The sequence below is a fragment of the Camellia sinensis genome, chromosome 5, assembly GCF_055761805.1.
Source record: "Camellia sinensis isolate YWXY chromosome 5, ASM5576180v1, whole genome shotgun sequence".
NCBI classification, from domain to species: domain Eukaryota; kingdom Viridiplantae; phylum Streptophyta; class Magnoliopsida; order Ericales; family Theaceae; genus Camellia; species Camellia sinensis.
In genome coordinates, this window is record NC_138965.1 from 83,209,225 (window position 1) to 83,281,313 (window position 72,089).

Sequence of the window (72,089 nt, forward strand, 5' to 3'; positions counted from 1 at the left end):
CATTGAAAACGTATATTGTTTGAGAAAAAATGGTGAATACCTTGGTGAATTTGGTTAGGGGTGTGGTTGTGGTTGTGGTATTATTGTTGGTCTGTGTGTCCTTGGTGAAAGTCCAGAAACCAGCACGGTTAGGTGCTGAGCCTTCTGGTTAGTACTGGTAAAAATGGCAATTGGTAGTGCTTGTATAGTCTATTACAGACACGTACCTTGATATTCCCAGTGTTTTATCAACTGCCCTATTTTTTATTGTAAATGAAATGATTTCATGAATTGTGATATAAACTTGACATTACATGGTTTTGAGAAAGAGATATAAAATGTTCTGGCATGAGCATAACATATGCATTCACCTTGTGGCTTTGCCAAGATTCATATACTGTGTTAGAGTATCTCTACTGGGCTTTGGCTCACCCTATGTGGAAAATCATTTTCAGGTGCTAATGATATGCCTTCGCTAAGGTAGTAGCTTAGGAGGACTTGGAGCCAAGAGGTTCTCTTTTGTTATTGTTGTATTTATTTTGTACAAGCCTAGGGCTTTATTTGTATTGAGTTTAAACTCACTTTTGTTGTAATCAAGTATCACCTTGGAAAGTTGTAGCCATTAGGGCATTTATATACCTGTTTGACTTTTATTTCATATTTTTTGCTTATGACACATGCTATAGATTCAGAATTAGAACTTATGAATGTATTACTGCATGTGTTACCCTTTGTAAAATGGAATCATATGAATGAAAGGATATTATGTTCGGAAATGTAATGTTATTTAATAATTGTCATGGGATGAATAATGGTTATTATTTCGGGGTGTTACAACATGGTATTAGAGCTACCGGGTTTGAATACTTTGGGATTGTGGGATGTGGTTTTTACCACAATGGGTTATCTCGCTAGTTGTGTTAGAAGTAAACCTGGTATGCTATGTGATAACATGCTTATGTGACTAAGTGGGTATGAAATTTAATTTCTAAGATATTGATTGGATCTACGAATTTCTAGAAGTCTTATTAGAAGAGCACTTGATCACTGCTATTTATAATTGGAACTCTAGCAACATCGCAGGATGATCATTATCTAGGAATGGAAATTCGTATGTGTTTATGTGACTACGTGCTTATGTGGAGTGAATTAAATGTTGTCCAACGCATTAGGACTCGAGTGAGTTAGCTTCGACATATTTGTAAATGTGCTAATCTCTTGTGTTACCTTCATTAGGATGTCAGGACGTGGACGTGGTGGTGGTAGGCGTGGTAGGCCTAGACGGTAGGAGGTTCCTTTATCGAATGATATTCTGGCACATGAGGAAAGGGTTGGTCAGGCCAATATGGCCAAACTAGTTGGTCAGCGGGCCATGGGCGCTTCGGCCCGTGAAATAGCTAGAGCTTTGTGAGAATCCATGGACATTCTCAGAGCTGCGAATCAAGTCTAGGCCTATGTTGCTGAGCCATGGCTATCCTTTCTTAAGAGGGAGTTCTTTGGGTCTAATTTGGATGAATTTTTTGGGGATTCGAAGGAGTCACTAAAGGCAGATGAGTGGTTGGAGCAAATGGTGAAGATGTTTGAGATGCTAGGCATCGAGGACAACGGACTAAGAGTGACCTTGGCATCCTTCCAGCTGAAGGGAGATGCAGGTCAATGGTGGAAGTATGTGGGCACATTGGGACAACTTGGAAGGCCTTTGTCAATGCATTCCAAGACAAGTTTTTGCCTCACATGGCTCGAAAGAAGTTGAGAGAGTAGTTTCTGAAGCTTAGCGATGGAGGAACGTTGTTGCATTAAGTTTAAGAAGAGATTGAGGACCAGGCTTCTTTTCAAAGTGGCTGGGTCCATGATTAGGAACTACAAATGCCTTGTGGAGGTGGTGCCTTATCTCGAGACCATGGTTTAGTTGGAGGAGGAGCGGATGAGGGACTCCAGGTAGAGGATGCAGGAGGTTCAGTGGAGATTCAGGACAGTAAGAGACAGAGGGGTTCTACTCCACAGCAGTCCCAGGAAGCACAGTCTAGGTCCACTTTTTCTGTACCGAGTTTTAGGTCAGGGAGAGGTGGTCAAGGTGGGATCACTTGTTTCAAGTGTGGTCAGCTGGGCCACAAGTCCTTAGGTTGCCTGCAGAAAAGAGAAGAGCAATAGTCTGCACCGTATGTGGCTTGTTCTTAGAGCTAGAGTCAGGGGAGAGGGCAGTCGCCTACCTATTATCAATATGGGCAGTCGAGGCACGTGAGGAGGTTTTGCCCTCAATCGGGTGGCGCATCTGGGGCGTTTGGTTCGAGACAGACACAAAGTCATTAGCCTACACCATTAACACAGGCCTCAAGGGCCAATCAGGGAGCCTCTTTGGCTCAGTCAGCGTATCAGACTTATGCTCTGAGGGGTGAACAGGTAGAGTAGAGACCTACAGGGTGTATGTATGCTGTTACCACGCTAGATTTGTTGCCAGCACCTTCGGTAGTGAGAGGTAACTTCTTATTGTGTAACATCATTGCTAATTTATTGATTGATACTGGAGCATCCCATTATTTCATATCATCTGCATTTGCATCGGCATTGGGGTTAGAAGTAGCTCAGTTAGCGTCTCCACTCACGGTAGAGTTACCAGTTGGTGGTGAGGTTGTGTTGGACCAGAGGTGTCGGGTTGTGAGATAGAGGTTGCTGGTCGCCGACTTCCTTTTTCTTTGGTGTTGATTGATATGTTGAATTTTGACGTCATTTTGGGCATGGATTGGTTGTCATCCTATCGGGCCATTATAGACTGTTACCGTCAGAGAGTTACGGTGTGCACCTCGAGTGGTTATTATTTTTATTTCCTAGGGGACCGAGTTGATATAGCCTTATTTTCAATGTATGATATGCGTGGTCAAGGCTAGCTTAGTCTCTTTCTTGCTGCATTCTTGGGTGTCAAGAGTGATGTGGTTTGAGTAGAGTTGCTAAGGGTAGTTTGTGAATACCAAAATGTCTTTCCCGATGATCTCACTAGTTTGTCACCTCACCATGAGATTGAGTTCTCCATCGATTTAGTGTTTGGCACGACATTGATTTCCATGGCACCGTATAGATTTACACCCACCGAGTTAAGTGAGTTGAAGATTCAACTCCAAGAATTATTAGATTAGGGCTTTATCTGCCCTAGTACTTCGCCTTAGGGAACCAGCTCTCTTTGCTAAGAAGAATGATGGCACATTGTGACTTTGTATTGATTATCAGAAGTTGAACCGGGTAACTGTTAAGAACAAGTACCCACTACCTCGTATAGATGACTTGTTTGACCAATTGAAGGGGTCTTGATGCATTTCTAAGATAGACTTGAGATCGAGTTATCACCAGTTAAGAATGAAAGACGAAGATATCTAGAAAATGGCATTCTGTACGCGGTATGGCCATTATGAGTTCCTAGTGATGCCTTTTGGGCTGAACAACGCACCGGCTTTGTCTATAGATTTGATGAGCCGAATCTTCCATGAATTCTTAGACTGTTTTGTAGTTGTCTTTGTTGTTGACATCTTAATTTACTCACCCCCTGAGGAGGAACATGAGAAACACTTACAGATTGTACTTGAGTTGCTTAAAGCCCACAAATTGTATGCTAAGTTTAGGAAATGTGAGTTCTGGTTGAAGGAGGTGAAATTCTTAGGCCATGTGGTATCTGGGAAATGGGTGATTGTAGACTCTTCTGAGATAGAGGCAGTGCAAGATTGGGAACAACCTAAGAATGCCTTTGAAATCTAAAATTTCTTGGGGCCAGTTAGGTATTACCGATGTTTTGTGAAGGATTTCTCTAGATTAGCCTCACCGTTGACTAGACTGACGAGGAAGGGAATTAAGTTTGTGTGGAGTGAGACTTGTGAGAAATCATTTCAAGAGCTTAAGGTTAAACTTACCACTACTCTAGTGTTGACTATTCTAGAGAGGGGTTTGTGCTATTCATTTCAAGAGCTTTGGGTTATGTCTTGATGCTAGAGGGGAAGGTAGTAGCTTATGGCTCACGGCAATTGAAAACACATGAGAGAAACTATTCTACTCATGACCTAGAGCTAGCAGCTGTGATCTTTGCCTTGAAGATTTGGAGACATTATCTGCATGGTGAAAGATTTGAGATACTCTTTGATCATAAGAGTTTGAAGTATTTGTTTTCACAGAAAGATTTGAATCTAAGACAGAAGAGGTGGATGGAGTTTATGGAAGATTACGACTTCGAGTTGCATTATCACCTAGGAAAAGCCAATGTAGTGGTCGATGCCTTGAGTAGGAAATCCATTAGCAGTGTAGCTTGTATTGCCATCTGAGAATGGGAGATGTTGGGTGCTATTAGCAAGTTCGGCTTTCATCTTGGCGAGTCTATTGAGTCTGCAGCCTTGTTTACTATGATTGCACAACCTATGTTTGTGAGCTGAGTTATAGAAGCATAATGAGACGATCACGAGGTAGAGTTTTTCCGAGAGAATATATCTAGTGGGAAGGTAGAGAAGGGCTTGAACTTGTATTCTGACTCAGGTGTTAGATATCTTGACCGTCTTTTCGTGCCGGAGCCTTGTAGAGAGGAGGCATTCTAAGAGTTCCACCATTCGCGCCTTGTGGTACATCCGGAAGGCACAAAGATATATCATGACCTTAGTCTCCAATTTTGGTGGAGGGGAATGAAGAGAGACGTAGCCTTGTTTGTATTGAGGTTTCTTACTAGCCAACAAGTGAAGGCTGAGCATCAGAGACTAGTAGGTTTGTTACAACCCTTACCTATAGTCGAGTGGAAGTGGGAGCATATCACGATGGATTTGGTTGTGGGTCTTCTGAGGACTCAATGGGGTAATGATGCCATGTGGGTGATAGTTGGTCGGTTAACTAAGTCAGCACATTTTGTACCTATGCAACTCGAGTGACTCGCTAGATTATCTTGCTGACCTTTATGTTAGGGACATAGTTCGATTTCACAGGGTCCTTGTGACTATCGTTTCGAATAGAGATCCGCGTGTCACGGCTCGGTTATGGCAGAGCCTACAGAATACCTTGGGCACTAGATTGACATTTAGCACCGCCTATCATCCTCAAACTGAAGGCGGTCAGAGCGTACCATTCAGATCCTAGAGGATATACTTCAAGGTTGTGTGCTTGACTTTAAGGGTCTTGGGAGAGACACTTGCCTTTAGTAGAGTTTGTCTATAACAACAACTTTCAGGTGAGTATTGGTATGGCACTGTTTCAGGCTTTGTATGGCCGACCATGTAGATCTCTAGTGTGTTGGCTGAGGTGAGTGATGCACTTATGTTAGGTCCTGAGTTAGTCCGGAAAATGACAGAGAAGGTCACACTTATCGGTAAGAGGTTGGTTTCAGCTCAGAGTCATCTGAAGAATTATGCCGACTGCAGGAGAAGACCGTTATCATTTAAGATAACAAATCACGTCTTCTTGAAAATATCACTAAAACGGGGTGTAACGAGGTTCAGGATGAGTAGGAAGTTATCTCCTAGATTAATTGGGCCTTTTGAGATCCTAGAGCGCATTGAGGAGGTAGCTTATCGTTTAACCTTGCTACCACAGCTTTCCGGGGTTCATGACGTGTTTCATATTTGTATGCTTCGGAAGTATGATCCAGATCCGTCACATGTGTTGGATTGGACCAAGTTAAAGGTAGATAAGGATGCCTCGTATGAGGAGAGACCGGTTAGAGTCTTAGATACACAAGACCAAGTCTTATGAGGCAAGACAATTCCTTTGGTAAAAGTATTGTGGCAATACCATGGGGTTGAGTTGGCGACGTAGGAGCGCGAGGCAAAAGTCCGTGAGAAGTATCCAGACCTTTTTGTTAATATTTGAAACTTGTAATGAAAATCTTGTTATGTTGATTAGATGTAAAACATTGCATATGTTTTGAAAAAAGTGAATTGTATATTCAATATTGAACACCTTATTTATTGTTGTTATGAGAATGAATGACTGGTGGATGGGGCATGGTTATGAGGATGGATGGATCATTGTTATGTTGATTTAAATATAGTGGTTATTGTATTGATTTTATAATTTCAGGGATGAAATTCCTTAAGAGATGAGGTTATAAAGATTCTGATTTAGACCCGACCCGTTTATTATTTTGGATCCAGATTCCTTGCTTTACCTGGCTGCTTAAATCCTTGTTGATCTTATTCCTTGTTAGATTGGGTTATTTGAGTATTGTGTTGCATTTGAAACAGGTTGGGAGTTCATTTTTCAAATGAGTCTTTGCCTAGGTTTTGGTCAGTTCGCTCGAGCTCAAGCAATCTTTAAAAACTCTCAGTACCTTTGTAGGCCTGCAAAAGTACTGGGAGTGTGTTTTTTTAGCTCGAGCAGTACTTCTTGCACTCGAGCGGTCTTGGCTCGAGCGATCCTTCTTGAGCTTTAGCGGTTAGCTTATTTGCAAAACTTTTAAGAGTATGTCATTGTGTGCTCAAGTGGTTGTCTGCAAAACTTCTAAGAGTATGTCATTGTGTGCTCAAGAGGTACTTTGTTCGCTCGAGCAATCTCACTTATTGTGTCTAGTCGCTCGAGCGGTGTTTTGGTTGCTCGAACGGTCTGCGTGTATATCAATTTCGAAAAGTCACTTTTTGAGTCATTTTCTCATCTCTCCCTCTGCATTCCAAAAACACAAATTTTCTTCCTCTATCTCTCTCTCTCTCTCTCTCTCTCTAGAATCCATCTTTAAGCCTCAAATACACTATCATCCATTAATCTTTTGTTTTTGGCTTGTCGAGTTTCAACCCTTGTTCTTCTTTGTCCTTATCTTTGAGGTAGGGATTTCTCCACACTTTGTATGGTTTTTAACTTGTTTATTTGTCTTTCTAAAGAAATCATTGTATTTGGGGATTTTTGAACAAGTCAAGGGTTTGGTTTAAAAAATCAAAAGATGGGTTTCCAATTGGTTTTCTTGGAAATGATTGTGGAAGTGTATTTGTGGTTGAGTTGTGAAAAATAGTGAATGTCATCCTTGGATTTGATTTTTAAAAGAACGGGGATTTTTGCCCTAAATTGTGAATATTTGATTTTGTAAAAAGGAAAATGGAAATGATGTTTGTAACACCCCAAATTTCTAGCCCAAATGATAATACAACAATCATGGCTCTTTCAAGGAAAACTGAATATAAATCTCCAAACTTACATTACATGATACAATAGTTCTTCATGCAACAATACATTAATCCAACAACAAGTAAATAAACAAATAAATACCCCTAAGGGTTTACAAGTTTCCAAGGCTTGAGTCTGGTTACACAAAACGGTTATTCAAACCCACACACATACAGCCATTGGCTTACACACAGAGTCACAGCAAAATGAGAGTCTCGTACTCTCAACACACATTTCCTCGCCTTTAGTTAAGTGGCATCACCGCATCTTTTCTGCAAAAAAATCCCGTAGGGTGAGCATAAAGCCCAGTAGGAAATCCTTAACAAAGTATATGCATTTTATACAAGTCTCAAGAGATGAAATGCACATGCCATGCTATGCCCTTTTTGAAGATAAATCACATTTTCATCTTTTGAAAACCATCATGCTCAATGATGTCATGCAATTTCAATTGTTCAAAACTTAACAATTTATTTCAAGGGCAGTAAATATGATTCTGGTAATCCCTAGGTCGGTGTCTGCAAGTAGACTATACAAGTACTACCAAATTGTCATTTTTTACCGGTATTAATCGGAAGGCTCGACACCTATCCGCGCAGGATTTCGGTCTTTCACCCCGGACTCTCAAGCCAACTTATTCAATATCATCTACACCATCTATCAAGACTTACCAACATATTTATCCCAAAACTATTTCATGAAAACTTGTTTCTCAACATTCTTTTCTCAATGCAAATTTTCAAATCAACTTTCAAAGTTTAATGTAATCAAATGAATTGTTATGCCAATAATACAAGATGAATATAAATACTTTTATTCTAATTCATCATCCAAGGAATAACACAATTCCCTCTTCTCAAGTATCCTTAACAATTAGTCATTTCAAGACTATTTCAACGTTTTGAACAATAATTTCCAAAATGAACAATAATTATCATATTCCCTGAAATTCATCATTTATATAAATATAAATAAGAAAATTTCCAAACATCCATTTATTTTAACACACAAAATAAATATAATAATATCATTCATGGATTTTCAGTCTTTTTTAAAAAAATCCCCAAATTCTAGGTTTTCTCACCAAAACTATACAACTCAAATATTTTGAAAGAAACCTTTCCAAAATCATCTTTTCTTCAATTAACGAAGATCAAAACCCATAAGATCATTTTAAAAGAACAAGAGACAAACCCACTTTCAAAATCGCTCAACTTCTTGAATCAACAATCAATTTTCAAAGCTATCGAAAGATGATTTCGAAAATCGTATCGATCTTGCAAAAATATATATAAAACTCTAAGAAAATCCCTACCTCAAGTTTTGAAGAAGAAATGAGATGAAACCCCCAAAATCAGCGGTGTCGAAACTCGATCTTCACCGCACACAACGAAGCCCTCGAGATGATAACCCACTTTGATAAAGAAGCAATGGCAAAACTCAAATGGATCTTGAGAAATCAAAGTTTTTGATCTAGTTTGTGTAGAGAAATGTAGAGAGAAGGAAAAGGAAATGTTTTTAGAGAGAGAGAGATATACAAAAGTGATTTGAAATATCAGATTCACGAACTGATATAACATAGTCCGCTCAAGCGTGGAAAGCCCTGCTCGAGCGTCGAATACACTTTCCCAGTACTTTTTGCAGACAGGTCAAACTTCTGGAACCAAACATTCTCTACTCGAGCGCATAAACGACCGCTCGAGTGGACAAGCAACTTCAAATGCATTTTGCATTTTTGCTTCGGCGAGCTGACCGGGTAGCTCGACCCCCGTAAGCTATATAGGGTGACTCGACCCCCGACATACTCAACAAAGTGGCAAAACATGAAAGAATTAACTTCCGATACAACTCTGCAAGGCACAATTCGGGTTGGATTCGCATCTAAAGGTTTGGAGACATTACCTGTTCCAAACACACTACTATAACCCGATAACCAAAAATAAGATACGTAACACCGTTCAAAACCATACAAGGAAAACTAAGATACGTAACACCGTTCAAAACCATACCAACCCGAGCCCGGAACACCACAAGAGACGGGTCAAAATCGGGATCGCTACAATGTTGGATTTTATGAAATTAGAATAATGAGGATGATGATGGTGGAGTTGGATATGTATTATCGCTCCCATCTTGAAATTTTAGAAATTTTATCTTTATTGAAAATTATCTATTTGTTTAGAGATATCTGTTTTGGGCTATCGGTAGAGGATTATTATAATTGTTGTAGAAATTGTATGAGAATTATGAGAATTGAAACTAATTTCTTATCCATTTTCATTGAGCATTGATGCATATTTAACACATTAAAAACGTATATTATTTGAGAAAAATGGTGTGAATACCTTGATGAATCTAGATAAGAGGTGTGGTATTATTGTTGATCTCTGTGTTCTTGGTGAAAGTCTAGAAACCTGCACGATTAGGTGTCGAGCCTTCCGGTTCGTACCGATAAAAATGGCAATTTGTAGTGCTTGTATAGGTTACTTGCAGATGCGTACCTAGAGATTCCTAGTGTTGTATCCACTGCCCTGTTTTCCATTATAAATGAAATGATTTCATGAATTATGATATAAACCTGGCATTGCATGATTTTTGGAAAGAGATATAAAATGTTTTGGTACGAGTATTACATATGGATTCACCTTATGGCTTTGTTAAGATTCATACACTATGTTAGAGTATCTCTACTAGGTTTTGACTCACCTTATGTAGAAAACCATTTTCAGGTGCTGATGACATGCTCTGCCAAGATAGTAGCTTGGGAGGACTTGAAGCCAATAGCTTCTCTTTTATTATTGTTGTATTTATTTTGTACAAGTTTAGGGCTTTATTTATATTGAGTTTAAACTTTTATTGTAATCAAGTATCGCCTTGAAAAGTTGTAACCATTAGAGCATTTATATACCTGTTTGACTTTTATTTCATGTCTTTTGCTTATGACACATGCTATAGATTCAGGGTTAGAACTTATGAATGTATTACTAAATATGTTACCCTTTGTAAAATGGAATTATATGAATGAAAGGATATTATGTTCGGAAATGTAGTGTTGTTTAATAATTGTCATGGAATGAATAATGGTAATTATTTCGGGGCGTTACAGATGTGCACAAATTGCAAATAGAATTAGTACTATAAAATCTCAAGAAAAACACAAATATTATGTACAAAAAAGAAAGATACAACCAAAAATTTGAATTTTTAATATATATTAAAACTTACTATAGTGTAGACCACACCAAAATGAATATGATTCATACATTTAGTATTACTAAATAGAAAAACTAGCTTTCTTAGAAGCTTATATATTTTTGTCCAAAAAACATTGTTAACCAAATGATATGGAGTTTGTTGGTGTGTGTTAACAAATGTTAGACGCCAAAAACAGTTTTTTTTTTTTTTTTTTTTTTTTCCCTCACACTATACTAAGAGTTTAGGGTATTTGATAACTTGATACAACACTTAAAATTGAATGTATTAAGTGATAATCAATTAAGTTAATTTGATAATCATAATTGATATCACTTAAAAATTTAAGTGTCTCTTAAAATGTAAACTACAAGTTTAGAAAATTTTAAGTTATATGAAACTTATTTAATTCTGACTGAATTTATAAATAATAAACATAAGCGCGGATATCACTATTATAAACTCACCACCATTATCATGCCATAACTACCATCAATGCTACCACCACCATCAATGCTACCACCACCACCACCATGCCACTGCCACTGCCACTGCCATTACCACTGCCACTGCCACCGCCACCGCCACTGTTGGAACGTGGCTTTGAAAGCTTTGGGAAAACCTTATTTTTTGCTAACTTTGAGTATTAATTAAGTGGGACCCAAGCGTTATTTTTAACATTTTTCATTGGGTTCATATTTAATGTCGTGTAGTGAATAACATCGTGTATTTGGTTGCTCAAAATCATTTCCAGATGAATGAGAATTCCATGCGCTTTTTCGGGTTCGTGGAAATAGCTTTAGGTGGGTTTTCTTGTCCCACATTGGAAAGGCTTGAGGTTTTGAATGGGTTTATATACCTTAGCTTGGAATACTTGGGATGGGTCTTAAGGGGTACCCAAGTTTGTGGAAGGGTGAGGTTATAGGTGAAGTAAGCTAAATCCATTGGACCCAAAACAAAAAGCACGCGCGTGCGCCACTGCCACTGTCCGTCCGGTCAATCAGGCAGGCTAGGCTAGGCTTGGACACGAGTGCGTGTGTGAGGTTGAATTGGACTTGTCCGGCCTAATACTTATCTTTTTAGGCAAAAAATATTTGTAATTTCTTTATTTATTTTTTATTTTGTTTTCAAAATTCAAAATAAATTGGTCCAGAATTTTTCCTTCACCCAAACAGATCCCTAACAGGTTCAAACCCACCCGAACAAGTTCAAAGGGTTCAAAACAGGTTCATACCTGTTGAATTCCAATCGAATCTGTCCGAACAGGTTTCTATTTGTTTGGTACCTGTTCGAACAGCCACCATTTCTGTTATAAATAGTTGGCCATTCAGCATTCACTTCCACCAAAAATTTTCCAGACTTCTTCTGTTCGTCCTCCTTTGCCCTTGCATTTGTTTCTGCATTTATTTTTAGGAAAAGAAAGGGAAAGAGTTACAGTATTGTTTGGTTCGTCAGACTTGATTTTGTAGTGCTCCAAATTCAAGTGTTAGTCATTGCATCCTAGGAAGTAGATGCCGTTAAAACTCGAAGCACTGGAGCGAGGGCGAAATCTACTTTAAGGAGATTGTGTCCAACACAAGCCTTGACTTTAATTTCTATAAGCATTTAATTAGGAATTTAATTTATATAATTATTTTTCGAATTATTTTATTTTGTTGTTTATTTAATTTATACATTTAATTTACACACACACACCACTGTGGGTGTAACAACCACTACCACCACCACCACCACCACCACCACTACTACCACCTTCATTACCATTGTCATATACACCACCATTATTTTACTATTACCACAACAATCGCCATTGTCATTATTACCACCACTACAACATCTATCCTTGACCTCTATAACTGTTGGCACCATTGTCATAACCACCACCACAACCATTGGCACCATTGTCTGAACCACCAACACAACAATCACTATTATTACACAGCCATGAACACCTCTCTTTTTTTTTTCTTTTTTTTTTTGGTTTTTTGTTTTTTATTCAATCTGTGCAACAGTACTCTTCCACCATCACCACAATTACTATCCATCTATCTCTATTATCATTCCCATTAGCGCCATAGCTAACGTCACCACCTCCTCTTCCTCCACCACCACCACCACCACCACCACCACCAACTCACCATCACAATATGAGAGATACAATTTGATTCAAATTTATTCTTATACATATCAACCAATTTGTTTTTAGCTTGGCACTTAAATTTTTATCAAAGAATTTTTCAGTTTAAAAAATTTAACATTCAATTTTTAATACTTAATTTTCAGTTTCAATTTTCACCATTATTAAGCACCACCTTCGTCTATTTCAACACAAAATATATTTCTCAAAAATATTTTAGTTTTCATTGTTTAGTTAAACAAAAAATAAGTAAAATATTTTTCCTTTAATTTTTTTTTGGTACAAAAATTAATTTACATGAAAAATATTTTTGAATGCAAGATACTTTATATTGAAACAAATGGAGCACAAAAGTTAAACTTGGGACTTTCACTACAATCTATATGAAAATTCTAATTTCACGGAAAAAATTAGGAAAAATTAAAAGATAAAAAAATCATAAATTTTGAATCTTATAACCAAATAAATATTAAATTTATAATTTTATCAATGTAAATCCTAATTTTTTTGATTTGTTTTCAATTTAAATCATCATAAAATTGACCAAAAATGAGTATTTTAGTCATTATAATTTATACTCAATATAAGTGTACACAAAATATCTTAAGTATAATTTTTGATTGAGTTTAATAATTAAAATATTTTTTTAGTCATTTTTACTTAACGAAAATAGAGAAATAGTTTAGATTGAAAATAAATAAAAATATTAGATTTTAAATTGATAAAATTAAAATTTTAAGATTTATTTCATTAGAAGGTTCAAAACCTCGGGTTTATTTTGTACTTTTCTCAAAAAATTAACAAAAATTTCTCAAGAATAATACTATGATTGGCTATTTTGCAATTAAGGTCTCGTTTGGCAACATTATTTTTTAGTTTAAAAGCTAAAAAGTTACTAATAAAATCAAAAAGCTAACAACATATATCAAAAAGTTAAAGATTCTCATTTTTCTTGACTTTTTGCATATTTTTTCGTAAAAAACCAAAAGTCATTCCGACATACTAATTTTTTTATATCATATTTTAGCCAAAAAGTTAAAAAGTTACTAATAAAACATGTTCCCAAATGAGGCCTAAGAGTCACTTGGAAGACATTTTATTTTTGAAAAATGGACTTATGTTGTGCATGGTTAAGAGATTTGATGAGAGATTTGAAACGAGAAATGAAAAAGATATGTGAAATGTAAATAAAATATATCTACATTTCACTTACTTTCATACACTTTTTTCTTTTTAAATTTAGGCTTGGTCTGGGGTACACTAAATAATACAAAAAGTCACTATCCTATTTAAGTCACATCATTTTATTTAAATCGCATCACCTCTCTGACACGTCACATCAAACCAAACCCATATAAGCCAATAAGTCAAAAAGTGCACTTTTTTAGAATATCCCAAACCAACTATTCTCAAATCTCTCAACTAAACACAATATTAAATTATTTTTGAGGGAGAAGGAGTGTTTTCACTTCTTTTTTTTAAAAAATTATTTTTCTTCATATTTATTGCCAGGATAGCCGGTTTGCAAACTCTCACGAGCCAATGGGTCAGGTCTGACTTCAACATCTACGTTTTAGGCCGAGGTCTTATTTGAGCTGGGCTAGCCCACCCAAGATAAAGCAAAAGCAATATCAAATAGGTCCTAAGGACATGCTTGATTAGTAAGATTATAGTATAGAATTAAGATTATTAGTCTATAAACTCAAAATTTCATGTTTGATTGTAAACTTTATTAATCAGATTACATGTACGGTGGATATTCAATCAGACAAAATTGGTGAATTTTTAGTATTAAGAAGGATTGGGGATCATAATTTCATGTATGAAAAAAAAAACAAACAAAATGAATACATAATAAATGGTTATCCTATAAATTTAATTAGATGACTAATCCTACACTAATTTATGAGATTGTTAATCCTTTCACTATTAATCCTATTAATCAAACAAGGCGGAAGAGTATTTGAAATTTTGATTTGTACCCCTTGTTTCGCTACACATTTCCAAGAGAAACACCTTTGAAACACCCCCTTGAGAAAACACTTCTGTTTTTTGAATTTTCGACAGTGGTCATTATACTAAAAAAGGAAAATTAAGGGTTTTTTTCTTAATTTGTTTCTCTTGTTTCCAAAAAGATGAAAAATTAAAATTATACCATATAGTTTTTCTGGGTTATGACTTAATGAAGCCAAGTTGGCACAGCAGAGAGTCCAGATTTTGCACTTAAACGTTCCACTTGGCAGATGTAGTTAAAAAATTGATAATTTAAAAATAAAAAGTCAAAAACATCCCTCACCAATTTGTAAGTAATCATATTTTTTTAACTTATTTAACTAACAAAACTATAAACACGAATTGCACCAAACAGTTAATCACAGACTTTCAAAATAAATAAATAAATAAACTCTTAGCAATTCATATAAATGAATTGCACCAAACAGAACACCATTGAAGGTGAATGTTGGCCAATAGCAACACATCTCTAGCGATGCACGGGCAGCCAATAGTCACACCAAAGAAGCCCAAAGTCACATTCCATACAAGTCATTGGTATTATAACGTCGACAACACAAGCAAAGTCCGAACTAACTCCTAGGCATATCCCATCCTAGCCTGTTGCATAAGCGTAGAATTTGGAGACGTTGAAAGAGGAAATACCAACAGGTATTTGCTTCAGTAAAGGGGGGTGTGGGAAAGTGAGAGGACATTTGATAGCTGATTTACTTCACTGATGAGGTGTTTGGAATACATGTCTAGCGCATTTCACAAAAGTTTTACAAAATTTTCAACTAGTTTCTCAAACATGGAATCATCTGACAATATCATTACAGCATTTAGATTCACATGCTGGCAAAATCTGGAACATTAGCTGGTAGAGAGTGAGTTTCCAAGTGTATGTAACAACTGAAACTATCTCATGTGACAGCTCAATATTTTAAAGAAACAAACAAAACTCAAATTTTCTGGCATTGCAACAAACGGACCACAAAATAACAATACCAGCACACGTTATCATGAGACATCTAACATCTCATCGCAAAACAATTAACCACTGATAGGGCAACCAATAGTGGATTTGGGAGACCCACAAACTAGAGATCGCAGCCTCAACAATGAACATCGTCTGTTCACATGCGAATCCACTGGAAATGCCGAGGTATACTTCCAAGCCTCCATAAGATCAAATATACAGCAAAAGATTGTCACCTCCACAAGCATGCCACCACTTTAAGAACCTTCATAACCATAGCCACCATAAAAATAAATAAATAACATCCATAGGAACAAATAAAAAGTACAAAACTCAACCAACTAAAGCTAAATCATGGTAGATCTAAAATTATGCCGTCAAACTAAAAATATGTAGCACACTAAACTAGAACCTTTTAGGGAGATTCTTATACTGATTAAAATCTTCTAATCCATCATGAAACAAATTGAATTCAGAGAACTTTAGTAGAAACTCTTTGACAGACGCACAACGCACCATTTAGAAGTGTGATTCCACATCATTGTAGATGAAACCAATATAGCAATCATAATTCAAAATCCAGGTATCTCCCCTTCCTCTAACTCCTCCTCAGCTGGGATGAATCCAATGAATCCCTCAGGAAACACACCTTCCAAATCAAGAAAGTCATCAGGATTATTTTGCGCAATGAGATCCGAGTATGTGTCAATCAAATCTTGCTCAAAATCAAAACCCATGCCCTCAAGCACTCCAGGGTCCTTAGTCTTCAAGCTCGAGTGTATATTATCTTGGGCCACTTTTTCCAAAAATGACCCGTCTAATTTGTCATTTAATTCCTTCTCAGTTCCCTCATATTTACTGGTAATCTGGAACACGGGATCAGGTTTAACATGTTTCATGACATCCAAAATCTGAGGATCTGAACTGCCATCTTCTATTTCCTCCTCCCTAAAGGTCACACCCTTTGGAATTGGGTGATTATTGCTCTTAATCTCTGTTTTATGAGGAATAACATCCTTGACTACAAAATCATAACTATGCGAAGGGAGATAAACATGAACAACGGGATACTCCAAAATAACTAAATTGGCTAATTGTTGGCGCAGTGGAGCCTTCATGTCCAGCTCCCGGAAAGGTGCCTTGGGGCCCTGAAATAATATGATTATTTTTATTAGATTAGACATGAGACGGTGAATGGACAATAAGGAATATATCATACTGCACATCAAAGAAAGGGTAAGAAGTTGCTTAATCCAAAAGGATCAAGGGCCAACATAAATCCAATATAAATTAAGTAGCACAACATTCACAAATAGGCTCACCTCCAACCGCAAATTCTCTTATTTTACTCTAGCCAAATTGGATCGAGGCAATTGAATTAAACATTTTTATCATATTAAAATGTCCAAATAACAGGGGCCATTGATTCTGTGGTTAAAACTCAACCTATATTAACTTTGAGGTTGTGGGTTCAAACCTGAGGGCAGCAATTTTTTTGCAAATTATGTCAAAGGTTAGATCTGTACCCAATCTTCCCATTCCATAGGACTAAAGTGGGCATACTTTCTATTAAAATGTGCAAATGTCTATTAATATACTCCTGCATGGAGTTTTATGTTGTTGTTTTTTTTGTTATTTTATTTTTAGGTGGGTATGGAGGTTGGACAAGTGGAGAGCCCAAGAGCTACGCTAAGCTGTGGATATGACCACTTACAAAATAAGTTAGAACAATAAAACACAAAGCTAACTCAGTTCACATTGAACTACCCAATGCCTCAATTCTAGCCCAATTCTAAATGCCATTAGCACCTGATGTAAATGCCTTTAGGTAGGAAACAAAAAAGCTTGAGTACAACCCAACCCAAGTGACTACCCCCTTCTTGTAAGATGGGAAAACAAAGGGAAGACCAGGCATGGTTGTTCGTCATCCTGTAATATGAGACATTTATGGTGGCCCCAACTCCCAATCTGGCAAACTTTTTTGCTCTTTACAATGTCACCCAATATTACGAGAAGAGAGATTAAACTAGCATCACACAGAAATAGTGAGAAGGAAAAAGAAACCTTGGGATATTTACGGATGAATAATTTGAGAGAGCCCAGTGTCTCCTCACAGAATTGCCTCAGCCGATGTTTCCATGGACCAGGCCTCAAATGGTTCTCAATCACTGAACAGAGAGGCGTATTTTCATCTACTCTGCAACAAAAACAATTGGATGAGGTCTGTGAGCATATATGCCAACGCTGCATTATTCACAAATGAAATACTGACAAATTGCTCAGTAAGGATGAAAGATATAGGACACAAAAGTTCTCTCAGAGATTCAAACAGGTAAAACAGCTCACCCATGGTCAATCAACACAACATCTGTTGAATGAAACCGCCACTCAATTGTCCAAGAGATGAATTTCTTCCTGTAATACATTTTAAGAAATTTAAAATTTCTTAGGAACTAAAATCTTGTTCAATGCCAATAGATATGCGATAAATAAATATAAAAAAAAAATAAAACCATGTACAAAAATTGTAATAACAAAAAAAGAATGCAATAGTTGACACTTCACAAACCAAATTGAGGCCAAGAACACCATAAGGAATATTACAAAATGCAAAGTTTCAAGATCCTTTAGCACAAAAACCATCCCTTACCCGCTAAATGCTAAAAATAAATGTTAGAATTTCCCATCTTTATCTTCACCTACTCCACTACACACTCCACTTCACCTACCTCCACTTCACCACACACTCCACTTCACCTAACCCACTATCACCTCCACTACACCTACTACCACATTTTCTTCTATATATAGATTGTATAGGAATTGTAATTAATCAATCTTGTAATACATCAATCTTGTAACATCAATCAATAATACATAAATTCTTACATGGTATCAGAGCAAGCTTGAGAAACTAGTAATTCTGCTTCACCGGCGGGCGGCAGCCTCGCCTTGGCCGCCCGCCGGACCTCTACACATACCTTGAATTTTTTCACTAACAAGGCCCTCATGAAGCTCCACTACGCCGACCTCTCTTCGCCGCTGGCTCGACACCATCCTCCCCGACGAGGTCTACTACCTCGCCGCCCAGTCCCACGTCGCCGTCTCCTTCAATTACAACAACATGCATGGTGGCATTGTTGGGAGGCAGCTGCAAGCGAAGAGGGTAAAGCTTTCGATTCAAAGGATTGCGAGAGCACACAATACTGTCATCAAGCCCAGTCTCTTCCTCTAGTTTCTGAATCAGCTCACCAACCACATTTCCGTGGGTAGTTTCGCACTCATGATTTCACCCGTTTACTCGATTGAGATTTCTTCCAAATCGAAGCCATCTTCAAGTGGGTAGTGAGTTTCTACTTTAAACCCTCAGGCAAAGCATTCTGTGTTTTGAAAGTGATTTCTGAGGGAATATGGGAAGTTGAAGTTTCTGTTCCACCATTGGGCAGTGGTATTACCAGAGTACACTATTCAACAGTGTATATATATGCACATACACGAACTTTTGTCCCCTCTTTTCATTTCTTTATTTTTTTTTTCCTTTTACTCACCCATGTGATTTTTCAGAAAGTTAAAATAAAAAATAAATAGTCCACCGAGCACAAACATCAACCACATCACAACCACTTTTTTGTTCTTTTATTCCTTTTATTCTCATCATCATGTCCCCCACTCTCTCTATTATTATTATTATTATTACATCCTAAAAAAATAAAATAAAATAAAATAAAATAAAATAAAATAAAAAATAAAAAATATATATATATATTTTTTTTTTTCCACCGTCCAAAACTTTTTTTTTATCTTATATATGTACAACTTAGATGGGACTCACGTGGGTGCTACTTTTTCTTTTTCTTCTTTCCACAGCACAACTTTTCCTTGAATCTCCATTTTTTATTATTTAAAAAAAAAAAAAAAAAAAAAAAAAAACCAAAAAAAAAAAAATTCATTCGATCTAATTTTTCTGCTCTTGTACCTTCAAACCATTCGAATTTGCACAATACACTCATTTTATTTCTACCAGGGATCAACCCCGATCAGCATTTTACACCAAAAAAAAAAAAAAAAAAAAAAAAAAAAAAAAAAAAAAAACAACCACCAACAACAACAACAAACACAAAACACACAAAACAACCCCATCCACAGGCATGATTTTTCTTCTCTACTCTGCCGCCGGTCTCTTCTTCTTGCCTCCGTCCTGCGCGGCCCTTGCCGGTGTTGCCTCCGTGTTTCCCCCTCCACTGGGCATGATCACTACTCCCTGCTCCTCCACTGCAGCATATGGCGGCCCTCCAAATCGGAACATCACGGTGGCCTTCCGCTTCAGCTCCTTGTTTTCTGCCCTTAGCACGCTTATCTCTGCTCGCGCATCCTTATACATGCGTTGGAGCAGAGCCAGCTGGGAGTTTAAATGCTGCACCTCATTTGTCCTACTCTGCAGCCGGTTCGACAAGTTTGTGACCGCCGTCATGCTTTCCACACATGCCTTCAGAGTATACTGATTGGCCTCCACATCCGACTGCACTGCCATTCTTTGCTCCATCGACCGCATCGGAAAGTTCAACGGAGCAAACTCCGGGGCGCTTGGTTGAGTTTCCAGTGCCACCGCACCAGTTCTCTCTCTTGTTGACTCGTTGAGGTCGGGAAAGAGGGTGAGCAGCCCACGGGAAGACGAAGCCATTTTTCTGGGCTACAAAATGTTCCACAGTTTCTCTCTCCAAAGAGGCAGAGTTTTTCAGAGAAGGGTTGGTTTCAGAGGTTTCAGAATGGTATGCCTCAGCCTCAGCCTTCGTCTTGGTTAAATAGCCAAGGCAGCCACGCGCATCGCGCGCCTCTTGCCACCAGCCGACAAACGGGCACGCAAGCCAAGGCGCCCACGTGCCTCGCCATCATGTCCGGCACACCTTTTGATGAATTGGGCACGCCTTTTGATGGCACGCCTTTTTATGGATTGGGCACGCCTTTTGATGGCACGCCTTTTTAAAAAATTGAGCGCACCTTTTGAGGATGCGATTTTTTATGGGTCCGACAAGACTCTGTAAACTGTCCCGACATTGATTCCGGTTAGCTCCTTTATGGGTCCGACAAGACTCTGTAAACTGTCCCGACATTGATTCCGGTTAGTTTCTACAAGGGTCCAGCAAGACTCCGTAAACTGTCACAACATTGTCTTCTACAACGGTCCGACATGACCCCATAAACTGTCTTCTACAACGGTCCGACATGACCCCATAAACTGTCTTCTACAGCGGTCTGACACCGCCATCCAGTGTCCTCTACACCATTATGACATCACCATACCGTGTCCTCTACAACGTTATGACACCCCCATACAGTGTCCTCTACAACGTTATGACACCCCCATACAGTGTCCTCTACAACGTTATGACACCACCATTCAGTGTCTTCACCAACGGTCTGACACGACCATACAGTGTCTCCTATCCTTTTTTATTTTTATGTATTTTCTTGTTTTGTTACTCTCTCCAAACTCAAGTTGGTTAGTTTCTCTCCTCCTTGAGTTTGCGGGGGGCTGTTAGAATTTCCCATCTTTATCTTCACCTACTCCACTACACACTCCACTTCACCTACCTCCACTTCACCACACACTCCACTTCACCTAACCCACTATCACCTCCACTACACCTACTACCACATTTTCTTCTATATATAGATTGTATAGGAATTGTAATTAATCAATCTTGTAATACATCAATCTTGTAACATCAATCAATAATACATAAATTCTTACAATAAATAATACATGAACCTCGCGTAAGGTATCTGATAATTACAAAGACCTCCCCTATAGTTTTTGAAATTACACTACTCTCCCCAATTAGAGTTGTAGTAACGACCATTTATAAAGCATCATGGACATGAACACGGGACACTAAAGCTATTTTTAAAAAATTAGGACACGGACATAAAGAGGATACAACAAAAAAATATAATTTTATATTTTTTCTTCTATATATATAATATTTAGGGGTCTAAGAAAACCCGACATAACTGAACCAACCACTCAAGACCGACTAGAATTTCAATTTTCAGTCTATTTTTCATAACTTATAGTCTGTTTCGATTTTGAAAAATTTTACACCAATATAAACCGTACCGAATGAAATATTATGTTTAAGTACTATTATATTTTAATCCTTCGAGCATTAGAACATAAAATTAGGGAGGAATATATTTATAGAACTTCCACCATTTTTCTTCATTTATTTTCGATCTGAGATTTTACAAAATTTTTATGAAACACTTTAAAATCTCAAAAGAATCCTTTCCCTATACAAAACCGACAAAACTGATAAAATAAATTGTATCATGCGGCGGTCTATTTTGGTTTCTCCACTAAAAAACTCGAAGAGTTTGGTTCAGTGTTAAATTCTCCCTTAATCCCAACCAAACCAAACCGTTTACATTCCTAATAACATTACATCCATAAAGAAACAAGTAATGAAAATCAACACTAATTTAACATTATAAAAAAATTTAAAAATTTAAAAAAAAAAATTATAAAAAAAAAACACACTAGAGTTAAATCATTGAGAGACTAGGTGTGTGTTTCGTTAGGGCTTCAAGGATCGTTAGAAGCCAATTACTCAACTTCGCAACTGTGTTTAGCTCTATATCATTGTGTCGATGGTTTGATTTTGATATGAGTTCTATATTTTTTTTAAATTCAACCCTCATGTTTTCAAATATTATAATATAACCCCAAAATTAGCTTTGAAAATTTAAAATAAAACTCTTAATTGAAAATAGACATGCCACGTGACGTAGCCTACGCATTTCCCCTCGTGTCCTCATTGTATCCATATGTGTCTAATACGGCTACGGTGCCTATTTTCAAGTGTCGGTGCTTCATAGATGATCATTGATAGAAAATTTAATTTTAACCTTCTACTCTTATCTCTATTCTTATCCTTGTAGCAAATAATCATAACCCAAACATCCCACCCCTCAAAACCTATCCTATTATCACAACCAAACATCCCCCTACCTTTCCCTTTCCCTTTCCCCTCTCCCTTTCTCTCCAAACCTAAAAACCACCTAATTGCCATTCCCACCAATGCAAATGCCACCATCACTACTGCTTAAGGTTTTCATGACAAGTTATGATTATTGTGTCAGATAGTGCTTGCTTGGGCCCTTTGATGCTTGGAATAATCTTTTGATGGCAATGCCAAAACTAGTTTATCGCACACTTTACAAATATTTCGTTGCTATAAAGCATGGATACTTCTAAAAGGGAGTCGTGTTTTGCATAATGCCCGTATTGGATATTGTCATATTGATACTCCTTGGATACTCGTGGATACATATTTGATACTTCCTAAACGTATCTGCTACTTAATATTAATTTTGAGAAATATCAAATACTTTTTTGACACTCTAAGGTCACCTATCCAAAATATTATAAAATTAAAACTGTAATAATTTTTGAATATTATTGTAGTATAATTGTTAGAATAAATATGAGAATATTTTTTCGATATTTTCTTATTTCTTACCCAAAAAGAAAATAGTCAAATTAAAATAGTACTCTACTTTTTCAAATTTTATTAAATAAACGTATCCATTTAAAAAAGTACACTAACTATTGGCTCTCAAACTAAATTCTAATTCCTAAATAATAGTTTTTCACTGTTCTTTAAGCTCATGCTCATATATAATATAATATTAAAACTATAATTTTGTTCAACAGCCATGCCCGTATCTTGTTTTTTAGATTTTGTTGTATATTGTATCGTATCAGTGTCCTATATTCATATCCACGCTTCATAGTTTCACGAACACTTTAGACCTTCTAAACACAACCTATGTGATGAATCTCTTATTAATAACAATTTTCTACATTCTTCATAACGAAACTTGTAAACTCTAAATATGTTCTAAAACATTTATTTCAATGTTCTATAGTTGTTTACCATTTATTATAATGTAATTATTGTATCTTGCATTTTTTGAAAATTATCGTGTCAACCCAAGAAACACGAACACGTGCATGGACATGAGTAATCGATTTTCAAAGAATTAGCAAAAATATATCTTTGTTTCCTTATATTTCACTTTAACCCCAAATCAACTTTCTAAAATTATATGTTAAACCAAAAAAAATAAAATAAAATGGTGTCCACACATGTCAATGAATTGTCCCTAGTGTGTCCCAAAAAAAAAAAAAAAAAACAATTAAAAAATTGACACGCCATGTGGCATGTCAAGCACAGATACTGACACGGCACCCATCTTAGAGTGATAGCGCTTCTCAAGTGTCAGTGTGTCCATGTCATGTCCGTGTTGTGTTACATATTTGTGTTTATATGTGCTACTTAGCTTCAAAGCTTCTCTGAAGCTTTTGATGATGGGTTATTGATGATTGCATCAACTGGAAATCAATTTCCAGACAAATGTAACTGCATTTCTCCAAATGACAGGGGAGGTGTCCTTGCTCATTTTGAAACATGAGTTGGCCTCACTGTTTGTAACACCCCAAATGATGCCATGTGCCATGACCACATCCATATCCATCTTCGAATGTCCTTAAGTGAAATTAGCTATCTCATTATACAAAATACTTAAAAGTAAAGCTTGGAAATAAATAGTTAGGAAGCTTTGAACACATAAATTTGCTTGTCAACTGTTAAGAGTTAGGAAGTAGTCACCTTTTGAACTTAGAAAGCAAGTATGTACTACACAGAAGCATTTTTATGTGGCACGATCAAATACTTACCCTAATTTAATTACATCACAATGCACTAGAGATAGAAATATGGATTGCTAGGGTGAAAACTTCGAAGACGAATGTAATTGGTAGGAAATTTAGAATGAATACATGTGTTAAACGTAGAAGACTTAAAGCTAGAGCATACTTGGTTGAGAGAACTCAAGTGTGGGAACTTTTGGAGAACAATAGGAGTTAGGGGAATGGTTTTGACTTGAATTTAGAATGCCATAGATATTTTAGAAACCTTAACTGAGGATCTTAATAGTTTAGGTCCAATGAGTAGAGCCTTTCGGACACTTTTGCCAAATATTAAGCAGGATTAATTAAACCTAATCGAGATTAATTAACTTAATGACGATAAGAGACTAATCTAGATTAATTAATACTAAGCATGATTAATTAGACTAATTGAGCGATTAGGAAGACACTTCACCCTTGAGAGACAAGTGTCCCACTTCTTGATAAAACCATAAAAAGTAGAGATAAAGATTTGGATGACAACATGCCTTAGGGAGACAAGTGCCTCCATACTGATTAAAAAAAAATAAGAAAAATTGAAGGAAAATAGAGAACGAGCTGCTGAATTCTCAGAAATCCTTAGAAGAGAGATGAGATAGAGGAGGAGGAAAGAAACTAGAGAACTTCATTTCTTAGCTTAAAAATCAAGGAAAAATAAACATAAGGTATGAAATTCCACCCTCTTTTACATGATTTATATATTAACCAACAAGAAAATAATTTAGGATAGGTTCTTGAAAGAATAAAACTAAGGGGGAATGAAAAAGAGATGAAAAGAAGCTAGGTTAAGAAGAATTTGTAGGAATTCAATCATTTGCTTGAGTAAATCAAAGGGTTTTGTGTAGAATCTTTTAACTAAGTATCCTACATTTTTGTGTGTTTTGTATTTAAAAATATCATGTTCAGATGCCTTTAATTGAAGGAAATAGGAAGAAATAAAAGGAAACCTAGTTAGGAAATAATTTGGCTTGAAATGATTAAGAGAAAAGTGAGTTGCTGCCACTAATTCGACCAAATCTGCTTGAATAGTTGGAATTTGGATGTGAGACCACCTGTGTTACATGGACTCGCCACTTTGGGGCGAAGTACCCGTGTCGACACGACACGACACGGGTGCGGGTGTGGGATCTGTGTCGGATTCGTCTATTCTCTATCGGACACGGCACACAGCAAAAGAAATGAAAGAGGTGAGAGCAAGAGATTACCTGGTCGAATGATCTAGTCGAAGCTCCACCAGTCGAAGCTCCATCCAGCGATCCAGGCGAAGATCGAAGCGCTGTCAGTCGATCGAACAGCCGAACACCCCCAAACGACTCTCTCTCTGTCTCGCTTTCTCTCTCTCCCTCGCAATCGCAATCGCAATCGCAATCGCGATCGATCGCTTCCTTTGTTGCGCTTCTCTCCCTCTCTCTCTCTCTCTCTCTCTCTCGTCCCTGTCTCTTGATTCATATCTATATTCGTATATATCTATTCTAATCTATATTCGTACTATATTCGTATATATCTATATAAAATAATAATAGGTACATATCTATATAAAATAATAATAGTTAATAACTATTATTATAATAACTATAATAATAACAATTATTATTATATATTATATAATAATTATTGTATAATATATAATATATTTATAAGATAATACATACTTATATATATTAATAAAAATAAATAAACGCATATATGTAAAATAATTATTTGTTATTTGTATAACGTAACTCATCTTAATAACTATATTTAAAAAATATATATATATTTAACGTATCCCCGTACCCGTATCCAAATTTGGATACATATCCACGTATCCTTAATTTTTAATTTTGAAATATCCGACTCTTAGATACGCACCCGCACCCGATCCTCGTACCCGCGTCCGTGTAACTTAGGAGACCACTACTACTAGAAACTAGACTTCTAGGGCTTAAATTTAGACTCAAGAATCGCCCAAAATCGAATCCGGATAAGAGAGATATGCCCATTTGAAGTTGAATCAAAAAACCAGTCGCAGACCTCGGCACGTGCAGCTCACACGTGCAGCCAGCCTTCATTTGTTACTGCAGCAATCTGCACGTGCGGCCCAGAGGCTCTGCACATGCGGCCAACAAGGCACCAGCCCAGATTTGTCCCTTTTTCATCTTTTAGACTTGTTGGGCCTCATATCGCCTAGTCAGAATATGAAATGAACTTAAATGAGACTTGAAAATTGACTGGAAAGAGTGTAGTTAAAGGAATGAATTGAACCTAAACTAGCACACACTCAAATTAAAACCGAAAAGAGTAATATTATGTTGCCTTGGACCGTATTTCATTGCTTGTATTGTACTTGTGTAGGTTACATCTTTGGAAGTCATTCCCCTTTTCTAAGAGCCATCGGTGAGTAGTATTATTTCAAAGTTTCGTTCAAACTTATGTTTTGGAAAATCAAGTTATGCTATGCCTTGATATACATTGAAATGTTTTATTACAAATGGATATCCTATGTTTTTGTAACAACTATATACAGATGACATCCTCTTATTAGTCCTAGTCATTGGGGGACCGTAAGCATGCCAATGACCGTCAATTGAGATCTCCTCTATCACCTGTGGGTGGGCTTGTTTAATCAGTATCCGGGCTGACTATTCATGTGTTCCATATACATGTTTCGTTAGATGTGCATTATCATATTTCAAAATGTTAAAGTTTTTGTTAAGCATATGGCATGCTTTGATGAAAGCCTATGATATGATATGATTCATTTTGATTAAAGCCCATGAAATGATACGCTTTGAATTGTATGGAACTTTTATATCAATAAGCTAATGTTTGGGAAAAAGTTATTGATGTCCATTCATTTAACCACTTTGTTATAGTACTATTCACTGGGCTTTGGCCCACCCCTCTCCCTTGTATGTATGTAGATGAAAGAGACGAGTCATGGAAGGTTTTGCTTCTTAAAGTTATATGTAAATGCTTGTGAGAAAGAAACTGTACTTAGCTTTGGAAGAAATGCATTTTTGAACAGTCGTACTCCTAGTAAAACAATTAAATAATGTAATCAAGAATGATGTATGTTTTATTTCATATAGTTATGCACTCCTCTAAATGGATGTTTCAAATGGACTCAATTAAAGAAATTAATAGCTTCCGCGACTCAAAATGAAAATCTTGCCCCAACTATCACAATAGTCCAACTTGTTTTGTAAGTTAGGCCCTTATTGGCCGGTCACTGCACTAACCTATTTGGGGCAGTATGGGGTCGTAACACTGTTATCTCAACTAAACTTATTTGATAGGAGGGCAGTGAAATTTAGCCAAAAGAGAAATACTACTGCAACTTCAAAAATATAGTTGGAAGTTCCTCCAGTGCAATATGGATTTTAGTTTCCTCCACTATCAAAGAAGGCCAATGGCCCAGCATTTGTACTTTGAAACACATATTCCGAAGTTCTCCTTTTATGAGTTTATTCTCTCTCTTTTTCTTCTTTTTTTTTTTTTTTTTGTTAAAAAAAATGAACATAAAAGAGAGTAAAAATCCAATATAAAGGGCAAAAATTTAAAAGAAAATGAGTACAAGGCAAAGGCTACAACAAAAAAGAAAATAACTCTAACATTCCCACTATATATATAAGCCAATCTACCTCACAGAAGAAAGGAATAAAAAAATTGAGAGAAAGGGAAAGAGACATGTGACAAATTGGAGACAATGTGGAAAAGTGAGATTAAAGAGTGATTTGTCTCTCATGAGATAAATAATTACCTGTTGTTGTAAGAAGACTGATTTGTCTCTCTCTTTGACATTCCACTTGAAAGAAATAGAAGTTTTGTCCCACGACTTGCTGCGGCACTCCGAAGGCTTTTCAGATGGAAAGGAAGCCTAAAATGAGAATATTTGAACAACTTGACTCTCATTCTCTGAGCAGACTCAGACACCCTCTTAACATCCTCAAGCATATTATAATCTACACATGAAGAAAAAATTTCAAAACCATGAAAGTGGAATTCAAAGTAGAAGATAATAGCATACTTCCAAAAGAAAATTATAATTCACCTGTGTGAACTCTTTATAACTTAACAAAAGAAACAAAAGTGGTCTAACTTTATGAAGAGAATATAAACTATATATAACGGTAATCTCAAACACAAGAACAATGTTTAGAATTTAAATCCAAACAACAATCAACCTAATTATTTGCTACCTTGAAGAATGCTATAGGAATAATAAATAAATAAAATTAGAAAACTTCCCAATGAAAGCATCAAGAATCAAAGTTTGTAAAAGGAACCATGAAAACGAAAGAAGCAATATTCCACAAGCATATCACAGCCAACTGACATATATATATATATATGTATTGACAGAAAATGGCAAAATTTGTCAAGCAGTTTATACTAGTCTTTGCTTTTTCAGAACTTCAACGAACGTTATTAAATGTGAAGCACAAATGAGGATGTGGATTACTGACACAGGATATGGGATGCGGATATGATACAATACTTATATGGTGATATGACAAAACCTAAAAAAAATAAGATGATGGTACGGCTAGGATACATTCACAAAATATATATATATATATTAATGTATTATATATAAGCTCAAAAAATGGTGAAAAAGAATTAGTAAGAATTATGTAACAGTTTAAAAGGATTCGTGCAGCCAACCCCACTTGAAACTTGGTGGGCGTTTGGGGTAATGATTAAAAAAAAAGGCAGCTTTTGCTAAAAAGGCCAAGAAGTCAAAAAAGCTACTAAGTTGTTTGTCATCAGCTGAAAAAGTCAAATTTACATCAATTTTTTTCACTCACAAACACACTAGCATTTTTAGTAACTTCCCAAACACGCTAGCTTTTGTAGCTTCTAAAAAAAGCCAAAAATATCACTAAAAAAGCCAACCCCAAACCCACCCACCCTTAGTTTGGTTTATATACTAGTTTCCTAGTCGGTTGTTAGTTTATATTTCTTTTCATTAAGTCCTATAAAAATTTAATTTCAATATTAAATCTAAAATGTTGCCCTTGTACTTCTCATTCTTACATTTCTTAAGAGTGTTGTACACAAATTCATTTTCTCGTTTAATTGTTGAAATTCGATTTTAGTATTGTCAGTACATGGGCTTATCTTCATCTAAGTTACACGGACGCGGGTACGAGGATCGGGTGCGGGTGCGTATCTAAGAGTCGGATATTTCAAAATTAAAAATTAAGGATACGTGGATATGTATCCAAATTTGGATACGGGTACGGGGATACGTTAAATATATATATATTTTTTAAATATAGTTATTAAGATGAGTTACGTTATACAAATAACAAATAATTATTTTACATATATGCGTTTATTTATTTTTATTAATATATATAAGTATGTATTATCTTATAAATATATTATATATTATACAATAATTATTATATAATATATAATAATAATTGTTATTATTATAGTTATTATAATAATAGTTATTAACTATTATTATTTTATATAGATATGTACCTATTATTATTTTATATAGATATATACGAATATAGTACGAATATAGATTAGAATAGATATATACGAATATAGATATGAATCAAGAGACAGGGACGAGAGAGAGAGAGAGAGAGAGGGAGAGAAGCGCAACAAAGGAAGCGATCGATCGCGATTGCGATTGCGATTGCGATTGCGAGGGAGAGAGAGAAAGCGAGATAGAGAGAGAGTCGTTTGGGGGTGTTCGGCTGTTCGATCGACTGACAGCGCTTCGATCTTCGCCTGGATCGCTGGATGGAGCTTCGATTGGTGGAGCTTCGACTGGTGGAGCTTCGACTAGATCATTCGACCAGGTAATCTCTTGCTCTCACCTCTTTCATTTCTTTTGCTGTGTGCCGTGTCCGATAGAGAATAGACGAATCCGACACAGATCCCACACCCGCACCCGTGTCGTGTCGTGTCGACACGGGTACTTCGCCCCAAAGTGGCGAGTCCATGTAACACAGATCTTCATTACGTGTCATTCACATGTCACCACAAATTTGCTTAGGATGATAGGATCTCACAATCTCTAGGATCCACATGTAGGATCCACCTCCCGATCCACATATAGGATCCCACCTCTAGATCCAAATGTAGGATCCATCTCTCTCAATCCACAAGTATGATCAGGTCTCCAATTTGCATGTAGCATCCCACTTCTCCCAAGATCTAAGTCCACTACCAAGTGAGATTGATCATGTACGCGATCCATCTCTAACTACACTTAGTTCCAAAATAACCTCAGCCAGGAGCAGGGCTTAGGAGCTCCACCAGGGATCATTAAAGGACCTGTAGAGGTGAGGGATCATCAAGGTCCCTGCTCAGGGACACTTGACTGGTCTTAGATGAGAGAGGTTTCACCACTGCAACCAGCAGCCTGTAACTATGACGTGTATATCTTGCATGCTCGACATTCGTACCATGGCTCGTAATATTATCATATGCATGATACTGTTGCACGGACACAAAAGATCCACTGGTCCCCCGACGCTATCAGGATCCAATGACTTCTCTTGACAATGTCAAGAGATCCCTCCCTATATAAAGGAGTCTCCATTAAACAATGTATCAAGCCATCAACACATGTCATACAAATCTCTCTCTCTCTCTCTCTCAAGCATAGCAAACCTCCATTGTCACCCTCTCTCTTCTAAGATTGCTTCAGCTCTCTCCTCTACCTCCAGTGATCCCGAGTCATCTAAGTGTCTACCATCTTTCCAAATCAGCTCGTTTGGCCACATCGGACACGATTATCCGCAAGTATCATTATATTTTTTTGCATATCTAAGAATTATGAAAAGTATTGAAAAATTATTGTTATATTTATCCTAACAATTACTACAATGCTATTCAAGAATTATTACACGCTCAATTTCATAATAGTTCAGATACAAAACCTAGGTATCCAAAAAGTATTTAATACCTCTCAACATTAGAGATAATTGATTACAAATATTGGATTTGTGCCCACAAGTATGAAGCATGGCTTCTTCGATAAACATATAGAACCCATACCGAGTACTGATATTTCGTATGGTATTTCAGCATATATACTGAATTTTTTCTTCTTAATTATTGTCGTACCCTAGACGTATCTAGTGTATACCCAAGTCATAGTCGAAACAATATTTTCTTCTAATACATAGATAAAATTAGTTTCATTGGAATTTATTTATGTATTTATTTCAATGCTTAGTATGATTTTAAAATTAAGCTATCGTTTGTATATTATTTAATACAATGATATTTAATTTTGATTTATACCTTCACTTTTTGGCGTTAAATGTGAATTGTAGATTGGATCTTAACAAACTAAACAATATAATTAATTTTTGTGTTACCCAAATCAAAAATAAATATTTTTTACAAATGTACGCAGCCATACCTGTACCATAGTTATTTTAGATTTCACCATATCAACCATATCATACTAATACTCATACCCGTATACATGCTTCATACAGTATCAATATCTGATACAGATACGACTCCAAAGTATTTAGGTTATTAAAGTTTGAAGAACTGCCAAAAATCTGAAAGCGGTTTAAAAAACATGATAGGGATAATGAATTTTGAGGAGAAATATGGAATTTGGTACCGGATAGGAGGAGATTATCATCGAAGTGAGAGAGAGGAACGAAGTGAGTCTGTTGGCGCTTTCCAGTACAAGCAGTGCGCTCTTTGTGAGCTTTGACACACGGAAGACTACAGGAGCGTATAGAGCAACCTGGACATTTGTATTTTGACGCCTCCACTTTGCACTCTTCGCACACAACTGACTCTTTGGGGTTTGGGTTCCTCGATGCTGCTGTATCTTTTGCTTCCTCCATTGACAGACACAGAGACAGTGTTAGGGCTAATGGATTGGGGGAGTTTATTAGGGTTTTGGAGGAAGTCTGCTACTCTTGCTTCTGCTTATAAACGTGTTGAAAACAATGTTGCTGTTGATAATGATGATTTTGCCGCAAAACGTCCAACGTTTCGTCCGTTTTTTTTTTAAAAAAAGGAAAATAATTAAAGCCTCATTAAATATAACAATAAATAAATAAGTAAATTACATCGAAATCCCTTGAGTTTTAGATTTGATACAAATTTTCTTACACATTTTAAAAATTACATTGTATCCATGTTAGTATTTGTCTAATGTCAAAATTAATAGTTAAAATAAATTAACCAAATTATCTTTGTTAATCAAAATTTAAATTAAGTTCAAAATTGAACAAAATCATTGTTAATCAAAATTTAAATCAAATTGAAGTTGTAGAATAGCTAATTTGACAAAGAATGCTTGTTAAACTTATCCGAATTGGATAGTTCCATTAAAAATATTTGGAAAAATGTTAAGTGAGAGGTTGATCATTTCCATTGTACCATTTTCTTTTCATCATCGACAACCCCCATCATTTCCCTTCATTTACTCCCTTGCAACTTCGTCGGTCAACTCTCGCCATCACATCCACCACTACAATCCTTTCTCAAACCCTTCTTTTTTATTCAATTCCTTCTACACCCTTTTAACTACTCTAGTCCCTCCCTACCACCTAAGCCTCTCTCTAACCATACTCAGCACGCAACCCCCCTATTCAACCCTTCCACTTTCTGTTCACGCCAACATTCTTTCTCTATCTTAACCAACTATCAAGGATCCTTCCTCTACGCTTTGCTACCCAAAATTTGGATTGGATCTCCAAATTGAAAGAGATAAACCTGGATAGTGATGATTGTGATATGATCACTATGGCTAAGTAAGGAATTTGTAAAATTTGATCCGATTTGAATCCGTAGTTCGGTTCCGGATTGAAAAATTAAAAATTCATAGTCCACGGATCGGTTCTAGATTGAACCTCTCGGTTTCAGATTGAAATTGGTCCGGACCGTATATAAATAACCTATGTTTATATTATACACCCCCACATAGTATCTTTTCTTATTTTATGTAAAACCTAAACCCGTATAGTATCTTATTTTATTGTTTTTGTTTGTTGGTTTTTAGTTTTAATTTGTAATTATCTAAATATTTACAGTCGAACCAGTTTGCTTATGCTTATTTAAATTCTAAAACGGTATGTCGTTATTATGGAAAGAGGTATTGTTATTGTGGAACTAATATGATATTATGTTTATGTGTTTTATGAAATTAAAATGTTCTATATATTTTTTTGTTATTTAAATATGTGAATCTGTGGTCCTAAGCCGATCTAATCCGTGTCTAAATAGATTGGTTTGGATTGGTTTCACGATTTAAACGGATTGAATTGGTTTCACGATTTAAACAGATTGAATTGGTTCCACGATTTAAATGGGTTGGATTGATTTCAATTTTTCAAGAACCGTAAATAACGGATTGATCTTGATTTTATTCTAATCCAGACTATACTCACCCCTAATGATCACTAGGATTGCAATGATTGTGGTGGAAAAGTGGCTAGCAGCAACTTTCGAGATTGTTAAGTGTCAACGGGGTTGCGTTGGTGCGTTTTGGTGGATGGAAAATGGTATAGGAGGTCAATAATGACTATATAGAGGAAAGATGAAAAGACGAGGAAAAGGGAGATAAGTAGAGAAGGGTCTATCGATTGGTGGGGTTTTTAGAGATGGTGGAATAAAAGAACGGAATGATGAAAAGAAAAAAAAATTGTAATTTAACATAGTAAACGAAATGATGAAGAGGAAAAAAAATTGTAATTTAACATAGATTCTCCCTTATTTACATGTTTTTATGTCTATTCTCTCTTCTTTAATTTTTCAATTTTTTGAAAATACAAAAAATAATTTAATAATTTTTAACTTTTAAACTAAAAATTTGCCTATCCAAACAAGGCCTCAATCCACTCATTCACAATCCAATCATCCCATATAATAAACAAGGCCTGATGTGTATACAAACATATAAACAGAGTCCCCTACCCTACCCAAACAAGGCCTCAATCCACTCATTCGGGACCTTTTCCCAAAATAAGCTAAAATATCAATCTAGTTCCCAAACTAGGCATAGTTTAGATAGATTTCTCAAAATAAGCTAAAACGCTATTACAAACCACGCTTTCACCGTTTTTGTGATTCAACGGCAAAAAATTTGTGAAATCGTAAAAGCGTGGTTACAAACCACGCTTTTAATTAAGAAAGCGTAGTTATAAATTATGCTTTTAAGGAAATCTGTTTTTGTGAAGAGAGCGTGATTAGAAACCACGCTTTTAAATAAAATTGTTTTGTAACCAAAATATAAGACAAGTGGGGAGGTAGCTCAAATGGTAGTGCTCTTCATAGGAGAGGTATGGGGTTCAATCCTTCACATCTCCAAACTCTTGTTTTTTCAAATTCAATTCAATTTTTTCCTTTTTCCTTATATTTTTTCCTTTTTCCTTATGTAATTTTTTTTTTATCAAAAAATGTAAAACATTTGTTTGGTTAACTAATATTTATATTTAAAATAAAAAATATTTTTTTTAATATTTAAAATATTAAAAAAATATAACACATAAATTTATGAAATATAGTACACAGTAAAATAAATAAATAAATATCTATGTGTTGTATTTTTTTAATATTTTAAATATTGAATTTGAAAAAAGCAATTCAATTTTTTCCTTTTTCCTTATGTAATTTTTTTTTATCAAAAAAAGTAAAACATTTGTGTAGTTAACTAATATTTATATTTAAAATAAAAAATAATTTTTTTAATATTTAAAATATTAAAAAAATATAACACATAAATTTATGAAATATAGTACACATTAAAATAAATAAATAAATAAATATCTACGTGTTGTATTTTTTTAATATTTTAAATATTAAATTTGAAAAAAGTAGGAGTTTGGAGATGTGAGGAATTGAACCCCATACATCTCCTATGAAAAGGAGGAGTAGTGCTCCTCCCTACTTGTCTTATATTTTGGTTACAAAATAATTTTATTTAAAAGTGTGATTTCTAATCATACTTTCCTCACAAAAACATATTTTCTTAAAAATGTGAATTATAATCACGTTTTTATAATTTCACAAATTTTTACGATAAGACCACAAAAACAATAAAAACATGATTTATAATAACGTTTCAATTTATTTTGAGAAATCGGTCCAAACTCTTTTAAAAACTAGGTTGGTATTTTTCCTTATTTTGGGAAAAGCCCCCATAATAAGCAATCAACGTTCACTCACCCCCACCACGCAAATTCTTTTTCTTCTCTTCGAAGCGAAGAATCGAAAGTTGTGAGAGATACAGAAGACAACTTCACTTTCAGATCTCATAGCACGAAAGTTCTCTCAGAATCAGATCTCTCGAGTCTCGCTTTCCACCAAGTCTTGGAGCAAATCCGAGACCTTTAGCTTATTATTTCCTTATTGTTTATTGATCGATCATATTCTTTAGCGGGTATGCGTTCTTTGATCTTTTACATATATATATATATATATATATTACATTTCTTATTTATTTCCTTACGATGGTTTGTCTTCGAATTCATAAAATTCCACGACTGTTATCGTGATTCAATACCGTCTCGTTTGGATTTGTAGTTTTTCTACTGCTTGGAGTATTTAATTCAAATTACTGATTTAAAATTTGAGAAATTTGATGTGGGTTTTCGTTGTGCAGCGTAGATCCGCTGATTCTGTATGAATTTTTATTTGAAAGTTTTACTTTTTAGTTGGCATGCAGGGTATTCCCATTTTCGTTTTGATTTAGATATGATATGAATAAATCTTGGTTACAGCATATCCAATGTAAATGCTGCAATTTGGGTTCCATTGTATGGATCTGGTCTTGATTAAGTCTTTATGGACTTATATAAATATAAGCATACATCATATTCCCAACATTATTAGGAAGCAATCATGATCATGATTTTTACAATGTGAATGCTGCAATTAGTGTAATTAGTAAGACTTTATGGTGATAAGACTTGTAAAGGTAGCATACATCCTATGCCCAATGTTAGCAACCATTTCTTTATGGTATTTGTATCCTCTCTTTCTATATAAAACTGTGGAGGGTGATGATTATGCTTATGACAACTCCTCCCCCTCTTCTTATCCTTTAGTTGAAACCCCAATAAAATCTCAAATATAATTCCTTATTATGTTTTCCTCACATTCTCTTTCCTGTGTGAGAACCAAGATGGTTGAGGGAGTGCCCACTGTGTGTTTGAAAATAAAAAAGTTTATTTTAAAGTGATCAACGCATCTAGGTTATATAGGAAGTGTTTGTTTCTAACCCAAATGCTCTGTACAAGTGTCCATCATATCTGGCTCAGATCTAGAGGGTTAAAGATTCCTTAAATAATAATGCTTTAGTTTAATTTGTTAACTGTTAAAGTTGAACATCAACTTTTCTACTCGGAAGTGTTTATATGGTCAACAATATTCTTTCGCTTCATTCATCCATTGTCTGATGTGGGTACATGTAGCTCATCCCTCTTTTGATTTGCATGTTTTTTAATGTCAATTTGCGAATCTGCAGTGCTTTGTCTTCCTTGTATTACCATCAAACATGTGGAGATTCAAACCATTCATGTCCAAAGAACAAACTGGTCTTGAAGGTCGCACCATTGACGTTGGAAATTTGAAAGTTCATGTCCGCAATGCCATTGCTGAGGGTGGATTCTCTTGTGTCTACTTAGCTCGGGATGCAATACACAGTTCAAAGCAGTATGCCTTAAAACATATCATATGTAATGATGAGGAATCTCTGGAAGTTGTGATGAAAGAAATATCTGTGATGAAATCTCTTAGAGGACACCCTAATGTTGTCACGCTTTATGCCCATACCATATTTGACATGGGACGGACAAAGGAAGCAGTCCTTGTGATGGAATGTTGTGAGAAGTCCCTGGTTAATGTGCTGGAGAGCAGAGGAGTTGGATATTTTGAGGAGAAACAAATCCTTGTAATATTTAGGGATGTCTGTAATGCAGTCTTTGCAATGCACTGCCAGTCTCCACCCATTGCTCACCGGTAAAGATAGTATATAATTGGTTCAAATATTTTCCATTCAGTGTTCTCTGTAGATTGTTAGAAACTTCTTTTCTATTCTTGATGGTTTGGTTGGCCTGCAAGTATTCTTTTGGAATGGTACCAAGTTTGGTTTATGAGTAATTAGGGATTTCATTGGGCAATATTGCAGAATGGTAGTTAACTGGTTTTTTTTACTCTTATAATTTGATAACTACGTTACTGGTACCTTTTGTTCATGGTTCATTGTTGGTTTATGAGTAGTTAGGGTTTTCATTGGGCAGTATTGCAGTATGGTAGTTAACTGTTTCTTTTTCTTTATTTATTTATTTATTTTTAAACTCTTATAATTTGATAACTAGATTACTGGTAGTTTAGCTCTACAATTTATTTTGACTTTCATCCTATTCTGCCAGTCTTCTTATTTGCATGAAGCAATTTTGTAATATATTACCACATGGGAATGTGGGACAATGGAAAGTTTGAATTCCTATATGTTACTAGCTGTAAATATTTCAGCACTATCTTTTTTAGCTGCAAAATAAACAAATGAAATTTGAATAAACTAAATACGATATTATATTTTCTTGTTTGTTGAAATTCACCTGTCCTTTCTTTTTATGTGGTTTGCCAGGAGTTTTTCTGTTGCAATTTAATGATTTAATGACCTGCCTTAAAAATTTCCTGCTTTAGAGACTTGAAGGCTGAGAATGTTCTGCTGGGGTCTGATGGTTTATGGAAATTATGTGATTTTGGAAGTTCCTCTACCAATCACAAGCGGTTTGAGAAGCCTGAAGAAATGGGTATAGAAGAAGACAATATCCGGAAGCACACAACACCTGCCTATAGAGCCCCTGAGGTTTAATCAAGTACTTTTCTTTTGATGAATAATAGTGATCTCAGTGGTATAAATGTTAACTCGTCTTGTTCTTTTCTTTACTCAGATGTGGGATTTGTTCCTGAGAGAAGTCATAAATGAGAAGGTGGATATTTGGGTAAGTTGTTGTACCGTGTTAAATCTGTTTGATGGATCTGGAAACAGTTTGACCTTCTCTATGTGCCTTACAGGATTAAGCTTTTGTAATTTTTGGCGTACGCTGAAGTTATTGTCTTATTTTGCAGGCACTAGGGTGTCTTCTCTTTCGCATATGCTACTTCAAGTCTGCATTTGATGGTGAATCAAAGCTACAAATCTTAAATGGGAACTACCGCATTCCAGAGTTACCAAAATACAGCTCATCGATTACAGACCTAATCAGAGATATGCTTCAATCTTCACCAGATGCCAGACCAGACATCACGCAGGCAAGCGCTTTGCTTGATTGGCCATTCATCTGCATGAACTTGGGTTAGTTTTAGATCATCATGGTCTTGGCACTAATAGGTGGCAAAACCATCTATATGCTTACTGATGTCCTTTTTCTTTTGTTTGGTGGCAGGTTTGGTTTCGTGTTAATGATTTATTACCAGATGGGTTGCAGAAATCATTACCTGAAGGGTCACCAGAGATGCACCAATCAGGTACTGACATACATGAAGGTGAGGACGTTATCCTTGTGCAAATAATTTTTAGGCATTAGGACTTATGAGACTAAATGTTCTTCGTGAATAATTTACTATGTTTGATTAGAGTTTCAAAAAGATTCAAACTGGTTTGAAATTGGGGTGAATGCCAAGTTGTGATTTAAAAATTCTAAAGGACAAAATAATGGGCGAAGTCCAAGATTTCCATATTTGTCATTTGATTGGATTGGAATCTGTGTTACCTAGAACATGGATCGTTCTAGTATGAGAAATGGGAATACGAACGTGTTACGCCACATGCTCTAGAATGTGGAACGATTGGGGTAGACTTTTTAATTGACATCCAGTTAGTGTATTTTTCTTCAAATTAATCATTCAACAATGAGCATTATGACCCATTGTTTTGCATTTCGTCAATTCAAAACTCCACTCTATGTAGATTTTAGATCTTTATATTTGATTTTTTTTTTTTATTTTTCTTTGTCTACTGAGAACTTTTAATGAAAAATATGAAAAAATTATGGGATTGCTTTGCATTGCTAAATTCACCGTTTTGGGAAGTGTACCATGTTTCGGAATGTGCGCTTCAAAACATAAATCACTATGGTGTTGGCGATTTCTGGTATCGCTGATTGGAACGATGTTTAAAATATTTATATTTAAAACTTTGCTTCTAGTTCCAGTATTTTGATAGTTATTGCTTGTTTATCAGGGGTTCCAAAACCTATAAATAAATCCTATCTAATGCCGCATAGAAGTCCACTGCACCCACCAACTGCAGAACCTACTCATTATGCATCACCACCACCAGTTAATAATTCTAGGGCAGGTGGAGGGGCACTTGGTGTTTTCTGGTCCACGCAGCATGCTATGGATTTGTTTGTTGCAGAAGACAAAATAGGGACCACATTTGACGAAGAGCCAAGTAACCCTAACACAACAAGACATGATAAGATTCTCCCAGAGAAGCAGGATTTTAGGCATAATACTAGCTCGCCAAAAGAGGAAAATATTCATGCTCGTCCTGTCCCAAAAAATGTGCATGGAAAATCTGTCAACAGATCTGAGGATGATTCAGGCCATGTTTCCAGAAGGCCAAAGGCGTCAATTTCTGAGAGCTCACGTATTTTTCAGAATGAGGCATTCAACACGTTTGTTGCTGAATTTGATACAAATAAACTCAGTCCAGGAATCAGCAATAAGAAATCACGGAACGAAGAAGAATTGCAGGCTGACATTGGAAGGTTGAAACAACAGTTGCAGCAAGTTAATGTGGAGAAGGCTGAAATAACTTCGAAATATGAAAAGCTTTCTTCCATTTGCCGATCTCAGAGACAGGAGATACAAGAGCTTAAGCAAGGTCTTGCAGCAGCTAGAGTTCAAGCACCAAATAGAGAAGCTTCAAAAGACAAAGCGTCTCCTGGAACTCAACCCTCTGCCACCACACTGGTATCATCTCCCTGCCATCCTTAAAAATTGTATTAACTAATTTGGGTAAATTTTCCCTGAGATTTGGAGAAAATGCAGTAAGCCTCATAAGTTTGGCATAATTACATTGAGTTCCCTTAAAGTTTTATTTCACACAACACTTGGCCCCTTTTTTTTCATCTATAATTTGTCAATCATATGGATGGAAAATGATTTCGTCGTATCTTTTAGACTGAAATGCATATTTTACCTTGTTTATACTTGTATCTTCACACCATCTGTATTAGTTCTGGTCCCTTTAGCTTTACTAAAAGGGAGGTCGATGTGATTAAGTTAAAACTATGAGGCTTGCTATATTTTCTCCATACCTCAGGGGAGGGGAGGTCAATGTAATTTACCCTATTAATTTTCTATTTAGAATAGCACGAGTGAATTGCAGTTGTTTTCATTATAATTTCAGCAAAAGGAGAAAATTGAAGGAACAGTTTTTGAACTCCAACAAGGATTATTTGACAATAATTCCGCAAGTCCAGAACCTAAGCCATGGCAAGCTTTCCCTGAAGATCCCATGCTACAATCAATATCAATGAACAATTCCAGATCTGTTAGAACTAGGAATGGTCACCAGAACAAACAGTCTACTCAAGGACTGCCAGGCAGCAGCGACACATGGGGTTTTGGAATGGATAGCTTCACAGCTGTTCCTGCTGCTTCCTCTCAGATTTATAGACCGAGTAATGAATTAAATAGTTCTCAGTGCTTTGGCGAGTCAAAGAACATAGATAACAAGTTGGTTTCTCAGCCTGCTGGATGGGCTGGTTTCTGATGTATGTTGCTATCTGTGGAAGCTAGAGGTACTACTTAATATGGTTTTTTTTCTTTTACCCTGATAAATGTTTTATCTTCTTTGCCGAAATGTTTGCAGGATGAGTTCAAGAGGAAAAAAATAGCGAATATATGGCTTAATAGGCTTGTTTTGTGCTATCCGAGAGTTATATATCAGAACATTGATGTTGGCTTCGCCTATTCATTTATTGGTTGACAAGTGATTACTTCACTGCACGTCCCTGTCCTCTGCAGTTTACAATTTTATGAGATAATGTATTCTTTTGGAAATACATCACACCCCTTCAAGTTTCTAATCTTTTTATGACTCGTGTTATTAATAAATTATCAAGCTAATTAATTATTTTTAATGATGTTAGAAATATATTTCAACTAACAATTTAAATAATTTTATTATTGTATAGAAGAGTAAGTCACTTTTTTTTTTTGGTTAATTTTGTTAAATAATTTTTTTTTATTTGAGGCGTATTTATAATTTTCAAAATTACATGGCATGTATTTGTAATTTATCCTTTTATTTTCTGTCTTTATTGTTTGAGGAGGGGGCTGGGGTAAAATTCATGTGCGAGTGCGAGCCTTGTGTGTGGTTCTAACACTATTTTCGGAGTATATTTTAACAATAATGATATAGAATTTTAATTTTGTAGCTCTAAAGATGGTTCTAGTGATGTGGTAAGATGGAAAAAAAAAAAAATATAGACACATATCACGTCATATGTAGGTTATATTCTTTGTCACATCCTTAAAAATCTTTTTAGAGTTTCAAATTAGAATTCGCAATATTTATTCATATTTTTAACCCCAAATCTGCCAACAATTTTCAAGTTGAACTTGCTTTTTTTTGGATTTGATCTCATTCTCGTTTTTTGGGTTTGCTTTTCGGCTTTTGGATGCTGCATAAAAACCAGTTAAAAAGCAACACAGAACCTGTAATGATATTTTATTTAGGCCTCATTTGGGGATTAGCCAGTTTAGTTAAAAAAAATTTAAAAAAATTAAAAAGTCAACAATTCATATTAAAAAGTCAAAGATTTTCTTTTCTTTTTACTTATTACACATCTTTTCGTAAAAAGTTAAAAAGTCATGTCAAACATATTAATTTTTTTTAGTTCATATTTTAGTCAAATAGTTAAAAAATTATTAAATTAACATATTCCTAAACGAGACCTTTATTTAATATATATATATATATATAATTAAATTCATTTTATCCCATTTTGAATTAAAATGTTACCATTAATTTTTTCATTCAAATTAACGAAAGGTGTAAAACACCAATTTTGAGAGTGAGTTTGATTTTTTTAAAAACAAATTGAAATTGATACAACAAAAATATAATTATATCCCTATTTTCTTCGTACTTAAAATTAGATTAATATGTTAATTAAAATAAAATAAAATTAAGGATTGATTTAAAATATAATTAAATAAAAATATAAAATAATAATAATTAAGAATTGTTCTAAAATATAATTAAATTAAAATTAGATTAACATGTTAAGAATTTTAATAAATAATTAAGAATTTAAGATTAATTGTGATTTAAAATATAATTAAATTAAAAGTAGAATAAAAAGTTAAGAATTACAATAAATAATTAAGAATTTATAATTAATTGTGATTTAATTGAATTAATATTAGATACTATTATGAATTATGTGCATAAGAGATGAGAGAGAAAAACAATAAAAAAAGATAGACTTTAAGAGTATTATAGTCATTTTACATCTATAATGTTAACAGTTTCATTTTGGTCTAAAACCACATGGGTTTTTATTCTCTCCCCCAACCACAATCCTTCCCCAACCCTTATCACTACGGATGTAAGAAAAATCAAAAAAATCGACCAAACCGATTGAATCGGACTAAATCAGCCATATTTGGTCTATTTTTTAATAATAATTAGTCTATGCAATTTTTTAATTTGATTTTTTTTTAATATTTGGTTCGTTATCGGTTTAAGTATCTTATGTATCGAACTAAATCGAAACCGACCGTTTCAACATATGTTATATTTATAATATATGCTAGTGGTGGGGCACGTGCGTTGCACATGACACATGATTTTCATCAACTGTTAGTATTGTAATTATGCGTACCTCTTAAATTAGTATATCATATGTATACAAAGTATGGATACTTGTATGGGTAAATCGATCTGTACAACTAAGCAAAAAATGAATACATACTCGACTGAAGAATTTAAATAATGAATAAGAAATTTTATAAACATAAACATTAATATATGAGATCACAATCTTATCTTAAACAATAAACAATAAACAGGTCCTTTAAATATATAGCATTACGCAAATATTTTTCTATCAATTTTTCACTTCAATTTTTCATAGTCTGTACCTGTAATACAATTGAAGGTATAAAATAAATTGCACAAATATATAATTTTGTTTAATAGTTCATCTCATAATACAAATTCATTGAATCCATTATTGCATATTATTTACATACTATCGGTATGATGGATAATTATAAATGTTATGTATATCAGTATAGAAACAGACACAGAGATAAAAAAAAAAAAAGTAATTATTTTTTATTCTTCAATCATCATCAATTAATGTAAAAAATGGGAAGACGACTTTTTTTTTTTTGATAAGAAGGGAGACAATTTATCTATATTTATATTGGACTCTGAGCATCTCCAATGCACTAGGCATATAATACTTGTTAGTTAAAATGCCTAGTGTGATTCACTTTTTTCAATTCCAATGCACTAGGCATATGATTTGGCATTTTGCCTCAACTCATATTCACTAGCTACATGTAGCTAGCCTTCAACGCTAGGCAAAATGTATTCATTCATTAGGATCATTTCCCTCCATCTTTGTTGTTGACGTGGCATTCTATAAAATTAATAGTATTTGGATAAATAGTTAAAATAAAGAGCATGGTTGGAGTAAAAACATAAAACAGTTGATAGGCAAAATAAAATATATACTTTATAGTAATATTCAGATAGGTAAAATGCCTACTACCGTTGGAGATGCTCTTAGAAGCTGGTATATCATTTTTGAGTTTTCAACTCCCAAAATAAAAAAATAATTGGTTTATATAAAACTCTTCATAATTTTTAGAAAATATAGTAAATTTGATAAGGTAAAATTGGGATTTAAAAAAAAGTGAAAAATAAGATAGGCTCTTCACACTTTTCTAATAATAGTAAATATATATAATTTAACAATATAATGATATTAATAAGTATAATAAATTCTTAACCTTAGTTAGGATACCCTAATTATATACAATCTTAACTCTAACTCACTTGAAACCTTAGTATTTATTATTATTTTTTTGTTTGTATTTTTTTAATTTAGAAATTGTAAATTATTTATTAAATCGATAGATTAGATATGTTTGAAATGATTGACAAATTATTAATTCAATATTTGTACATGAATGAGTAACTATACTAAAAATTGACTTAAATTTGAAATATCCTAAACCAATTAAACTGTACTAAACTGAATAATTTCAATTAGTACAATTTAGTACAATTTGATGGGAAAAGCAGTCTATATCAATACTCAATTCAATGAAAAATTTATCTAAATACCAATCGTACTAAACTGATTACATCCCTATTCATAACCCCCAAACCCCGTTGTTGTTGACCCCGTTGTTGTTGACCTTCCTAAACTAGAATGTGAAGAACACTAGTGGATCTAATAAAAAAGGTAATTGTAACCAGAGTTTGAGTCAGAGTAGTACGGTGGAATCTTCAAGTCGGGAAGGCTTCTCACAGTAACATCGCCTGGGGAGTATCCAACTGCGTTAAATAGGTGAGACCTTCGATTTCTTTCGTCTAATTTATGAGTGTAATGTGAAATATAGATAAGAGTTCATATTTAATAATTTTTATAAAAAATCTATTATTGCAAAATATTTGCTAGAAATGAATTGCACCACTAGATTTCAAAGTCGTCACCTAATATTTTGAAAAATTAAGAAATCCGTGACTTGAGTCAAGGTTACTGTTCGTTGTAACCAAAGATGTATCAGTTCGGAACTTTAGGTATGTATGAGAGGGATATGTCATTAATTGAGCACCCTCGCTCATCTGATCAAAGATCGGTCTCTACTAAACCATTATATGAATTTTATTGACTTTATATGTTCATATTCCGATTATTTAATAAATCTTAAAATTTACTATGTGAAGCATACAAGTATGGACAATGTCATTCATTTTTGAACAACTAGATTTTATGTGTTTTGAAAGAGTCTTGAAGATGAACAACTCAAAGAAATTAAGTTTACAAACATAAAAATCAACATCATTCCAAATTAAGCGGCACAACTTCCATTCACCGGCATTCATAGAGTTATATCAAATAAGCAAATAGCCTCATGGTATAATACTAAACATAATAAGGAAAACACATACAAGTGGGATGCTAAAGCATAAAAACTTACATATTTACCGGCGTCCCGCGAACTGCTACAAAACAAAGTTAGTAAAACATGTATAATCTTATATACAAAATCCTAATGCAATTCACTCATGAAATGCAACTAAAGATTCAGCTTTTAATATATAACGTGTGAATTATCTCAAGAACATGAGGTAGCATACATAATCACATAAGAATTGATCAAATCTATAAATGCAACTTTAACTGAATCAAGATGCATGAAACATGAATGTAAAGCATGGATATGATGCAAAGCAAAATATGATGCATATTTACAAATAAGAAAAGCAAGTAAAAGAACAGGATAAAAAGAAAAGGGGCGGTGAATTATTACAACACTTAAATCATTATATATTCGAATAAGGGAAGAGAGGAAGAAACTATTATAACAAAATAAAAATCTCTCAAATAAATATAAAAACAAAAACTTTATGTGCCTTAGAGACCACCGAAAACTGTTTTGCTCGTCAATGGAAGACTGCACTGTTCTGTCCAATTAATTAGCCGGTCGGCCAATAAGGCTTGGCAAACTTAATTCACGACAAATCCAAAACAAAACAAATAAGAGATATATTGGTGGCTCAACCAACTACTTTGGATTAGATTATAACAGATTTATAATATGAAATTAAAGCAAGAAAACAAATATAAAACAGAAAATACAAGAAAAATGAAAGAAAAAAAATTCACATTCCAAAGAAAGGATGGATTTCTTGATTTCTAAACTTTCTTTTGATCACCTTCAAGGTTGTGAATTACATTCTCAATCCTCAATTCAAAATCTTGGAATTTAAGCTAGAATGGTGACTTGAATTGTATAACACTATATATGGGGGAAAATTGGTGAACTTCTTGGTTTTCTCTATTTCAACAACAATCACTCTCTCTTTGATCAAAGCTCTAGAATTTTACTACAATAACATGATTTGGACGATTTTTGTAATAGAATATGAGATATAGTGTATAGCTTGAGAAAATAGAAGTTGATAACTAATACTAAATTTTGGCCAACTCTTATATTCAAAGCTTAGACTCTCTTTTTCTCTATCTATAGCCTTCTCCTCCCAATCAATCTATCCTTTCTCTAGTCTTTACTCTAGTCTAATCCATCATCCATCTCTTAATAATCTGATGTGTTTATATAGGCAATGCAAGTGGAGAAATGGTGGAAGACAAGAATAGAGCATTAATGTAGATAATTGAGCAAATGGAGCACTAATTGAGCTAATGGAAGACAAAAGTGGAGCATTACCTTCAATCGATCAAGCACTAGGCAATGTAGGTTGAGTGTGTATGCATTCGGTGCAAGAATATATTAGAAAATGGGATAGTGGAGTGCCCCACAAGAACTAAACAAAAAAAATGGGTCTACTATGTTGTAGATCACGGGCGTGAGTAACAAGTCGAGGCCATGGACCACATGGTTGCGGGCTTGGTCAAAGAAAACCCTAGGTGGTCGGTCGGGCAGACGACCAGTCAGTGAGAAATTTGCCCATTTCGCTCCAGTTCAGACCAACTTTGCTCCGGTTGTCAAACGGGACTTAAACACTTAGCCAAAACAGGCTTAGGGTTGGGAGTAAAGCTCAAATTCCATCTTTCTTATTGATGATTTTGTGAAAAACACATTCTTGTTTTCATTATCAAGTAATCAAAAGAAAAGTGCCCAAGTCTTAGGGCCGATCAAAATGGGGTGTCTACACTCGCCTACTCTGATGGTCGATTCATCGTCGTTATTACTAGATCTCATGCAACGTTTCAGAAACCAAACTTGTTTATATTAATTGATACCCGTTCCCTTATACTTGTATTATTTTCAGACTTTTAAATTGATGGGTTTGCATTTGACCTTAATTATTAGAATTGGGACTTCTTTCTAAGAGTTTAGAGCCTTAATTGAAGTGTAAACATGGTTTGGTAAGATTGGATCAAAAATTTCAAATTTGAATATTTATTTTTAAGTAGTGCTCACGCTTTTACTATTTTCTCGTTCCAGACTTTGAATCTTGATACGAGGTTGGAATCGTTAGAAAGCTTACTTTCAGGATTTCAATTTAAACACAAAAATTGATCAAATTTTGATTTTAAAAGAGGAAGATATGCATGTTTGAAATTTACCATGTAAAGCTGTTTGGGTCAATCTGCACATGCGGAATATTTGTCCTGTACGAGCGGATTATGCAAGCTCATGAGCAAAATTCGCTTAATAGATCTGCCCATGTGGCCAGAGGCTCCGCATGTGCAGGATTGTGCGCCCAACCTAATTTTTGGGGCCATTTTTCTTCAAATTTTGGGACTCTCTCATTCCTCACTTTTTCACTGTCTCTCTACATTTCTTTTCCCTCCCTTCTATCTACTTTCTCTCTCTAATACCATATTCAACCCTTGATATCATCTACTAAGAGGGCGATTTTTGCAAAACTTCGTTTATTAAAGTTGTAAAACCCATCGAAGGTTTCGACTTCACCAATTCGATTTCATTTGGAACATTTTGAAATATTGAGCTTTTCTTCATTTTCCTCTTCTAGCTTGAGGTAGGAATTTTCTTAATAAATATGATGTTGAGGTTTATATGTGGTATTTTTCTAGTTATGAATTTGTGAAAAATATGTAGAGATTTTGTATATTTAATGTATAAAAAATTAAGACTTAAATATATATTATAAATTATTCAAAATTATCTCTTCAAATGTAAAGGAGTATATCTAAATTTTAAGATTATACTCTAAAATGGTTAAAGCCTTACATTTGGCATTCTTATGGGTTTTTGGCTTTTGTAATAATAAGTTATAATATTTGGTAATTTGATTAACTTTTTAGTAAGAATTGGTTTTTTGACTTCTTTTTTAAGCTTATTTTAATTTTTAGTCAACTTTTCTTATTAGTTTTAGGAAAAAATACATATCAATGGGATTTTAAAAAAAATATTACAAATTAATGATAAATTTTATAAATATTAATAATTAGAATCTTAAACTTTCTCATCAATTTGTAATAATTTTTTCAAACTCCCACTTATATCTATTTTCCCTTTAATTTTAAATCACCCTAATTTAATGAAACAAAAAGACAAAAGAAGTCAAAAAGGCTAGCCAACTAAAAGACAAAAAGGAAGAAAGGTTTTAGCTAAAATAATCAATTTTTAATTTTTTTTTAATGATTTTTGAACTAAAAGGGTACTAAACAAAAACAACGAAATTTTGAAAAATAATTTTATATGATAATAGTTTTTATTTTTTATTTTTTTTTTATTTTTAATAGAATTTTATAAACAAGTGTTATTTTAGAATTTTATTTTCTAAAAATATGCGTGCTTTCAGAAAAATGAAAATAAAAGCAAAAATATAATCAAACATAACCCAATCTTTTACTTTTTTTAATAAATAAATGGGTAAATTATAAATACATCTCCTGAGATTTGATTGAAATACGAATCATCTCCTATTGTTCTGGAAATTACATTCCACTCTGTGAAATTTTTAATTTTATAACAAATTGCCCATTTTATTAAATCAATTAGGTAATTTTATTATTATATAGAAGAGCAATTATGAATTTCATTTTTTAAGTTAATTCTGTTAAATAAAAATTTTAATAAGAAGATATTTGTAATTTTCTAAATCACAATAGACAATTTGTACTTTAAATAAATAGAGGTGTATTTGTAATTCACCTTAAATAAATTCATGGAATCCCATAGCTTCTACAGCAATATAAGGGCAATTTGGAAAGTAACTAATAAAAAAACTAGCTTTTTAGTTTTTTACACAAAAAAGCTACAGAAAAAGTTATAAAAAGCTAAAAAATTACAAAAAGACTAAAAAATCATCTTTTTATCATTTATCAAAACACCACATAATCATCGGAAAAATAGAAAGAGAAAAAAATGGTTGTGTCTAGTTGGCAAGGTACAACCCAATTAGATCATTGTTAGTCTGCTAGAATAATCAAATTTTTGTACTAAATTTAGTAGGGAGCTCTTTTGATAAACAAAAATGTCTAAGATCTCTTCTTTTCCCCACCCTCTTTGACCCCCTCTCTTTCTCATTGGTTGAATTTTTTTTTCTTTTTTTTTTGTTTCCCTTGTTCTCTCTTTGACCCCCTCTCTTTCTCATTGGTTGGATTTTTTTTTTCTTTTTTTTTTTGTTTCCCTTGTTCTCCACTCATCACCTGTCACATGTGTGGGGGGTGGTGGGGTGGTGATTGGAGGGGGTCTCCATCACTCCTCTTTGATAAATCTTCTTTCTAATAGTTTTATTCCATCTAATCCATATTTTTTTTTTTTTGACTATTCCATAATCTTTTTTCTAGAGTTTTATTCCATCCAATCTATACTTTTTTTTTGTACAATTTCATTATATCTTATTTGAGATAAGAAGACCAAAATACTCTCAATCTCTCCTGCTCCTATTAATGTTGAGATTTAATGTTGATTGTCATTATGTTTTGTTAGTTCTCATGCATCACTGTCATTATATTCATATTAATTTGAAATGAATTTTTGTTATTGTGTTGTCAATTACATGATGTGAATATTCACATTATGTAAAAAAATAAATAAATATTCACATCATTATATTCACATTAATTTGAAATAAATTTTTGTCATTATGTTGTCAGTTATATAATGTGAATATTCATACTAAAACATACGAATGTAATGAAACGTTTACATCATTACATTCGATGAGAGAGAATGTTCACATGTTGTGAACGTTCACATCACTACGTGTTGTGGATAAGAATGCGTTGTCAATTAAAAATAAGAAAGTTCACATGTTGTGAATATTCGCATCACTACATTAGATGCGAGAGAATTTTTCAAAAATGTGTTGTGAACGTTCACACCAAATGAGAGAGAATGTTTACATTATTTTTAATGCGTTGTCAATTAAAAATATATTCATATCAGAAGAGAGAGCATGTTCATATTATTTTTAATCTGTTGTCAATTAAAAATATATTCACATTATATAATAATATAAAATAATAACATCGAGGTTATTTAATTTGTGTATGAAATTTCCTATGCTTTATTTCTTTCCCTTCTCTCTCCCCCCTTAACATTAAATATCAATATTAAACATAAAAGTATAAGAGCCTAAGGCTTCGTTTGGGAAGCCATGGTTTGGGTTTTTTTGGCTATTTTAGCCACAAAAAACAAAATAGGCTATTTTAGCCATAACAAACAAAACATCACATCCAACCCCTAATCATTACATTCTTCTCTTACAAAAAAACTCAAAAAAGTCAAAAAGCCAAAAAGTCCTTCTCAAACCAAGCTTTTAAGCCCAGGCTAAAAAAGCCAAAAAGCCAAAAAGTCAACCCACTTTCCAAACGGAGGCTAAGAAAATAATGTAAATTAAGAAAAATGACTTTATAGAATAAAAATATAAATATATATGCCTACATAGATTAAAAATTTTATTCATGGACTTTTTGAATTAGAACACTTCTAAATGAGATTTATCAATAAAAATCCCAATTTAATAATGACATTTTCCATGTTATTGACAAATTATTAAATAATGGAAAATTCATGGAAGGCAAAATCTATACTAATCCAATAATGACAAAATTAGTTCAAAAAATTAATCATCACAATATTAAGAATCAATTTGCTATTCTCAACTCTAAAATGAGCATTTTCAGAAAAGCTTCCTACCCCCAGCTGGGGGTGACACCCAGTGAGGTGTCAGCTGGGGGTTGGCCAAAAAAACAGTTTTTTTTTTTTTTTTTTTTTTTTAATTTCCGACCAGTGGGGGCGCGCCACGTCACTGGGGCGCCACCCCACTGCGTGTATGAAGCATAACTGTTTAAGAATAGTAGGAACCCACCCGAAAAGATTAAAGTTGGTACACATCATCCAAAACTGGATAAGAAAAGGGAGAAAGAAAAAAAAGAAACTCTGTTTTGGATTAAAAAAAGAAAGAAGGTCAAGAATCTTTGTGAATTGAAACCAGTACACAATGTGAAATTACAAGGAGAATGAAATGAAAAGTTACATCAACTTGTAGTAACAGATGTTTCCATATAGCAGAATCTGATAGCCTTTGTCGCAAGAACACTTGATGTGAACGATTAACCACTTCCCAGATCTCTCCACACTCACTGCTTCCTCACATTCAGTTGTCTCAGACTCATCCTGCAACTTCAATTTCAATGGAATTATTCATCAAGAAAATCACTAAAAACCAACCCAATCAACAAAAAAATCTCTAATAAAAATGCTTTGAAACCAGAGTCACAAATGAAATGAAAAGCTAATGTTATGAAGAGAGAGAACATCGAATAAAAAAAGAGACCTTCTCTGGAGCGCCATTGTTGTTATCATCTTCAGAGCCACGTTCTTTTTCCCCTTCCATGACTTCGTCCCACCACTGACTCATCTCTTTCATTCGATCCCTCATTCTCTTCAACCTCTGCAAAAAAACCCAAGACCCTTTTTCATCATAAAATTGAAAGAAACAGAAAGAGAGAGAGAGAGAGAGTCGAAAACGGACCTTGGAATTGGGAGTGAGGCATTGGATGGAGTCCGGAGGAGGTGTTGGGGTTGAAATTGGGTCAGAGAGGGAACGGCGGAGAGTGGCGGAAGCAGAGGAAGTGGGTTTTGCATTCGGTGGTGGTGGTGGTGGTGGTGGTGGTGAGGGAGTCTTGGCATTTTGAGATGAGAGAGGGTTGAAGAAACCATTAGCATTAGTGGGGTTGTTGTTGTTGGTTGTTCCGGGTGAATTAATGGGGTCAGAAACGCAGCGGTGGAGAGTGGGGATTGGAAGGTGAAGCTTGGTGAAGCCCTGGAGGAGATGGTCGCCGACGATAAGGGTGGAGGAGGGGTGACGGCTGATTTTCTTGGATTTGGGTTCTTGGAGAGATGATGAAGACGAGGAGGGTGATCGTCTCTTCATGGAGCCACCGCACGCCCTGCACGAGGAGACTGGGGGGTTGAGCCGGAGCATGGCAAGCCGGTTGAGGGCGGACCCGGACGACTCTAAACCACCGTCCTCTTCGGTATCGTCCAAGTATGTTTTGTTGTCCATCTCAGCTTCTTGATCGCTCATCCTTGGGTTCTGTCTCTCTCTCTCTACAAAACTGTGGCTGATTTCCAAAATGTGATGCTGAAGCGCAAACAATGACTTCGGCCTCGCTTATATGGGAAGAAGTTTGTTGGTTTTATAAAGAGATGATGTTATAAAAAAATAAAAGTTGGTTTTATAAGGAGTTGATGTGATAAAAAAATAAAAGTAAATAAATAAATAATTTATTTGTGGTGTTTCAAATCACCTCAATAATTTATCAGTCCCGTTTTGTAACTCGAAAATTCTGAGGCTCAAAATAGCTCGAATCCAAAACGACGTCGTTTTGAATTTTTTTTTTTTCGTTCTTTTTTTCTTTTCTCTGTTCTGAAACATAGGGGATGGAGATGAAATAAGAGGAAGAAGAAGAAGAAAGAGATGGAGCAGGAGACATCATCATCAACAACCAATCATCAACAACCAAAATCAAAAAACAACACAACAACTATTCAAATCATCATCAACAATAACCAAAACGGGACTGTAACCACAACAACACACAACATCATCATAATCAAACACAAATTTTCAAAATCAAAAAAAAAAAAAAAAAAAAAAACACAGATCTAATCCCTTAAAAAAATGGTTGCTTTTTTTTTTTAAAATCAAAATAAAAAAAAAGAAACAAATCAAACACAGATCTACAGATCTACATCGTCGACCGTCGCCAGCTCTCTCTCTGTCGCCATCGTCGCCATCGTCGATCGTCGCCAGCTCTCTCTCTCTCTCGCTATCGTCGCCATCGTCGACCGTCGCTAGCTCTCTCTCTCTCTCTGTTCGCCCTCCCTCTCTATCTGTTCGCCTTCCCTCTCTTTCTTCTCTTTTCTCTGGCTTTCTCTCACTCTCTCTTTCCCTCTCTGTTTCAGATATAAAAGAAAAAACAAAAAATAGAAAAACGACGTCGTTTTTCATTTCGGGCCAATCGAGCCTTCACCTTTTCGAGCTACGAGTCATTTTTCATAATTTATTGGGCTTGTGAGAGTTCATTACAAGTCCCGCTTTGATAATCTGAATTATTCAATGTGTAAACTCGTCGAGTATAATATGTCTGTAAAAAATCACTTTGATCGGATATCGATAGCTATGTGATCAAATTAATTTTGTATAAAAAAAATAAGCGGTGAAAAAATAAACGGTTGACAGAAAACGGATTCGATGAAATAGCTATCGATATCTGATCAACGTAATTTTTTACAAGCATATAGTACTCGACGAGTTCTACACATTGAACGCTTCGAATTATCAAAAGAAGACTTGTGGTGGGCCCTTACAGGTCCAACAGTACCCTCAAATCCAATCTGAGACTAGAGGGAAGCCAACCCTTTCAAGAAATACTTCTACTTCCTATCTTCTTTATCTATCTATACTAATAAAAATGCTTGGTACTCTCAAAGTTGAGGACTCTTATAACCTCCAAAATGATGTGGATCAATAATGTTTTTTTTTTTCATTATTCCTAGACCAATCATTGGTGAGTGGGAGTTAAGAGAATTGTGTTTTTTAAGAGTCTGTAGAATTGTTACTATACTAGTAAAGTTGTCCTTTTGCACGGAATTTTATTTATATTATTAATTTATATTTATCATTATATAAACAAAAAGGTTATTCAAAACTCTTAACTTAATTATCTTTTTTATTTTTGATTTAATAAAATAAAAATATGTGTGTCATAAAATCATAATAATTATTGACTCCTTTTTTTTTTTGGTGAAAAAAAGTTTAGGTCAAGGGAATCTACCCCAGTTTAGGCTCACAGTAAGCCATAGGCCTCAATGAGGACTTACATTGAACTTATAGCAATATGTTTCAAATTTCTTAATTATTATCTTTCAAATTTCTTGACTTCTGAAAATATAAAGAAAAATCTTTAATTTTGTTACAACAAAAATATTTTTCTTATGTACACTTCTCCCGCTTGCCTCCATTTTGTAACATGTCTTTAAAATTGCTTTGGTTATTGTTGTTTTAACATTTTTTTGCTTCTCCTTCTTGTATCTTCTACCTAATGCTTCCTCGTATTGATGGACAAAATCAATGACCGATGTACTAGAATGGACGAAATTAGAGCGTAAATCATGCAATGTCATGTCGTTTTCGTATCGTATCATATTGGATTCGTGTTGAAAATAATCGAACACTAACACGACCCATTTAATTAAACACATCAATTATATTGACACTCATCTGACCTATTTATAATCATGTTAACCCTAACACAACACGCTTAATACAATTAACAAAAGTTCATGTTTCAGATTATAAGCAAATTGTGCCGCCTATTTAAAAAAAAAAAAAAAAAAATTGTTTCACATCATAGGCATAAGAATAACTTGTTTAAACATTGACGCACAATGATAATATATATGCCAATATTTGTTGAAAATAATTACAAATATTCATCACTAATCCATTACAAATCCAATCTAAACTATTGTCACTCATTAATATTTAAATATCCAATAAGATTTTAAAAGCAAAACAAAGTTTTCATCTAATACTAAATTACTACTAATAATAATAATGTTGCAACTATGCTATATCCAACGTAATGCTGTTGTGATTCTTTAACATTGACCCATGCCACAAAAACACTGTTGCCATATATTTAAAAACTCTCATGTTTTCCAATCTTGACTTCATGGCATGTCCTATAATAATATCAAGTCATAAGTATCCTTTATTGTTGTCTATTCAAATGAAAAGTTTCTCTCAAACAAGATACAAAATTGAAAACATGCGAGTCAATAATGGATCCGTGTCAACATGTCGGCATCAATTTTTACACAGATTAAACATGTCCATTTCGGATTTTGCATGTTCAACACATACATGACCCATTTAATATTCGTGTTTTTGAATTGTGTTGTGGCATATCAAAAATTTAATTAGTTTTAACAGAGCGATAATATCAACTAATCATGATTAAATTATATATATATATTTAATTTTATAATTATATGTGATAAAATATAATTTAATTTAAAATTAGGGGTCATCCTATTTTACCAAAAAATGATAGTTATTTTAGTATATGGGCCAAAATGTAATTAAAACAATAAGTTCATGTTTAGATCAACCTTGGATAAGCTTAATTTGGAAGCAATGAAACGTGGAAGGTGTTGAACGGGCAACGTGTCTGTGCTACGGACTGCGGGATCGAAAACTTCTTGTTGATTCACTTGTATAAATATGTGTTTGGAATAATTTAAATAAATATATTTTTTAATTTTTTTATAAAATAATATGTAAAAAAAATAGGTAAGTGATATGAGTTAAGAAAGATAAAAAAAATATATATTAATATAGAGGATGTCAAATAATGCATAAATAGATAGACAAATACCAGTAATTGAAGCAAGGAAAAACAAAACAAATGAAAAAAAGGGTAAGAACAAAATCGAGTGTGAAGTGTCAGCAAGCTTCAGTGGAAACAAAAAAGTGAAATGTAGGAATCAATTTTAAGGTGAGTTATATTATATTTTAAGTTATTATAAATTATTCTATGCAGATTACGTTTTATAAATTAGATTAGCATTTCAAATATATTATTTGTGTAATGAATTCTATTGGTTTAAAAAGGAAAACTCATGGTTATAACTGTTTATTTAATATGATTTTGGAAATTTGATATTTAATGATGTATTTTGTAATATTTTGAGGGACTTAAATAACCATTGACCATGTAATTAGTCACTTTAGTGACCCTCTGTTTGTCATGGATCCGTTGACTCTCAGTTCTGTTCTGTACCGTGGTTATGATTATTTTGCTTATATGATTTTTGCATTATATTTCTGTTATTTAAAATAATTTATTTATTCGAACTAAACTATTTACTGTATAGCTTAAATTATTATCCATGCTGACTTTTATACCTTTAGATTCTCAATATAATGTTTCTCTCTACCATATGTTTATAGCTGTTAAACCTTGTCAGGTGATGAGGCTTAGAGAGGGATTGTTAACCCCATGTTCATAAGTTTTGGGAGTAGCAAGGCCGGACTTGGAGTAGGCAAAATGCACCTTATATATTTGTAAACATAGTCTAGCACTGGAAATATTAATAAATAAAATAAATATTAGATACCCTTTTATTTTACTCCGCTGTGTTATTAATCTGTTAAATTTAGAAATTAACTTTTGATAACCTCAATTATTGATTGGTTATGACGCCTAACCTCTGAGTACTGGGTTTGGGTCGTGACATGTGTCATTTTTGGGTTCGAGTAAAAAAAAAAAGATTAACCGTAACCTTTTAATTACGTGTACAATTCAAGTCATGTTAATGGGTCATGTGCGCTCTAAACAAAATCCTTGACAAATTTGTTTATGATCTCATTTCTTTGTGTTGTTGACATCCCTATACAAAACACTGTTCTCAAATAAGCTAGTATCCATATTTCACACCGCATGCACAATTCTTTCAACCATTCATTTTCCCTTAACTCATATTTGCAAACCAATTCATCTCATTTATTTTCAAACTCTTTTATTATGACTGTGTCATGAATGCAATGGTGAAATCCTCCTCGAAATGAGAAATACTTGTTCTAAACATGAACCAAAATTTCAGGAACTTTTTATAAGAAATGCCACATGCACAAACGGTGAATATTATTAGGCAATACATATGAAATTTCCTTAGCCATGGCTTTGTCATCATTAGTAATAGTAACAGAAGGATTTTGTCCACCAATTGTTTCAAGCCAAGTTTTTAACAACCATATGTAAGACTCTCTGTTGTCTCATTCACAAGTAAAACACATCCAAACATAACTGATTGGTAGTGGTAATGATATCACGCCTTGGATTTTCAAGATTTGAAACCCAATGAATAAACTTGAAATAAATAAATAAACAACAATAATAAATATAACCAAAAGATTCCCTCTCATGTATATATAATAATATCATCTAGTATATGAGGTTTATTCATTACATACATCCTATATTCAACGTTTAGGTAAATGAACATATAGTATATAATTCAAAATAAACATTTAACAATAAAAAAAGGTGCCTTAGTAGTGCATATGGTGGGTTTGATGTATTTCTACCAATAACAGGCGTCATCTTTCAGTTGGAAGTCCACCAACGTAACACTTAACTCATCATTCTCGACCCTCAACCTATGTCAAGGACTTTAGTGACTTGTTCTAGCAAGTTGTCCACCTTCACCAGACCTAGCTCACCGGTGAACTCTGGTGGGTTGGAACGAAAGAACTCCCTCGTGATCAAGAAGCTTTGGGTGTCGTTGCCCTCATTACGAGCCAAGGCCTTAACCCTGATCACATCAACTGTCTCCCTCAATGCTCTCACTATCTCAAGGGCTACATCACCTCCCACAACCGAAGCTACTAGGGTCGGTGTATAGTGACCCTGGTTTTGACCCGTCTCTTGTGGTGTTCCGGACTCGGGTTTGTATGGTTTGGATGGTGGTTCATGTCTTGCTTTCCTTGTCTTCCCCTTAATGTTAGTTATTGGGTTGTAGTTGTGTGTTTGGAACATGTTGGTTGCTTGTTTTTCCAAGCCTTTGTTGCCCAGAATTTGGCTCTTCCGCTCGAGCGAGAATTCTTGCGCTCGAGCGGGCTTCTGAAATTTTGCTCTATGCTCGAGCAGGCATTAGGGTGCTTGAGTGGGGACTGTGTCTGTAGAAAATACTGGGAGAGCGTATTTCACGCTCGAGCGCAGGGTTTCACACTCGAGCGGGAGTCTGTGTCTTACGCTCGAGCGGAGCTTTCTAAGCTCGAGCGGACCGCGCTTTATCAGATCGTGAAAGTGACATTTTAGATCATTTTCTGCTTACTCTCTCTCTAAAAGTCTCTAAATTTCCAGATCTTGAGCTTCTCTCTCTAGAAACTCACATTCTCTCTAAGATTTCATCTAATCCATTGAGTTCTTGACCCTAGTGCCTTTGAGAATAAGGTAGAGAGCTTCAAGAGCTTTGTATTGATCTAAGTAAAAGTGAGTTTTGTCATTTTTGGAGTTCAACCTTGCTTTGCTTGTCTTCTCTTCTTGAGGTAGGGATTTTTTACACTCTAATATGGTTTTTAGCTTAGTTATTTGCTGTTGTGTATAGATGATGAGATTTGGTTGTGGTTTGGACAAATCTAGGATTTGGGTGTGAAATGAAAAGAGGGGTATTTGATGAATATGAGGTAAACGAGTATGAGGTTTGAATATAAGATCATGTTGTGCCAAAATAGTTGATTTTGGTGTTTGAGTTGATATTTGGTGAAAGGGGGATTTTGCCCTAATTTTGATTAAATTATTATTATTTTGTATAAATAATTGGGATTAGCATTGAAAATGTGAAATTGGAAGGTTATGGGTATAGATGGTGAAATTAGATATGTATTATCTTACACGTTTGGAAGTTGTGAATAAACTATTTATCTTGAGATTGAATATCTGTTTAGAGATAAATGTATTGGGTTATCGGTGGAGGATAACTATGATTGTTGCAGAAATTGCATGAGGATTAGGCGATTTAATACTAATCAAATGTTGGTTGTCATTGCATATGATTATGTTTATAAATACATTGTATATGTATGTTTATTTGTGAGGAGAAAAGAGATGGACTCCGCTGAAAGCAAGTTGGCCGGAGTATCCTGGGTGAAAGACCCGAAATCATATATATATATATATGGGTGCTGATTCCCGCAGACGAAATATCCGTAAAATGACATATTTGAGAAAATATACATGGGTGTCGATTCCCACGGACGAAATATCCGTAAAATGGCATATTTGAGAAAATATACATGGGTGTCGATTCCCACGGATGAAATATCCGTAAAATGGCAGATTTGAAGTGTTTATGTGTGTTTTGCATAATTGGAAACCATTAGTTGTAGTCTCATTTTGTTTGTTGAAAGATAATGAATTTAACTCATGAATTGAGTAACATATATAAACTTGAAATGAATTGAAGGAAAATGGAAATGAGGTTTGGTCTTAGTGGCATATGAATACGCAGGCCTTGTAGATGTTTTAGTATCGGTATTGTTTATGCACGTAGTATTTATACATTTGCTAAACCTCATATATTGTGTTAGATTATTTTTATTGGGCTGTTGGCTCACCTTATACGGGAATACCATTTTCAGGTGTAAGTGAGATGTTTCCTCCAAGGCAATAGCAGGGATGGATTGTTGGGAAGCAAGAGCTTCTTAATTATGTCTTGTTGTGTGTATGTTTGTTATTTGTAAAGCCAAGGGCTTAAGATGTAATGAGCGAGACTCACTTTGTGCAACCAAGTAATGACTTGGGAAGATGTAAGCCTACATGGCATTTAACTGGTTGTTAAACAGTAAACTCTGATGAATGAAAGTATTATATTTCTACTATATTCTTCCGTATGATAGATAGGTTTATTGTATTATTTTGGGGGCGTTACAACTTGGTATCAGAGTGTACTGGGTTTGAATACTTTGGGTACGTGTGAAGTGGTTAGTACCACATTGGGTTTGTCTCGCTTGATTGAGACGTTAGTATGCATTGTATGCTTATGTGGTAACATGCTTATATGATTATGTGAGTATGAAATTTAGTTCCTAAGATGTTGATCGAGTCTACGGGTTTTTGGAAGTCCTATTAGAAGAGCACTTGATCACTGCTATTTCTAATTGGAACTCTAGCAACGCTGTAGGACAATCATTATCTAGGAAGGAAATTTGTATGTGTTTATGTGATTACATGCCTATGTGGAGTGATTTATTGTTGTCCAATGTATTAGGACGCAAGTGAGTTACCTTCGGCACATTTGTAAAAGTGCTAATACCTATGGTTATCTTTATTAGGATGCCTAAATGAGGAAGTGACGATTTCCCTCCTTCCACACGGGAAGGATTACGGCAACAATTCGTGGAATTGCGCCAAGGTACTACACATTTGGTACAATTTGAAGCATGGTTTACCAACCTGTCGAGATTTGCTCCGGAGTTAGTGAAGACTGAGGAACTTCGTTGTTCGAAGTTTGAGAGTAAGTTGTGTAACGACATCTGAGAAAGGATTGCCGGGTCTTGGCATAGGAGTTATAATATACTTGTTGAAGCGACAGCTCATATAGAGGCAGCGATATTAACCATGGGGCGGAGTATGGAGGAGGCCATTTCGGCGACTCCTGTAACTTGGGGTGTTGGTATGCCTTTTAAGAGGCAGAGGGGTTTCAACCCACAACAGTCTCAGGGAGTACAGTCTAGATCTACCTTTCCAGTGCCGAGTTTGGGTTCGGGGAAGGATATGTAGAGGGGTCTCACTTGTTATCAGTGTGGATAGGCAGGACACCTGAAGAGGTTTTGCCCACGGTTGCGTGGCACATCTGGGGAGTCTGGTTCGAGAGAGACACAGAGTCACTAGCCAGCACTTTCAGCACAGGCCTCGAGGGTTAATCAGGGAGTCTCTCCGGCTCAGTTAGCGCACCAGGCTTATGCTCCGAGGGGTGAGCAGGTTGAGCAGAGGCCTACTGGACGTATGTATACAGTTGTAGGGCCAGATCTTGTACCTTATCCTTCTATAGTGAGAGGTACCTTTTTGTTTTGCAATTCAGTTGCTAATGTATTGATTGATACAGGTGCATCCCATTCTTTTATTTCGTATGCGTTTGCATCAGTTTTGGATTTGGAGTTGGCACAGGCACAGTTAGCATCTTCTATTTGTGTAGAGTCACCTATTGGTGGTCAGACTGTCTTGAGATAGGGATGTCGGGATTGTGACATCGAGGTTGCTGGTCATCGATTACCTTTTGCATTTGTATTGATTGACATGATTAGTTTTGATGTCATATTGGGTATGGACTAGTTATCATCATATCGGGCTGTTATAGATTGCTACTGTCAGAAGGTTACTGTATGTACCTTGAGCAGTGATTGCTTTTATTTCTTGGGAGACGGGTGGATAGAGTCTTATCAGCAGTATATGATCTGCGTGGGCAGAGTGAACTTAGTTGTCTTCTTGCTAGCTTTTGGAGTAGTGAGTGTGATGGAATTTGAGTTAAATTGTCGAGGGTAGTTTGTGAATACTCGGATGTTTTTCCCGAGGATCTTGTTGGTTTACTGTCTCACCGAGAGATCGAATTCTCTATTGATTTAGTGCCTGGCACGGCACCGGTTTCTATGGCTCCATATAGATTTGCACTTGCTGAATTGAGTGAGTTGAAGATTCAACTCCAGGAACTATTGGATAAGGGTTTTATTCGCCCTAGTACTTCACCTTGGGGAGCGCCGGTTCTTTTTGCTAAAAAGAAAGATGGAGCATTACGGCTTTGTATTGATTATAGAAAGTTGAACAGAGCTACTGTTAAGAATAAGTACCCAATGCCTCATATAGATGATCTGTTTGATCAGTTGAAGGGGTCTTGTTGTTTCTCTAAGATAGACTAGAGATCAGTTGAGGGTAAGGGAAGAGGATATCCCAAAGACGACATTCCATATGCGGTATGGCCATTATGAGTTTCTTGTGATGCCTTTTGGGCTAACTAATGCCCCAGCTGTGTTTATGGATTTAATGAATCGGATCTTCCGTGAATTCTTAGATCGTTTTGTGGTTGTCTTTGTGGACGACATTTTGATTTATTCACCTTTTGAGGAGGAACATGAGGAACATTTACGAGTAGTACTTGAGTTACTTAGAGCCCAAAAGCTGTATGCTAAGTTTGGGAAATGTGACTTTTGGCTGGAAGAGGTTAAATTCCTAGGGCATGTAGTGTCAAGGGAAGGGGTGACTGTAGATTCATCCAAGGTAGAAGCAGTGCAAGATTGGGCACAACCCAAGAATGCTTTCGAGATTCGTAGTTTCTTGGGGTTGGCCGAGTATTACCGTCGGTTTGTGAAGGATTTCTCTAGACTAGCTTCACCTTTGACTAAGTTGACTAGAAAGGAAATCAAGTTTGTGTGGAGTAAGACTTGTGAAAGGTCATTTCAAGAGCTCAAGATTAGACTCACCACTGCTCCAATATTGATTATACCGAAGAGGGGTTTGAGTTATTCAGTTTATTGTGATACTTCACGGGAAGGTTTAGGTTGTGTATTGATGCAAGAGGGTAAAGTGGTAGCCTATGGCTCATGGCAGTTGAAAACACATGAGAGAAATTATCCCACCTATGACTTAGAGTTAGCAGCAGTGATATTTGCCTTGAAGATTTGGAGGTACTATCTGTATGGTGAGAAATTTGAAGTGTTTTCTGATCACAAGAGTCTGAAATATCTTTTTACACAGAAAGACTTAAATCTGAGATAGAGGAGGTGGATGGAATTCATAGAGGATTATGATTTTGAGTTACATTATCATCCTGGGAAGGCCAATGTTGTGGCCGATACTTTGAGTAAAAAGCCAGTGAGTAGTGTAGCTTCTATTGCCATCCGAGAATGGGAAATGTTGGGTACTCTTAATGAGTTTGACTTGCATATGGCCGAGTCTGTTGAGTCTGCGGCTTTGTTTTCAGTAATTGCACAACCTACACTTGTGAATCAAGTGTTGAAAGTGCAAAAGGGTGACCTTGAGGTAGAATTGTTCCAAGAGAAGATTTCTAATGGGAAAGTAGAAAGAGGTTTCACTGTGTATCCCGACCTGAGTGTGAGATACCGTGACCGTTTGTTTGTACTGGAATCTCGCCGAGAGGAAGTACTCCGAGAGTTTCACTATTCGCGCCTTGTTGTGCATCCGGGAGGCATAAAGATGTATCATGACCTTAGTCGCCAGTTTTGGTGGAGAGGTATGAAAAACGATGTGGCTGTGTTTGTATCAAAATGCCTTACTTGTCAACAAGTGAAGGCCGAGCATCAAAGATCAGCGGGTTTGTTGCAACCCTTGCCTATAGTTGAGTGGAAGTGAGAGCATGTTACGATGGACTTCGTTGTGGGCCTTCCTAGGACTCAACGGGGTAGTGATGCCATTTGGGTGGTCGTTGACCGATTGACTAAGTTGGTGCATTTTATTTCTATGTGCGTAAGTGACTCGATAGATTATCTGGCCGACTTGTACATTAGGGACATAGTGAGGTTGCACGGGGTCCCTGTGACGATTGTTTTGGATAGAGATCCGCGTTTCACTACTCGATTGTGGTAGAATTTGCAGAGTGCCTTGGGCACTAGATTGACTTTTAGTACTGTGTATCATCCTCAGATTGACGGGCAGTCTGAGCGTATTATTTAGATCCTCGAGGATATGCTTCGAGGCTTCGTCCTTGACTTTAAGGGTTCATGGGAGAGGCATTTTCCCTTAGTGGAATTTGCCTATAACAATAGTTTCCAATCGAGTATTGGCATGGCACCGTTTGAGGCCTTGTATGGTCGACCGTGTAGATCCCCTGTGTGTTGGGCCGATGCGGGTGATGCACCTTTGTTAGGTCCAGAGTTGGTTTGAGAAATGATGGAGAAAGTGGCACTTATTCGTAAGAGGTTAATTACAGCCCAGAGTCACCAAAAGAGTTATGTCGACCGTAGGAGGAGACCTTTGTCTTTTGAGGTGGGAGATCATGTCTTTTTGAAGATATCACCTAGACGGGATTTGATGAGGTTTGGAAAGAGTGGGAAGTTTTCCCCTCGATTTATTGGCCCTTTTGAGATCCTTAAGCGGATTGGGAAGGTTGCTTACTGTTTGGCGTTACTGCCACAAATTTCCGAGGTTCATGACGTGTTTCATATTTGTATGCTTCGGAGATGTGAGCCGGATCCATCGCACGTGTTGGATTGGACTGACTTAGAGGTAGATGAGAATGCCTCGTATGAGGAGAGACCGGTGGAAGTCTTGGATAGATGAGATCAAGTTTTGCGATGCAAGACAATTCCCTTAGTAAAAGTATTGTGGAAACATCACGGAGTCGAGGAAGTGACTTGGGAACGTGAATTAGAAGTTCGAGAGAAATATCTGGATTTGTTTATTGATGCATAAGTATGTATTGAGAATTAATTTTGTTAATGAAAAGTATAAGCATTGTATATGTTTTAACTTGTAAGAACATTGTATATGTTATAATTGTTTGGGAAGAACATGGATTCAATATGAACATTGTATATGTTTTGAGAATGTGGAATATTGTGGGTGTTATATCTCTCTTGGAAGCATTGTATGTGCTGTTGGTAATCATTTTGGAAATTGGTTAAAGCATGGTTTGAAACATGATTTGCAATTTCGGAGAGGAAATTCTTTAAGGGGGGGAGGTTATAGTGACCCTGGTTTTGACCCGTCTCTTGTGGTGTTCCAGACTCGGGTTTGTATGGTTTGGATGGTGGTTCATGTCTTGCTTTCCTTGTCTTCCCCTTAATGTTGGTTAGTGGGTTGTAGTTGTGTGTTTGGAACATGTTGGTTGCTTGTTTTTCCAAGCCTTTGTTGCCCAGAATTTGGCTCTTTTGCTCGAGTGAGAATTCTTGCGCTCGAGCGGGCTTCTGAAATTTTGCTGTACGCTCGAGCAGGAATTAGGGCGCTTAATGCCCGCTCGAGTGGGGACTGTGTCTGTAGAAAATACTGGGAGAGCGTATTTTACGTTCGAGCGCAGGGTTTCACGCTCGAGCGGGAGTTTGTGTCTTACGCGCGAGCGGGGCTTTCCACACTCAAGTGGACCGTGCTTTATTAGATTGTGAAAGTGACATTTCAGATCATTTTTGCTTACTCTCTCTCTCTCTAAAAGTCTCTAAATTTCCAGATCTTGAGCTTCTCTCTCTAGAAACTCACTTTCTCTCTAAGATTTCATCTAATCCATTGAGTTCTTGACCCTAGTGCCTTTGAGAATAAGGTACAGGGCTTCAAGAGCTTCGTATTGATCTAAGTAAAAGTGGGTTTCATCATTTTTGGAGTTCGACCTTGCTTTGCTCATCTTCTCTTCTTGAGGTAGGGATTTTCTATACTCTAATATGGCTTTTAGCTTAGTTATTTGCTATTGTGTATAGATGATGAGATTTGGTTGTGGTTTGGACAAATCTAAGATTTGGGTGTGAAATGAAAAGAGGGGTATTTGATGAATATGAGGTAAACGAGTATGAGGTTTGAATATAAGATCATGTTGTGCCAAAATAGTTGATTTTGGTGTTTGAGTTGATATTTGGTGAAAGGGGGATTTTGCCCTAATTTTGATTAAATTATTATTATTTTGTATAAATAATTGGGATTAGCATTGAAAATGTGAAATTGGAAGGTTATGGGTATAGATGGTGAAATTAGATATGTATTACCTTACACTTTTGGAAGTTGTGAATAAACTATTTATCTTGAGATTGAATATCAGTTTAGAGATAAATGTATTGGGCTATCGGTGGAGGATAGCTATGATTGTTGTAGAAATTGCATGAGGATTAAGCGATTTAATACTAATCAAATGTTGGTTGTCATTGCATATGACTATGTTTATAAATACATTGTATATGTATGTTTATTTGGGAGGAGAAAGGAGAAGGACTCTGCTGAAAGCAAGTTGGCCGGAGTGTCCTGGGTGAAAAACCTGAAATCATATATATATATATATGGGTGCCGATTCCAGCGGACGACATATCCATAAAATGACATATTTGAGAAAATATACATGGGTGCCGATTCCTGCAGACGAAATATCCGTAAAATGGCATATTTGAGAAAATATACATGGGTGTCGATTCTCACGGACGAAATATCCGTAAAATGACATATTTGAGAAAATATACATGGGTGCCGATTCTCGCGGACGAAATATTCGTAAAATGGCATATTTGAGAAAATATACATGGGTGTTGATTCCCGCGGATGAAATATCCGTAAAATGGCAGATTTAAAGTGTTTATGTGTGTTTTGCATAATTGGAAACCATTGAGTTGTAGTCTCATTTTGTTTGTTGAAAGATAATGAATTTAACTCATGAATTGAGTAGTATGTATGAACTTGAAATGAATTGAAGGAAAATGGAAATGAGGTTTGGTCTTAGTGGCATATGAATACGCAGGCCTTGTGGATGCTTTAGTATCGGTATTGTTTATGCACGTAGTATTTATACCTTTGCTAAAGCTCATATATTGTGTTAGATTATTTCTACTGGGCTGTTGGCTCACCTTATACGGGAATACCATTTTCAGGTGTAGGTGAGATGTTTCCTCCAAGGCAATAGCATGGATGGATTGTCGGGAAGCAAGAGCTTCTTTATTATGTTTCCTCCAACATATCGCTCTAGCATAGAATACAAACTCTCAATAATTCAGACAGCAAACAGACCGCTCGAGTGAACAAAACACCACTTGAGCGAAAAAAGCCTTACTCTCAAAAGTTCAGAATATAGACCCAGTTCTGGGAGATAGCAAAGACCGCTTGAGCGACAAACCCACTGCTCAAGCGAACCCAAGATAAAACAGCCAAAACATCCCCAGAAATACTAAGCCCAACCTTTTTCAAAACATAACCTAAAGATCAAATTCACAACCCCAAGATTATAAATAACTAGAATAGATGTCAACAACACCAATAGACACAAAACTCAGAACCAAAGAGCATAAAAGGATCGGGTCTTAACCCGGGCCGCTATATATCTCTACCATCAGAATGTTGAAAATTGCTTAAAGTTGCTGTTACACATTATTTTCGCAAAAAATTGACTTCTTATAAAAATAACCAAAATAGCCATGAACCTGTTTTTTAGCCAAAAGCTAATTTTTCAACCTCGAGAAGTGAGGGAAGCTCAATTACACTTGGATTGATGGTATTTTCCAAAATTATTGATTGGTTTTGTCACGACCCCAACCCACCCCAAACAGGATGGTGTAGTGATCAACCAGTAGTCCTTGACAACCAAAGGCATACTAAACAAAAGCAAGTCAGACTCTTAATATAATTGGGGCAAAAGTTCTTTAATAGAGTGCGAAAGCCATTATTTGTTTATATTGAGTATATTTAAAACATGTATTTAGAGAAATGTATATCTGTATGAAATGAAAGCATACATCATTCTTGGATTATTATCCTACATCATTACAGGACTTCAATAATGAAATAGAATACAATACATGTCACAACTTTTACAAGATCAACACAAGCACATAAGACCGATTTCTAACCAACTTCTCTCTATACTTGAACTCTTCGTCACCTATATATATATATATATATATAAGGGAGATGGATGAGCCATTGCCCAACGAATAATAATACAATAAAGTGGTAAATGAATAAACACCAATAAACTTTATGAAAATCAAGCACAAACTCATTTTGAACATAATACAACTTGTTAAGGTAAAACATGCTTATCTTGCAAACATATGCATAATGATGAACATTCCAAGGAATTTCGAGTCAAGAATCCACAACAGGTGGCTAGAGGAGCTTTGGTTAGCTAGAGGTTATTGGCATGATTCCGAATAACAAACTTGTTCCAAGATATCATCTTAATACATGATACAAAAATATATGATGCTTATTCATAGCAAAACAATATCACAGCTTTCTTAAACATACCATACGTTTGCTTTTTGAATCATAATTTTAAGAAACATAAATTAACTAAACTACTACTCACAAATGGCTCGTGAACAAGGGTTTCTCCTCCAAAGTGCTTGACCTACACAAACAATCAAACAAACTTTGATAAAGCGAAATGCGAAACGAATGTGTCAAGGTAACTTCGATTTTCTTCCTTAACTACTCTTACTTGAAGTTAGTTTCTAAACCTTATTCAATCTTATGAGGTCTCAACACAGTATAATGAGGTCCGATGCATTAAAACGAGTGAAAATGATGAAATCAAGTGAATGTGCTGGCGAATTCACTTGGGTGGATTTGTTAAGCCTATAAAATCTGTTTGTGCAGATTATTGAGGCAGTGACTGCCATCGACTGTGCAATTCAATCTGCTCATGTGGAATTCAAATCCGCACAAGCGGTTTCAAGCAAGCAAAATAGGTTCGTGTGTGTTCTTTGTGTTCTTGGTGTTTAATTCCATTCTCTTCCACCCAAAGCTTCAAATCATGATATTTCAAGTCTCAAAACATAAATTAATGATAGGAAATTCATGGAAAAACATTTGTATGCAAGAATTCAAGGTTCAAATTGAATCAAAACATGATTTTCACAATAAATCTTCAAAACCTATTTTCTTTTTCAACCTTTTTCTTGTTTGTTCCAAAATATGAATTTAACTTCGCCAAAACTCTTGAAAATCATGAGAGAACATGAGGGTTTTTCTTTATATGCAATTAGAACATCAAAATCATGGTCAATATAACAAGAATTCTCATTACCTAGTTTATTCTTCAAGCTATTCATTTCTTCCATTTTAACCCAAATTGATTCTAGTTTCTTCTTAATCTTAGGAGATCGATAGGTTAGCTAAGAGATTTATCATTTCATTTTACCTCTAGGATGATCAAAATTGGTGATTTAGGTTGAAATTCTTGAAGTTCTTCAGCTTTTCTTCTTCTTTCTCTCTTTTTCTCCTTCATTCTCCTTTTCTCTAGCTTTTTCACATTGGTTCTAGGCTGCAAAATTCTTCTCTCCTTATTTGTTTGGTTTTCCTAAGCTTTTATTTGGTGAGGTGGGGCAAAAGGGAGGGGGGGTGTACGCATAATTTATTTGTATTTCTCACCAATTTATCTAATCTCACTTACTTAGCTTAGTTAACTAATCTTAGTTATAATTAATCAAGGTTAGTCTCTACTTAACCAAGGTTTAACTTAATCTTGCTTAGCTTAACTAATCTTGATTATGGTTCACTAATCCCACTTAATTAACACTAATCCTGACTAGTAAAATGACATAGTATTAAAATGACGAGTACATTAGTCTAAGATATTTAAGCTCCTCAATTAGTGCATAGGCACATCCTAACGTTTAAAAATTCTAAATTTTAAGGTATCTCCTAACTCTTAATGATCTTCAAATATTTCTATTCTTAAGTTTGCCTCATTAAGACATGTTTTTCATTTCTAAGTTTCTTATTGATTGTGCTCATATTTCAAGGTTTCCTCCTTATCACTTCTTATTTTGATTTCTAAAGCATTGTAAGCTAATTAAGTTAGGGCATTTTGTGAAGTGAGATAATTGATGGAGTAGTTAATTTAACCTAAGGTATTCAAATATGGATAATGATAAGTTATGACACGAGGCATTCTTTGGGTTGTCACATGTTTTATCAAAAGTATTGATCTAAGGACAAATTGAGCTTGCTTGGACCATAAGTAGGCAAAAGTCATGCAAAACTACACCTAGCCATGCAAACCCGTACCTAACTTGGAAAGGTGACACTTGGACCCCTGGTTGCATGTGCGCCCACACTTCTCTTGTGCGGTTTCACTTCATTTGTGCGGCCACACCTTTCCCCTAATAAATAGAAATGGAAACTTTTCAAGGATGGTAGTACGAAACTGAAGAGAGGCGCCAGGGAGAAAGCAATGCTCAACCCTAGCAGCCTTCTCTGGCTTCCTCCCTAAGCTAGGAGTGCTTATAAAAGCACCATTCTCCCCCGCCCCTCTTTAAAGGGTTAAACTTTGGAAAAAAATTCTTGAACTTTTGAGAGCAAAAGAGAGCTTGAGAGAAAGAAACCCTTCCCTCTCCCTTTAATTCTGAAAATAACCTCCTAACAGCAACCTAAAAGTGATTAAAAACCTTCTAAGGCTTGGAGACTTGGATTATAATGAACAACATGGAGGCCTACAATCAAGAAAATGAAGTTTTCTCATTTTTTCTTGGACTTTCTAAAAAACAGTGGGTAATACTCTCATCTTTTATTATTTCAGTACCTTTTATCCTTGTTTTCAATAGCAAACCATGTTTAGGATCTTGGTTCATTCATATCTCATGTAGCTTGCATATTTAATCCCTTTTTTTGCCTTTTTTGCCATGTTTCTTCTGTTTCCATTAGAACAGCATGTTTAGGGCCATTTAATCATGTAGCAATCATGTGTTAGGCCGAGTTTGAATCATCATGTAAATAATTAATATAGCGATTCTAGTTTAGACTTGACCCATTTTATATCCTAGACTTGGGTTTCATAGTTTTGTATTGCTGTTTATGTCTTGCTCCCTTTGTACATCCTTAGATTTGATTATTGGATTGTAGTGGTTGTGTTTGGAACAGGTTAGCTACTTTGTTTTCAAACCTTTTGTTACCTAGAATTTTGCTCTTTCACTCGAGCGGCACTTCTTGCGCTCAAGCGCGCTTTGTGAACGTTTTGTACTTTTTGCAAGTCTACAAAACTACTAGGAGAGTGTATTCTATGCTCGAGCAGCGTTTCCTACGCTCGAGCAGATAGGCGCTCGAGCTGCCTTTTTTGAGCTTGAGCGTTGGTCTATTGTCTGCAAAACTACTAGATGTGTGTATTATGCGCTCAAGAGTCACTTCTTGCACTCTAGTGGAACAACTTATTGTGTCTGACGCTCGAGTGTCACTTCTTGCGTCGAGCAGACTGTGCATATATCTATTCACAGCAGCACCTTTTTACATCACCTTTTCATATCTTTTTGTCCCAAAACCCTAGATCGAGACTCTCTCTCTCTAAAACCTAACTTCTCTCTACATTTTCACCTAGATCTAGTGGTTTCTCTACCCATGTCTTTGATAAAAAGGTAGAGCATCTCAGGAGCTCCATTTTAATCTAAACAAAATTCAATTTTGGCATCTTTGAAGTCTCTCCATTGCTTTGCTGGTCTTCTAAACTTAAGGTAGGGACTTTCTACACTCTCCTATGATTTTTAACTTAGCAATTTGTTGTTGTGTAAATAATGTTGGGATTTGGAGGATTTTAGACAAACCTAGGGTTTTGGTTTAAAATCAAAAGAGGAGTTTTCAAATGAAGGCATTGAAAATGGTTATGAGTGTGGATATGAGGACGTGTTGTGTTAAAATTGTTTATTTGGTACATGGATTGAGTTTTGGAAGAAAATGGAATTTTGCCCTAAATGTTTCAAATAATTATTTTGTATAAATAATGGAATTGGTATTGGGAATGTGAAATTAGATAGACGTTTATGTAAATAGTGGAGTTGGATATGTGTTATCTGTCATCTATGGAAATTTGGAATAATTTATCTGTCTTGGAGATTGTATATCTATTTAGAAATATCTATTTTGGGCTATCGGTGGAGGATAGCTATGATTGTTGTAGAAATAGCATGAGGATTAGGTGAATTGAAACTAATCTCTTATTGGTTGTCATTGAATATGACTGTGTTTTAATACATTACATATGTATAATGTTGGGAGGAGAAAGGGGATGTACTTCGTGTTTGAGAGAAAAAAGGGGGATGGACTCCATTAAATTAAGTTGGCTTGTGTGTCCAAGGTGAAAGTCTCGAAAACCGCGCATATGCATGGGTGCCGATTCCTGTGGACAAAATTTCTATAAAATGGCAAATTGAAGTGTTTGTGTAATGGTTGTGTTGGTTAGAAAACCACTGAGTTGTAGCCTTAGTTAGGTTGTCTGGATAATAATGGACATGACTCATGAATTGAGGTGAAATGAATTGACGTGAAATGAATTGAGATAAAATGGGTTGTGACATAAAACTTGGCATATTATAATCTCGTAAAATATGAATGATTTTATCACGGGTATTGTATATGCACATCATACTCATATCTTTGTTAAGATTCATATATTGTGTTAGATTGTTTCTACTGGGCTTTGGCTCACCCTACTTGGGAAAAACTATTTTTAGGTGTTGGTGATATGCCTCCGCCAAGGGCTTAGCTTAGGAGGACTGTGGAGCTGAAGGCTCAATTTTGTTTATTTTGTGTTTAACTTTTGTACAAGCC

At 35.3% G+C, this 72,089-nt stretch overlaps 3 protein-coding genes across 10 annotated transcripts; 1 reads left to right on the plus strand and 2 right to left on the minus strand.

The window, feature by feature from the left end:
• Window positions 1-15,190: 15,190 nt before the first annotated feature.
• LOC114315616 (HIT-type Zinc finger family protein) lies at window positions 15,191-32,127 on the minus strand. Of its 2 annotated transcripts, XR_003647854.2 has the most exons (6): window positions 31,733-32,127; window positions 27,884-28,085; window positions 17,736-17,804; window positions 17,454-17,586; window positions 15,906-16,537; window positions 15,191-15,654 (listed from the first exon to the last, which is right to left on the minus strand). XR_003647854.2 is itself a non-coding variant. In XM_028262220.2 (5 exons), the coding sequence occupies exons 1-5, from the start codon at window positions 31,962-31,964 to the stop codon at window positions 15,962-15,964; spliced, it is 1,212 nt and encodes a 403-aa protein (XP_028118021.1). In that variant the 5' UTR covers window positions 31,965-32,121; the 3' UTR covers window positions 15,646-15,961. The 2 variants fall into 2 exon arrangements, 1 of the variants encoding a protein (XP_028118021.1); XM_028262220.2 differs by having other exon boundaries at window positions 15,646-16,537; window positions 31,733-32,121.
• Window positions 32,128-35,208: 3,081 nt separating this feature from the next.
• Window positions 35,209-41,231, plus strand: LOC114315615 (uncharacterized). Of its 7 annotated transcripts, XM_082869170.1 has the most exons (10): window positions 35,300-35,506; window positions 35,729-35,792; window positions 36,593-37,086; window positions 37,777-37,942; window positions 38,028-38,078; window positions 38,206-38,388; window positions 38,523-38,622; window positions 39,320-40,056; window positions 40,496-40,889; window positions 40,961-41,231. In XM_082869170.1, the coding sequence occupies exons 3-9, from the start codon at window positions 36,623-36,625 to the stop codon at window positions 40,859-40,861; spliced, it is 2,067 nt and encodes a 688-aa protein (XP_082725296.1). In that variant the 5' UTR covers window positions 35,300-35,506; window positions 35,729-35,792; window positions 36,593-36,622; the 3' UTR covers window positions 40,862-40,889; window positions 40,961-41,231. The 7 variants fall into 7 exon arrangements, with proteins under 7 accessions (XP_028118016.2, XP_028118018.2, XP_082725298.1 ...); XM_028262215.2 differs by lacking the exon at window positions 35,729-35,792 and having other exon boundaries at window positions 35,209-35,506; XM_028262217.2 differs by lacking the exon at window positions 35,729-35,792 and having other exon boundaries at window positions 35,209-35,506; window positions 40,496-40,862.
• A 10,012-nt stretch (window positions 41,232-51,243) lies between these two features.
• LOC114315599 (uncharacterized) lies at window positions 51,244-52,456 on the minus strand. The gene is made up of 3 exons (XM_028262203.2): window positions 51,815-52,456; window positions 51,617-51,733; window positions 51,244-51,456 (listed from the first exon to the last, which is right to left on the minus strand). Exons 1-3 carry the CDS (start codon window positions 52,367-52,369, stop codon window positions 51,313-51,315), a joined length of 816 nt encoding a protein of 271 aa, XP_028118004.2. The 5' UTR covers window positions 52,370-52,456; the 3' UTR covers window positions 51,244-51,312.
• Between the last annotated feature and the right edge of the window lie 19,633 nt (window positions 52,457-72,089).

Bases quoted from the DNA above. Each gene is read 5' to 3' on its own strand.
- LOC114315616 (XM_028262220.2), bottom strand. From the start codon at position 31,964: ATGGAGGAAGCAAAAGATACAGCAGCATCGAGGAACCCAAACCCCAAA. The intron at 17,805-27,883 runs GTAATTATTTAT...AATGTATTACAG, and splicing joins CAGTCTTCTTACAACAACAG to GAAGAAATTCATCTCTTGGA. The intron at 16,538-17,453 runs GTTTCTTTTTCC...ATATTATTTCAG, and splicing joins TCATCCGTAAATATCCCAAG to GGCCCCAAGGCACCTTTCCG.
- LOC114315615 (XM_028262215.2), top strand. From the start codon at position 36,623: ATGTGGAGATTCAAACCATTCATGTCCAAAGAACAAACTGGTCTTGAA. The intron at 38,079-38,205 runs GTAAGTTGTTGT...CTTATTTTGCAG, and splicing joins ATGAGAAGGTGGATATTTGG to GCACTAGGGTGTCTTCTCTT. The intron at 38,623-39,319 runs GTGAGGACGTTA...CTTGTTTATCAG, and splicing joins AGGTACTGACATACATGAAG to GGGTTCCAAAACCTATAAAT.
- LOC114315599 (XM_028262203.2), bottom strand. From the start codon at position 52,369: ATGAGCGATCAAGAAGCTGAGATGGACAACAAAACATACTTGGACGAT. The intron at 51,734-51,814 runs GTCCGTTTTCGA...GTTTTTTTGCAG, and splicing joins GCCTCACTCCCAATTCCAAG to AGGTTGAAGAGAATGAGGGA. The intron at 51,457-51,616 runs GTCTCTTTTTTT...TTGAAGTTGCAG, and splicing joins ACAATGGCGCTCCAGAGAAG to GATGAGTCTGAGACAACTGA.